Genomic DNA, 62,692 nt, shown 5'->3' with positions numbered 1-62,692 from the left:
GTCTCAAATTCCGACAGCGGCACATACATGAACTGTTTATGTGTGGAAACATAGTGCTTAACGTAGTGCTTAACAGGTCAGGAGCAAGGTTATGAAGGACCATGAAGGTGAGCAGAAGACGTTTTGTATATTATCTGGAATTTCACAGGGAACCAGTGAAGTTGGGTGGCTGTAGCTCAGGTGGCAGAGCAGGTCAGCCACTAATCAGAAGGTCGGTGGTTCGATCCCAGGCTGCCTCCTCACTGCATGCCAAATATCCTTGGGCAAGATACTAACTGTGTTTGCCTACTGGTGGTGGTCAGAGGGCCCGGTGGCGCCAGTGTCCGGCAGCCTCGCCTCTGTCAGTGCGCCCCAGGGCAGCTGTGGCTACAATGTAGCTGCCATCGCCAGTGTGTGAATGGGTGAATGACTGAATGTAGTGTGAAGCGCTTTGGGGTCCTTAGGGACTGAGTAAAGCGCTATACAAATGCAGGCCATTTACCATTGAAGTTCCTGAAGAACAGAGGTGATTTGGTAATAATGTAAGCAACAGAGTTTTGAACAAGTTTAAGCTTATGGAGGGATTTTGGGGGGAAACCATGCAAGAGAGAATTACAACAGTCAATGCAGTAGGTAACGGGACTATGAACAAGAATGGACGTAGACTGAGGGGAAAGAGAAGGACATAATCATGAGGGGGGGACGCAGAATAGCACGGGAAAGAGCGCAATCACACAAAAACCACACAGTCGCTAAAAGGTCCGCAAAATCCTCTTAGCCTTTACGTTGCTACCAGCCTTTTGCTCGAGCCGCCGTACCGCGACGCTCGCACCGGGGGTGCTGGCGCGTCAGACACGGCCGTTTTGATCCCATGGCTATCCAGCCGTAACGCTCCTCACCTGCGGCACCCAGAACCTGAAAGACAAGACAGGAAGAAGAAAAAAAAAACAGCATTCCCCCGCAGGGTGGGTGGATGTCAGAAATGTTAGCCCATTAATTCCCTGCAGTTCTTTTTCAATTGAACACTAATTTGTTCAGCACTTTCTTGTCTTTTATTCAAAGTACCAGCACAATTAGACCTACTACACAAAAACTGCTGCTACAATTAAAATGGATAGCTATAAGTGATGATAGATGATAGATAAAGGTGACAGCTCTTATTTGCTACTTGTTTAAAAGAATCATAAATTAGTTTAAATGATTTTCAGTTGAACTGAGAAGAAGAGCAGGAATATCTAGGCCCAGCAAGGTGACAAATGCTCTGTTGCCACCTGCTGGTAAGTTTTTCATTCTTTTAATGTTATTCCACAGTGATTCTTGAAGAAAACAATTACAAAATGTATTGCCTAAATGAAAAATTATACTTTCATGTAAATCTCTCTGCTTTGTAAAAATATTAGATTATGAAAATAAAAAAATATGCATTTGTTAATCTGTCAGTTAAACCAGTAAATTATTAATAAATAAAGACCACCGCTGCTTCTGTTTCTTGTTATTTGTTTTCTTTCTATGCAGAATCTAAATGCATTTTTACACTACATTAAAAAAAGTAATTGTAAAGATGACCTAACACTCTGCAATTACATTGTGTTTGTCATTGTACAATTGTCCTGTATTCGTAAATGCCACCATACCATACCTAATCGTAAGATTCGTAAAGCCCACTTGTGTGGGCAGAAGGAACCAAACATATGTGATATACCACCAGGCCCCAGTCACTCTTCTCCATGTATCCTAAGACTACTTTGGTCACTAATTTTGAATCCTATTATTACTGACATGTGTGGACAATATATGACTTCAGACTTTAAATCTTAAATCAGTTCCCTGAGGTAACCATCTTATCACTACGATACCATCTCATCCTCGTCAAATTAAATTTAACTGCCTTTATTATTATTATTTACATTCTCTAGTGATAAAAATATGTCACATTAAAAGTGAATTTAACAAATGGCAATGCCAGAAAGTGGATTCTGTCCATCTGGATGTAGTGTTTTTCCTTCATCCAAATCAATGTTTTCAGTCTCACAGTCTGATACGTGTATACCATAGTTTTAAAAGATGTGGGACACTGTGTAAAATGAATATAAAAACAGTATGGGACATGTTTACCACTGAGTAGCATCCTCTCTTCTTTTAACAACAGTTCATAATTGTTTGGGATTTGAAGAGACCAGTTGCTGGACTTGGTGAAAGTTGCCCCATTATTGTCCAATAGCTGTTCAACAGTCCTGGGTCTTCTTTGTCATATGTTTCAGAGCCAGTTTTTAGTCAGCCTCCTGTCAGAGAGCACAGGGTTTTCCAAAATGTATGTGCAAAACCTGCTATCCTCTCAGCTTGCAAAGCACCAGCCTTTGGTAATGAAATATGGAAATTCCCATTAAAAATACAAAAAATATACATTCCAGTAGCTCGGCATCAATCTGGCTTTCAAAGACAATAGCCAACTGTCATTTCCATAAGGAGAGGTCATTGGAAAGAATGAACAGAGTGTTGATAGATGCTTGGCTCTTAGACTCCGATGGCCCATTTCGGCAGAAGGGAACCCCAGCTGTGAAAGCGATTGGAGCAGGACCTCGAGCCGAGACGCTGGTGGTGGAGATAAAGGTGGCGTGAATGGAGCTTGAATGATGAGAGGAGGAAATATGGAGGATGTGGGGTGCACAAAGGCATTTCAAAGGAGAAAGACAGGTGCATAGTCAAATTTAAAGTATGTGTCATGAATGCTGATTGGTGAAGAATTTTTCTCCAGGCAGAGAAGCTTTGTTTAGTGGTGGATGTCACGATCCTGAGTCATTTGACTCAGTGTTTGAATTTTCTCATGTTTTGATGTCATTTTGTATTATGTTTCATGTTTAAGTCCTCTTTGGTAGTCTTAAGTTGATTTTCTAGTGCCTAGGTTGTTTCTGTTTAGATTTTGATTATTTCGTATTTCCCCCTTTGTGTCTTTGCCCTCTGTGTCTCCCTCTGTGTGGCTGTGATTATCTTTGTTGTGAGTTCTTGAGACTTGCTTCCCTCATGTTTCATTCTGTTCCCTGTCATGTTATTCATATTTCCTCAGTCATGTATCCGTGTGTCTGTCTGCGGCTCTGTGTGTGTGTTCCCGTTACTCCCTGTTTTACTTTTTCTTTTTTTACATTACGTCATATCTCTCTCTGGGATGAGTGCCGGTTTGCCTCCTGAGATGAGTAGGCACCCTGAGAGCAGGCGGCGCAGGTTCAAATCATGCCTATGGCCATTGCCGCATGTCTTCCCCGCTCTCTCTCCCTCTGCTTTCTTGACTCTCTTCAGTGTACCCTTTCAAATAAAGCCGTCTTCAGCAGACAGTTCAGCTTCTTCACCTCTTTTCAGCAGATAGTTCCTTCTTCAGCTGTTTTCAGCAACACTTCCACTACATTTCTGCTACATGGCATCCACACACCATTTTCGCAGGAAATAAAACTTTTTCTAGTACACATCTATAGTTTGTTTTCATTGCATGTGTGGATTGGATGGGTTGTTAATGAGATCTGGTGGGAATTCTATATCAGTAGTACCTTTAGAAATGTGATTACTTAGAAAATTAAAACTTATACACTCCCAGTCAAAAGTTTGGACACACCTTCTCATTTAATGTTTTTTTATTTTTATTTACATGACTATTTATATTGCAAATGTAAATAGTGATAGTAAACAAAAAAGTGTGAAATATCTCAAAACATCTTTTATATTTTAGATTCTTCAAACTAGCCACCCTTTGAGTTGATTACTGCTTTGCACACGCTTGGCATTCTCTCGATGTGCTTCATAAGGCAGTCACCTGAAATGGTTTCCCAACAGTCTTTTTTTTTTTTTTATAAATTTTATTTTCAGTCACAGCAGCATGTTAACAATAAAACATTGAACATACAGTAGTTTGCTGTTCAGTATTTACAATACCCCAAAAGATAATAGAAATAGAGAAGGAAAAAACAAACAAACCAAAGAAACCCCTACAAAACAACAAAAAACAAACAAACAACAACAAACAAATATAAAAATAAAATGTATAAGGGACATTCAGCGTACAGTTAACTATGATAGTGATATAGAGATATGGCATCCGGTCATGATAAGGTGGTCATTTTAAATGTTTCCATGTACATCAGGAATGGCTGCCATGCCTTAAGAAATTTGGTGGTTGAACCTGCCAGTGTATATCTCATCTTTTCTAAATGTAAAAACCTCATGAGCTCCGCAAGCCACTGTTCATGTGTGGGAGGAGCTTCCTGCTTCCATCTTAAAAGTATAAGGCGCCTTGCGATAAGTGAAGCAAAGGCAATAGAATTCGAATAGCATTTTGGCAAAGTGATGTCTTGAAGTATCACCCCAAAGATAGCCGTTAGAGCAGAAGGATCATACTTAACGTTATACATCTCTGACAGAGTGTTAAATATAGACACCCAATAGGTATGAAGATTGGGGCATGTCCAAAAGGTATGAAGGAGCGAACCTGTTTCTGCTTTACATCTGTTACACAGAGGGTCAGCTCCTGGATAGAACTTGGCTAACTTTTCCTTGGAGATATGTAATCGGTGTAGGACCTTAAATTGAAGGAGCCCATGCCTGGCACATATCGAAGAAGAGTGTACCCTCTGGAGAAAAGATTGCCAGAGCTCATCTGTTATAGTCATCCCAAGGTCTTTCTCCCACTGTGCTTTAAGGATGAAGAGAGAAGGAGATTGAAGATCTAATAGTATAGCATAGATTTCTTTAATCGCCCCTCTCTTATGAACGTTTATATTAATAATTTTATCCAAAGAAGTTTCCTCAGGTAGTTCCGGAAATGAAGGAAATCGACTCTTTACAAAGTGACGAATTTGTAAATAGCGGAAAAAATGCTGCCGAGGAACATTAAACTGCTTCAGGAGCTGCGTGAATGAGGCAAAAATCCCATCTACAAAAAGGTCTTTGATATTTCTAAGGCCATTACTTTCCCATATTTTAAAGGCCGAGTCCATCATGGAGGGTGGGAACATATGATTTGAGCAGATAGGTGCTTTAATTGACATTAAGTGTAACCCCAACCTTTTCCTACATTGCACCCAGATTCTGAGCGAGTCATACAACAAAGGGTTACGTTTATAGGTGTAGAGTTCTAATGGGAGAGCTGAACTCAACAAAGCTGATAGGCAAATTTTGCCACAATTGGATGCCTCAATTTGGAGCCAAGCTGGAGTCTCTGTAGTAACATTACTCATCCAGTACAGCATATTACGAATATTTGCTGCCCAATAATAAGACTGAAAGTTTGGCAAGGCTAATCCACCCATTGGCCTAGTCCTCTGCATGAAATCTTTACGAATTTGTGGACTTTTGCCATTCCAAATAAATGCAGAGATATGCTTATTCAGTGTTATAAAATACTTATTGGGTAAGTAGCATGGGATACATTGAAATAAATAAAGGAACTTGGGTAGTATGTTCATTTTGATAGAATTGATGCGGCCAATTAATGACAGTGGTAAATTGTTCCATCTCTGAAGATCTGTCTCAGTATTTTTAAGCAGCGGGACAAAGTTTCTTTCATAAAGATCTTTGTATGAGTGGGTAACCTTAACCCCCAGATAGGTTACATACCCTGATTTAACGTTAAATTGAAAATCTGAAAATGAAATCTTTCTGGTTAGAGAGTTGACACAGAGAAGTTCATTTTTATGCAGGTTCAACTTGTAACCTGAAATATTACCAAAACATTCAAAAATGGCAAGAGCACGGGGAAGAGAGCATAAAGGCTCTGACATATACAGCAGGAGGTCGTCAGCATATAAGGATATTTTGTGCTCCTGGTCACCTCTGAAGATGCCCTTAATGCAACTGTCAGCTCGCAGTTTAATCGCCAGTGGTTCAATTGATAATGCAAAAAGAAGAGGAGATAAGGGACAACCTTGTCTCGTACCACGGAGAAGTGGGAAATAAGAAGAGAATAACGAATTTGTTCTAACACGTGCCATAGGTGAGGAGTAAAGTAACTGAATCCATGAAATGAAATTAGGGCCAAATCCAAATTTATGCAGAGTATAAAACAGATAATCCCACTCCACCCGGTCAAATGCCTTCTCAGCATCGAGTAATAAGGCAATTTCAGGGGTTGTAGTTGACTTGGTGTGTAATATGTTTAAAAACCTGCGCAGGTTGAAAAAAACATGCCTACCCTTCACGAAACCTGTCTGATCTGGAGAAATTAACAATGATAGGTATTGCTCTAGCCTGAGAGCAAGTGTTTTTGACAGTATTTTTAAATCTACATTTAAGAGTGATATAGGACGATATGATGAACACTCTAATGGATCCTTATTTGGCTTCAATAGGAGCGAGATGGTCGCTTGTCGAAGCGTTAGGGGAAGACATTTTGAAACCAATGACTCAATGAACATGTCTCGTAATAAAGGTGATAAACTGTCTTTAAAGGTCTTGTAAAATTCAACCGGATACCCATCCGGACCCGGGGATTTGCCATTCTGCATTGAGCTAATCGCCAATTTAATTTCTTCCACCGTAATTTGCTCCTCCAATTGGTCTCTGAATGCCGAGGTTAAAGTCGGAACTGTCATTCCATCAAAAAAAGCCTCAAACAGTTCAGGCGTGTTTAAAGATTCAGAATCATAGAGACTGGAATAGAATATTCTGAAACTCTCCTTTATTTTTTGTGGTGTAGTGGTGACATGTCCAGATTTAGTCCTAATTTCAGGGATTATACGAGTTGCTTCTGATTTACGAAGCTGATGTGCTAAAATTTTAGATGCTTTTTCTCCGTGCTCATACCATCTTCCTCTAGATTTAAGAATCATAGACTCTGACTGCTGGGTTGAGATTAAATTTAATTCAGTCTGTAACGTTAGTCTTTGTTTATACAAATCTGGAGAGGGGGTTGTAGAGTGTTGCTCATCCAATTGCGAAATAAGGTGTATCAATTCAGAAAGACGTTTCTGTTTCTGTTTTCTAGTATATGAACAGTATGATATAATATGGCCCCGTAAGAATGCTTTTAAGCTTTCCCAAACCGTACTATAGGCCATGCCAGGCGTAATGTTTGTTCTTATAAAGATATCAATTTGTTTGGAAAGATATTCCACAAACTCCTTATCCGACAAAGAAAGAGGATTGAGTCTCCAGGAGTACACAAAGGGTTCATCCGGGAAGCTGAGTTCCAAAACAAGTGGACTGTGATCAGATATTACTATGCTATTGTATTTACAAGTCTTGATATTGGGAAGCAATTTTTTGTCAACAAAAAAGTAGTCTATACGAGAATACGTTTGATGCACTGCAGAAAAAAAGGAATATTGTTTAGTGGAGGGGTAGAGAAATCGCCACACATCAACAGCCCCATAGGTTTGTAAATAAGACTGTAACACTAATGAGGATTTAGGGAGTGGAAGTCTTTTATCTGAGGAGCGATCTAGTACTGGATCCATAACAGTATTCATGTCCCCTCCAAGGATCAATTGGTGTGTATTGATCTGTGGAAGGGAATTAAGAAAGTCATTGAAAAAAGTTGAGTCATTCCAATTCGGAGCATATACGTTTGCTAAAATAAGTGAAGTATTAAACAGGGACCCTGTCACAACTACATAGCGACCATTTGGGTCAGCTATTGTGTGAGAGACTATAAACGGAGTATTCTTATTAATCAAAATTGCTGCACCTCTGGCTTTACCATTGAATTTGGAATGAAAAATTTGTCCAACCCAATTTCGTCTTAATCTGGCATGATCTGTATGCTTAAGGTGTGTTTCTTGAAGAAACGCTACATGTACTTTAAGATAAAGAAGATGAGAGAGCACCTTATTTCATTTCACTAGGTGGTTCAATCCCTTCACATTCCAACTAATAAAGTTAACATGGCAGCCATTACTCACAGCAGTTGAAGTGTCATCAACAGAAGTCATCACCATATAAGTACATGATGAAAAAGGCGGTTCCAAACGCAAATACCAATCCTATCATGAGTGCACACTGAAATGTTGTTGTTAACAATAATCTGAGCAAATAATATACAACAAAAAAGAAAAAAAAAACAAAAGAAAAAGAAAAAGTAGATAAGTCCCTCCCACCCACCTCCCCGTGTTCAGTGTTGTCCCCAAACGACACACACCAATTTCCCAAAGCTCCCCTGCTTCTATTAAGAGTCCCATTCACCTTATTCATAACCACAGCCCCACATGAGCAGAAGCATCTGAACTATGAATCACACATGTAGTCCAAAACATATTCAAATTAGAAAGTCACAAAGTCCAACACAATAGAGTAAAATAATTAAGAGAAGGAAAGAGAAAAACTGCCACGTCGCATTTACCCGTAACCGAAAAACGGACCTGTTTCACTTCTCATCAAAGCTGACCCCGGAGTCCCTTTTAAGTGACAAGTACTGGAATATATTTAACCTCCCAGGAAACAAGGGCAAACTCACCAACATCTGAGATTTCTAAATGAACATTGAACATGAAACTAAGCTAAACCAAAGATCGTCCGTTTATTGATTGACAAAAATATAGTCACGATGGTATGAAAGTCCCGGTGGTTCTTATGAAATGTCATTCGGGCGATGACTCAAACTTGGAGTCAATGAAATCTTTCACTGCTTTAGGAGAGTCGAATACCTGTGTTTCTCCATTAAACGAGATCCAAAGCCGGGCAGGATAAAGAAGACCGTAGCGAACTCCGTCTTTTTTGGTTTCCCAACAGTCTTGAAGGAGTTGCCAGAGATGCTGAGCACTTGTTGGTCCTTTTGCCTTCACTCTGCTGTCCATCTGTGTGTGTGACATCAAACTACACTAATATCCAACAGTTGATTCTGTCTGTTCAAGAGACATAGGAACTTTTCAGTGTTCACTGTACTCTAATTCTCACAAGACAAAATAGAATAGAATAGAATAGAATAGAACAGTATAGCCATTTATTGTCATTGTACATGTACAACAAAATTGTGGGTGCTCCATACCAGCTGTCCCAGAATAAAATCTAAATAGTAGACAACAGGAATAAATAGCAAACAGGAGAAATATATACAATCAAGAGGAATATATGCAAAATACCATTAAAACACAAAGGCACACATTAGATTAGTTACAAAGTTACAAGTTAAAAAGTGCTTGGAAGTAGTGCAAAGAAAAGATACAGTCTGAACAGAGTCAGTTTGGTTTGCTATGTAATTTTCATATGTAATTTGCACCACAAATTACACATAAGTTCTGGTTTTGAAGAAAATAAATCATGCTGTGTGCTGTTCAACACTACTGAAGAACAAAATGTTATGGTCCCTCAACTTAACATTTCCCTGAACTGCAGAACTTGTGGTGTTTTAGGCAGTTTTTGCAGTACATATTAAACCATACATAGAGAGTCAAAAAAAGGAAGTGAACAAACATTGTAACAGGAGATGAAAAAAGATCATATGTTTTAGAAAAAGATCAAGATGAAATTGGTGTCACAGGAAGTTTATTTTAAGTCTTTTCTGTGTTAACCAATCAGACGCATTTTATGGTCTAACCCAGTGTGCTCATTTCCCCTTCGTAACTTACTGAAAAACCCTAAGGTGCATTTTCAAGATGGTCATCTTATGGATTACATTGCTTTTTCTTCATCGAGGAAGTAAGGGGGGATTTGCTTCTGTTTGTTTGTTTTTTGTTTTATCTGGCTATCTGAACAAACTGAACGTGTTATTTATGTGGAATAGATTCATATATAGATAGACATAGAGATAATAACATAAAAACTGAACGTTTTCTTTTACCGCAGATTCTCTGGTTCCAGTGAAAACAGTCCATGTTGGTGAAACAGCAACATTAACATGTGTTTTACCAAATGAAGAGTTTGGCAGCAGAAAGGTTCAGTGGTACAAGCAGAGAGTCGGGGATACTCTTAAATTATTAGTGTCACTTTCTGGAAAACCTTCTTCAGAGTTTTTTCAGTCAAGATTTTCTGTACATAACAGTAAAGATTTTAGCAACCTGACCATTTGGAATGTAGCCCAAGAGGATGAGGGAATGTATCACTGTGGAATAGACACCTGGATTAAACTTGAATGGAGTGGGACATATTTGTTAGTAAAAGGTAATGAACTGATCAACTTTTACAAAATTATTAAATGCCTCTGAGAATGTGGTGAATAATTTACTTGTATTACATTTTGTATTACACAGGAAACACTGAAAGGACATCAAACTATATTGTTGTACAGCAGCCGACAGAATCAAATCCACTCCGTCCAGGAGACACAGCAACTCTTCAGTGTTCAGTTCTGACAAATTCTGAGAACAACACATGTTCAGGACATCATAATGTTTTCTGGTTCAGAGATGGATCTAATAAATCTCTTCCAAACATCATCTACACTCATGGAAACAGAACTGATCAATGTGAGAAAAGATCTGACCCTCAGGATGGATGTGTTTATCGCTTCTCTAAGAACGTCAGCTCCTCTGATGCTGGGACTTACTACTGTGCTGTGGCCACATGTGGGGAGATATTATTTGGAAATGGAACTACACTGGATGTTCAAGGTATCTGTGCCTGATTTTTAAATCAAGACATATAATATACATAAATCAGATAATATTTATCAGAATCAGAATCAGAATGGGTTTTATTGCCAAATGTTGAGCAGGTTTACAACATTAGGAAATTGCTGCGGTGCTTCAGTGCAAACATAGTGTCATAAATTACGCTAAAATAGACATGAAAACAAAAATAAGAATAAGAATTAAAAGTGCTAAGTAGATAGATATATAGATGTTACATATACATTTATATTTAAGTACCAGTAATTAATACACGTTTTTATTTCATAACCAGAGGTGGGACCAAGTCATTGTTTTGCAAGTCTCAAGTAAGTCTCAAGTCTTTATCCTCAAGTCACAAGTCAAGTCTCAAGTAATGTCAGGCAAGTCAGAGTCGAGTCTCAAGTCACTGGTGTAAAAGTCAGAGTAAAGTCACAAGTCTGAAATTTTGAATTTCAAGTCCTTTCGAGTCTTTAAAAAAAACGAAAAAATAATGTTGCAGTTATGCTAAATGTAAATATTAGACCATGTAATTTTTAAATCTGTGTTTTTCTCAACACATGACGAAATAGTGAATGTAGAAAATATACACAAATTGTGAAATTGCACCTCTATAAAATGCAGCTCAATTAAACCTAGCTCCAAGAATAATTTTCACAGTTCCGAGATAAGCTGCATGTTATTCTTGGATGCGGTTGTAGGACCGGCTTTAAAATCGCATGACAAAAATATCATACACATTAAAAAAAACTGCATCACCAACGTAGCCTGGACAACATTTGCTAGTTAGATGAAGTCAGCTATCTCATCGTAGCATATTTATATGCATATTTATAATCATACGGTTCTTGGAGTGAGTGCATACACTCATGAAGTTTAGTAACTTCAGGTCACTGCAACAAGCCCAGGTACAGTTTACCGACGGATGGGTACAGGACCTTGAAATGCACCGTGTAGAACGAAAGACCATCGTACGTATTGTAACGATGGTTAAGTGTTATTGTACAGTGACATGTTGGTTATCTCTGCACACTGTTGTTGTTCCTTTAAGATTCATGTTTGGTCGTGCTGCAGGAAGTAGGGAGGGTGGTGTACAGGAAGGGGAGGGGGGACCTGGTTGTTCTGTGTGTATGTGTGTGCCAGGGTGGAGAGAGGTGGAGTACGAGGGCGCTCTCCCCTGAGTTAGCAACCCTCTTGCTTATGTGCCGAATAAATGGACAAACTGAGACCCAACCGTCTGGTTCTTGTGAATGTTACAGTATCATAAGTTTACCAGTCTCACAAATCGTCGTCATAAATACACATTCGTTAACCGTTTATTAATATAACCTTTGAGCTCAACGGTAATTAATTAGTAGCGGAAATAATTTCTGGTAGCATTACAGAAATGTAGCAGTGACAATAATACTGTATGCTGTAATCGTACTGGGCAATTAGTGATACAAAACAACTGTTTTATCCTGTGAATAAAAGTATATGTTTTTGTCAGTGTACCATAATAACAGAAGCGAAACGCAATATTGTGTCAGGACAATTCACTATTTATGCACAATAAACAAAGGAGCATAGCGCCACAATTTCTGTTCAGCGCCAGACTTGCTTGTAACCTATATCACCAATTATGTTATGAAAATGACGTATTAACTACTAAAAAACACTGACCTTCGTGTAAATGCTTGGAGCAGACTAACATGTGAGCTGGAGTGTTCTGGGACGTTATATTTGATCTTTGAATGGCTGCAATCCAGGCCATCCGTCGCCTCCTTGTTACTTCGGAAACATGGCTGAACAATTTCTCTTCAACGATGTAATCCGATAACAACCGATCTCTTTACCCGTCGGCTTCCCGTGGCTGTCATGCGACCGGCTATTGCAGTTAATAATACAACAGCTTCTTGACATTTTTGTGTTTCTTTTTATCGCTGTGTAACTGATTTCAATTGAAAGCCTGCGTGCGCTAGTACCTCTTGCCACGAGTTCCCAGAATCCTTTGCGGTTTTACCCCTGAATGACGTCACATTTTCAATCTCTATATAATATGCATGTTAAATTTTATATTTGGGGTGAAATATCAAGTCTTTTCAAGTAAACCGGTTCATGTCCAATTCAAGTCCCAAGTCATTGGTGTAAAAGTCCAAGTCAAGTCACAAGTCTTAGAACATTTTTTCAAGTCAAGTCTAAAGTCATAAAATTAATGACTCGAGTCTGACTCGAGTCCACACCTCTGTTCATAACTACTGCAATCTTACTATTAGGCAACTCTAATTTTGTTTTCTCACCTTTACTATTGTTGCAGAAAGCAGTGCATCATCACAGACAGCCAGTGCAATTGTTTTTCTGCTCTGTGCTGTCATGGGTATAAATCTCTTTGTTACTGCTGTCCGCATTTACTTAACCAAAAAAACCAACAACAGTGATCACAAAGGTAATTGAAGTTACTCACAGTTCACTATAAATAAAATAAAAGATTCTTAAATTGATATTAACTTGTTGTCTTTCTGTACTATGATCAAGCTCCTGTCCTGCAGAAAAACCTTAGTGATCAGAAAAGACAACAGGTAAAGTATTAAATGCTACGATTACTCTCACAAATATGAAAATTCAAAATAAATATTAAAGGTTAATAAGCATTTTGACATTTTTGAATATTTTCCATTTCCATTTGCCAGATTAAGGACACACAGATGTTTTCTGCTGTTGTCTTTGCCGTGATGGAAGCTGATATTTGCAACAAAAAGGATGCAAAGGCAGCAGAGAAGCAGCAGATCTACACAGCCATCAAAGCTTTTGGGCTGGATTAGATCTACTTACTCTTGCTTGGTATGAAACAATCTACAGTAGAGGATTTTTTTCATCTTATAGATAATACGCTTTTATGTGTTGAAATTATGCTCTAGTTCTTTACATATACACTTGCATACACATCCAAGCTGCAAGCTTCCTTGTGTAGTCTGCTCATGACTGTCGGTTGCTTTTTTTCTGTTTTATTTACAATCTTATGTGCTGTCTTTAATAAAGCCCAAGTTATCAAAGTAATTATGTTAAAAATGGACATTACTGCACCGGGGGTGTGATTAAATGGGTGCCCACATAATTCCCCTACTTTCTTTCCTGTCATGCTAACAACCCATTCCTTTTTAATTAACATTTCTGTAAATTACTGCAAGGTTGTTGTAAAGTATTAATGTAAATAATATTTTCAGGGTGATATTCATGTACCAGGAAAAGGTAGCCAGTAGCCTACACAATTTCCTTAGGGATTAATAAAGTATTCTGATTCAAATTTGATTCAAGGGTCACTTAATTCCAGAGCAGCACATTTTTTGGAACCTTTTCTGCTCGACCATCTCTGATTTGCATAAAAAATGTTCATCTTTCGTCACATAACAATTGCTGTGAAATTTCTGAAATCAAACAACTGTGTAAACATAGTTAAAAGAATCAAGAGCAACCTGATTAAATATGTTAAACACGTCAGAATTTGAATATGTAGAAAAAGTATTTTGAGATTGAAACACATTTAGTCTTCCACTGTTTCCACTGAAAAAAACATTAAAATACCTGCATAGAGACTGTAATAATAAACTATTAATGGAATGGTAAAGTTTTTATCATGGTGTTTGTGTGAAAGACCGTCTTTTTGTACTGTAATCAGTGTTTATGTTGAAATAAAAAATTACTGCAAGAAAATCTGTGTTCCACTGCATATCCTTGATCAATGAGACATAAGATTTTCATTTCTCTTTGTATGCTAAAACCTGTTAGCCAAACTTGACTATTCCCTTTTTAACGTCATCCAACACTGCTATCATTTTTAACAGCTTTTTTTATTTTTATTTTTTATTAAAAGCTTACAAAGCCCTGCTTGGCTTAACATATTGGTCCTTCATCCCGTCAGTGTTCTGGAAGGTTTTATTGTTAAATTGTTGCTCATTGTCTTTTGGTGTCTTTTGGCCAGTTGTGCTTCAGATGGATGTTCAGTTAGTTACCTGTTGTTGTTAAAATTGGGGCGGCAGGGGGAAGGAGGGGGATGCAACACAGTCTCCGTGTAGTGATCACCCAGCAGGGCAAGGATTCGTAGCACTGCATAGTTTGTCTAATCTATTATAAATAATAACATAACTGTCTGCTCCTGTATTTTATTGCATGTTGTAGTAATTGTATATATAACATTCAAGAAGTTTTCACAGGTTATCACTTGTTCCACATGTGTGATGTTATAGCCTTATTTCAATGGATTAAATACATTTTTTACCTCATATGCTATGACAAAATGAAGAAAGGTTGCTTGAAATTTTTACAAATTTATTAAAGCAATTAAACTAAAATATAACATTCAGTGTAGAAGTTAAAGGTTTTGTGGTGCTACATAGTCTGTCTAATATATTATATACAATAATAATAGACACTGGTGCAAAAGCACAATAACAGTCAATACAAATATAAAGTTAACAGTAATGTCTGATAATATGTGGGGTGTAGATATACAGTGTTTTACATGAACAGGCAGACTTTTATACTTTGTGTAGACTTTACAGGTATATACCTATTTTTGTGGCACAGAATATGACATACAACAACTTAATGCATTAACAATATGACACAATGAGTATATGAAAAAAATATATATGTATCACACAGAGAGTCATATATCTTTCTGTCAGTCTCAGAGTTAGAGCTTGTGAGCTCTGCAAAAAATGTGTCATCCAGAGCATGTGTTATGCTCAGACATGTGGATTATTGATTAATGAAACATGCCAATATTAGAATAAAAGGATATTCTGACAATGACTATTATAACTTCAGTATAACAGGCCTTGATTGAACTTTGGTGCTTTGGTGCTCTAAAGCAAAGAAAACCCTTTGGTGTCTACATGAAATAAGACAATAATAAATAAGATAATAATAATAATAATAATAATAATAATAATAATAATAATAGGGCAGCAAAGTCTTTCTGTGTGGAGTTTGCATGTTCTGCCCGGGTACTCCGGCTTCCTCCCACCGTAACAAAGACATGCAGTTTGTGGGGATAGGTTAACTGATTATTCTAAATTGCCCATAGGTGTGATTGTGAGTGTGAATGGTTGCCTGTCCCTGTGTGTTAGCCCTGCGACAGACTGGTGACCTGTCCAGGGTGTACACCGCCTCTCCCACTATGACCCCCCGCGAACCTGAAAAGGGTAAGTGGAAGCGAATGGATGGATTGATGGATAATAATAATAATAATAATAATAATAATAATAATAAAGTAAAACTCTGAATACATTTACTGAATAGGTTTCACTGATTAATAATATTTTAAGTCAGTCATAAAATTTTGCAAAAACTTCCTGAAGTAATTGTTTCAGTAATATATCCAAAATTCACTTTATACCAGTAAAATAAGCCAACATCATCCCCAGGGATATTAGGGTTCAAGGTTCAAGGTTCAAGGTTCTTTATTTGTCACATGCATATACAAGTATAACACACAGTGAAATGTAGCCTGACACGCTCCTCGACATGTGCAAAAAAAATTAGGGGGGGGGGGGGGGGTAGAGGAAGAACATATATATATATATATAGATAGATAGATAGATAGATAGATAGATAGATAGATATGTAGTATATACATTGGGTGAATGTGCAGTAGTAGCAGCAAGCAGGTGAATTCTGTACATTAATATGAATAGACATCTGACTATTTTACAGGATAGACAATATAAACATATTTAAAATTAAAGGAATTGAAATGTACATTGTGCCTTGGTTTAGTGTCTGTAAGAGTCCTGACTCAGTCAATTATAGATGATGTGAGAGGGCGGGTGTGTGTGTTTAGGGCACGGATGGCTTGGGGATAGAAGCTCCTCTTGAGTCTCTCTGTCCTTGCCCGGAAGATGCGGAACCTTCTACCAGATTGCAGAAGTTGGAACAGTTTGTTGCCAGGATGGGACGGGTCCTTCAGTATCTGCGCTGCTCTAGTCCGGCATCTCCTGGTGTAGGTGTCCTGAAGCGGGGGGAGAGCAATCCTGCAGCAGCGTTCTGCTGTACGGATCACTCTCTGGAGAGCTTTTTGGTCCTTCACACAGCTGTTCCCAAACCACGATGTCATGTTTTGTGTGAGGATGCTCTCCACAGCGCCTGTATAGAAAATCCTGAGGATCTTTGGAGAGACCCTGAACTTCCTCAGTTGTCGTAGGTGATACAGGCGCTGCCTAGCCTTTTTGGTCTGGACCTGAATGTGGGCAGCCCATGTCAGGTCTGAGGAGATGTGGACACCAAGATACTTGAAGGACTGCACCCTCTCCACTGGAGCTCCATTGATGATAATGGGCTTGTAGTCTCTGTGCTGACCCCTTCTGAAGTCCACCACCAGCTCCTTGGTCTTGCCGACGTTCAGCTGGAGGTGGTTGTCCTGGCACCACGATGCCAGATTCTTCACTTCATCCATGAAGGCCGTCTCATCGTTGTTGGAGATGGCACCCAACACCACTGTGTCGTCAGCAAACTTCACAATGGTGTTGGAGCCATGGGTGGCCACACAGTCTGAAGTGTAGAGGGAGTAGAGCAGTGGCGAGAGGACACATCCCTGAGGTGCTCCTGTGTTGATGGTGATGCTGTTAGAGACGCATCTACCCACCCTCACTACCTGAGTTCTGCCAGTGAGGAAGTCCAACACCCATGCACACAGACGGCTGTTAAGTCCCAGATCCCTGAGCTTTGTGAACAGTCTGCAGGGCACTATTGTGTTAAACGCTGAACTGTAATCAACAAACAGCATTCGCACATAGTTACCCTGTTTCTTGTCCACGTGGCTGAGAGTGGTGTGTAGGACGTGGGCGATGGCATCCTCTGTGGATCTGTTGGATCTGTAGGCGAACTGCAGCGGATCTGTGGTGTCTGGGATGGAGGAGGAGATGATGTTCTTCAGCAGCCTCTCAAACACCTTCATTACTACCGAGGTCAGTGCAACTGGCCGGTAATCGTTCAGGGATGAGGGTTTGCTGTTCTTGGGCACAGGGATGATGGTGGATCTTTTGAAGCATGTGGGGACCACAGACTTCGCCAGGGACTCGTTGAAGATGTAAGTGAACACACCTGAAGAACAACAGCCCTCTCATGCCACAAAAACTTCTCCTGAACAACTCAAGGAATGCAAGATAGAGTACAACATTTTGCCCAACCTTCAGACTCAAGCATTCACAGGATGCACTATAACAAGCCACAAATACCATTCAACTATTCAATAACCCAATGGCTGAGGAGAGGGACATCTGGTAGCCTCAATTCAATTCAATTCAATTCAATTCAATTCAGATTTGTTAATATAATGTCACAACACAAACTACTGTTGCCTCAGTGCTCTTTATATTTTAAGGTAAAGACCCTACAATAATACAAAGAAAACAGAGAGCACCATACGTCACATGACCCCCTATGAGCAAGTGCTTTGGTGACAGTGGGAAGGAAAAACTTCCTTTTAACAGCAGGAAACCTCCAGCAGAACCAGATATAAAGACAAGACAAACCGATGATGTGGATGAGAGCCAGAGATTAATAATAAAAAAAATTATATCTATAACAAATTATAATTAATTATTATAAATTATAATTATAAAAAATAAATAGTGAATGAAAAGGGTGACTAAAAAACCCTCAAGCAGCCTAGACGCACTGCAGCTTAACCAAGGGAGAGTTCAGGGTCACCTGATTCAGCCCTAACTCTATCCTTCATTTATTTCTTATCTCGTTTTAAGCCTAATCTTGAAAGTACAGATAGTGTCTGTCACCCGAATCAAAACTGGCAGCTGGTTTGAAGAAGGGTTTGAAAACTGGCGCTGGTCCCATGTTAAGAATCGGGTGTTGAGGGGATATGGTACTAGAGTCATGGCGAGCCTGATTATCATGACCTTGAATTGAGGGCAGATGTTTTTTAAAATTCTGGATTTAACAAACAGCCAATAAAGAGAAGCCAATATAGGAAAAATATGCTCTCGCTTTCTAGTCCCTCTTTGTAATCTTGCTGCATCATTTTGAATCAACTGAGTTTTTAGGACATCCTGATAATAAGGCATTACAGTAGCCCAATAATAAATGCATGAACTGTTTTTCCAGCTGTACTTACACTGCTTCTCCTGTGATCTAAACCTCTATAAGTGGCAGAAAAGGAAAAGATGAATGGATACACTGATGCAACCAGATAATTTTGATATATAACAGCCTTATTTACAAGCTAAACCAGTAAGTACTTTTTAGAAAGAGGCAGTAACACGTTTTCTGCAGAAACAGAGAAACTTTGACATGACTGCTGCATGTACAGGAACTGTTTACATATGAAAACAAAAATGTTGCACTTAGGAGCACATCAAAAAGCTAACAATGGCCAGTGCACACACAACTGTGCAAAGATAGTTTAACCGAATTGACTTATCCTTTTTCATTTCAAAGTGCAGTGGTATTTGTACGTTAGTGCCTGTGAAAGAACAAGCAAAGCCACATGTGGCAGCTGAACTGTGAGATACAGGCTGCGGCTAGCTACTTCTCTGCAAACCGGTTTACTCCGAACACACAAGTATTTTGTTATCTACAGGATGTGTAGCCTGTTCACAGTGTTACGACTTTGTCTTTCATGTCGACTTGCTGATTGGGTGCAGGCACTACCCACAGCTAGGTTGCGGTTACAAAAAGATCAAATACAATAGTTTAGCGCAAAAGAAGTGGACAGTCCTCTCTCACGTATGCCTTAACAAATGTGTGTCACAGCACACATGCAACATGCCACACATAGCACACAAGGACACTTTGTATGCAACTGTCTGCACCAGTAGCTTTCAGAATATGATATTAAATGGCACCCTAGCCTTCCTCTCTAATAGATTCTCAAACCCATTAATTAGGGCAGGCACAATTCAGTTCTGAGTACAAAACAGGAAGCGATGCTTTATATAAATTTAGAGTTTTTGGAAATCCTGATAAGGTTTGCAAACAATAACCCCCATGCACAGACACTAAAAATCAAAAGAGAAAAAAATCCTGTGTGGATTCAAACCAGGCAGCCTCATCACTGCTGAATTTTCCATGCATCATTAGTTTCGCACAGCTTGTGAAACAAAAAGCAAGGAATCAGCCACAAATGACTTTTGTATTAGTTATTTGTTTATGATTTTACCTCATTAACATTACTCCTGCTTCTACCACAAAAGCTGGTTCTACAATTAAAATGGATAGATAAAAGTAATGATGAATACTTGTCATGCCTTCAGAAATGTGTTCTCATGTGTTCTTTTTATCTCGTTATCACAGCTTAGAGCGACTCGTGTATCTTCGTAGCGACTCGTGTATCTTCGTAACCATGACAGCACGAGAGCAGTGCATGCTGGGAGTCAGGAAGTGAATCTACCGTGTGACTCGGGATATTAGCGTGTGGGCTCATGCAGCCGCCAGCTCCGCCGTTACAGGTTTAATCCTTTTCCCCTCGCTAAGGCATAGTCTGTGAGTATAATTCATTTTTGTACTATTAAGCGGCGAAGCGTTTGAACCGTTGTCTGTTATTCGGTTAGCTTTATTGTGTCTCATATAAGCTATGCGGCTAGGTTGTTAGGCTGTAATAATTAGCCAGATGTTTTGAGCTTATTGTATCTATAATACATCTCATATATTTCATTGTATCGTGTTTACAGTTTCACAAAAAGTACCCAGTAAAGCTCCTGGACTTCAACCCCCTGTGTCTCGGAGATTTATTTGGGAGTGTTTAAGCTGGATGGAAACTTAGCCCATTACAATACTCTTATTTGGTGCTGTCTTGTGAGCTAAAGTGAGCTAAAGTAATTGAACAATATACATCCATACAAATGTGTCGATCTATCAGTTAAACCAATGAATGAATAATAAATGAAGACATTTTGAGGTAACAGATTATCTGTACTGTTTATTCATTCTAACGTCTGTCAGCAAAATTGTGCCAGTTTAGGGTTTTATTGGTAAAACCCTATAGCGCTTTTTCCAGTCCCTAAGGACCCCAAAGCGCTTCACACTACATTCAGTCATTCACACACAGGCGATGGCAGCTACATTGTAGCCACAGCTGCCCTGGGGCGCACTGACAGAGGCGAGGCTGCCAGACACAGGCGCCACCGGGCCCTCTCACCATCACCAGTAGGCAAACACAGGGTTAGTATCTTGCCCAAGGATATTAGGCATACAGCCAGGAGGCAGCCTGGGATCGAACCACCGACCTTCTGATTAGTGGCTGACCTGCTCTGCCACCTGAGCTACAGCCACCCATTATTCTAGATGTTTATGTACTTTGTTGCAGCGGTAATCATAATTTATCTTGTCTTATATTGGATGGTAATGAAAAAGAAACTTTACCCTTGGAGCTTTTGCCAGATGTCCACTGGGCTGGTTTTGAATGAGGATAAATTTTGAAATTTTGGCACCACCGCTGTTTCTCCCACCTATTTCATGTGTTTCTATAAGTACTATGTAAATGCATTTTTACACTTCAGGATATCGGCCAAGACATGGACATGTTATGTCATAGATTTCCCACTGAAGCAGGAGCTGAACGTAGGAGACACACCTTAGTATTAATCCTGGAAATGCTGCAGATTATCGATAAAGATGTCTGGCATTTCTTCTTAACAAAACTGAGGTAACCAAAGTGGATGGATAGAATTTTATTACTTAAGTAATAAACTTAACATAATTAAATGTCTACTGCTGTTTTCTATGAAATGCTCTACAACTTGCATATTAGTTCTGTCTTTGAAGAAGCGAAACTATTTAGTATTTGTTCATCCTGCTCTTCAGCTCTTCCGAAGAACAACATGACATGGCCTTGCACCAATGAAACATGCAGGTTGCAAATTTTCTCTAAAGTGCAGAGTATAATGTATTTGAGATATTTCTTGCAGCAAGTAGTACAACCAGGAATAGAACTGCATTTTACTGTTTCTGTGATTAACTTCTGAGAACATGAATTCCTATCAGATAGTCAAATGTGAAAATTGACTAATCTGAAATATTCAGAAAACAAGAAAAAGAGGTTTTTCTAAAAAAAATTTCTAAATATGTTTTAGAACGTTCATGTGGGGAGGTAAGTACACATCTAGTGTGACAGGAAGTGTACTTTTAAGCCTGCTCTATGTTAACCAATCAAATACATTTTATAGTCTAACCCAACATGTACAGTTCTCCTCTTAGACCTGCTGAAACACCACAACAAAGGAGCAGTGTCGAGATGATCATATTATGGGCTGCATTGGTTTTTCTCCATCAACGCTGTAAGTGCTTTTTTATTCTGATTATGTGTCTGAAATATAATTATTTATGTTGAATAGATTTGTGTGTATATACAATAACAAGAGTATTTTTAAATTTTAAATTATTTTTGTCTCTTGATTTTTTCTATGTTTTGTTTTCACTCAGATTCTCTGGTTCCAGTGAAAACCGCTCATCTTGGTGAAGCAGCAGCTTTAACATGTGCTAGAACTACTAAAGAGATCAGCAGTAGAGTCCAGTGGTACAAGCAGAGTGTCGGAGATGCTCTTAAATTAGTTGTTACATTTTATGGAACTACACAACCTGTTTATACTCCAGAGTTTCCTGAATCAAGATTTGAGGCAAGAATTGATAAAAATTTTGGCAACCTGACTATTGTGAAGACAGTCCAAGAAGATGAGGGCTACTATCACTGTGAGCAAGGTAGTTGTGTTAGGGGTGAATGGAGCGGGATGTATTTGTTAGTAAAAGGTATGCAACTGTTCTACTTTTACAAACATTTTAAAAATCTCTGAGCATGTTTTGAAGAATGTCTTTGTGTTTTGTATTACACAGGAAACACGCAGAGGTCATCAAACTATATCGTTGTCCAAAAGCAGATGGAATCAAATCCAGTCTATTCAGGAGACACAGCGACTCTCGAGTGTGCAGTCTTCTCTGATTCTGAGAACAAGACGTGTCCAGGAGATCATAATGTTTTCTGGTTCAGAGCGGGATCTCATCCAAACATCATCTACACTGACGGGAAAAGACATAATGAATATGAGAACAGATCTAACCCTCAGAAAAGATGTGTTTATCGCTTCTCTAAGAGCGTCAGCTCCTCTGATGCTGGGACTTACTACTGCGCTGTGGCCGCATGTGGGAAATAATATCTGGAAATGGAACTAAACTTAATATTCAAGGTACCCGTCCCATTGATTTTTAAATTAATCCATATAATATGTAAATTATATAATATTTAAGTGCCAGTATGTACAGTGACAATTAATTAATACAATTTTTATAACTTTGAGGTAACATCAAACATCTTTTTATTTTAGCAACCTCTAACTTTTTTGTTGTTGTAACTTATAATATTGTTTCAGGAGACACTCCGTCATCACAGCCAGGAAGTACAGTTATTTTTCTGCTGTGTGTGGGTATAATTCTGATTGTTATAGCTGTCCTCATGTACACATTCAAAAGAAACAACACTGATCATCACAAAGGTAATCAAAGTTACTCACAGTTCGCTACAGATCAAAAGTTAAAAAATCTTACATTTGTATTTATTGTCATCTGTCTATTCTGTAATCAAGCACTTGTCCAGCAGAAAAACTTTTGTGGTCAGAAAACACAACAGGTAAAGTACTTAATGACAGCAATATCCTCAGAAATATGAATCTTTTATGGTTAAGTTTTGATCTTTCCAATATTTTTTTTTTCTTTCTCCATTTCCCAGAATAAGGACACATGGATGTTTTCTGCTGTTGTCTTTACCATGATAGAAGCTGACAGATGCGAAATGAACGAGTCAAAGGTGGAGAAGCATGAAATCTACAAAGCTGTGAAGGACCTTTGGCCTTGAATAGGTGATCAAAAGCATGACTGCATAAAGTTAATAAGTTTTTAGTTTTGTTGTAGTTGCGTATGTAAATTTGCATATCCATGTAGAGCAGAGCTGAACTGCAACATTGCTGTATTTCTGACTGAATATTGCATTTTTTAAATCTTATTTCTTATTTTTATGTCTTGGCTTTAATGAAGCCCAAGAAAAACAAAAATATCATCTAAGTTCTAAACACATCAAAGTAATTATGTTGAAAATGGCCATTACTGAAATCACACAATGGATGTGACCTGATAGATGCCCACAGTGGCCTAAAGAAGCAATGCAGAACGATTTTAGGAGAAGATATTTATTCTTTAGATGCTTAATACATGCATATATTTATAATAATAATATAAAAAGTATTAATAATAATATAATTATAATAATATAAATACTATGTAAGAAATTGCAAAGTTTTATGACTATAATAATGATGTCTGTGAAAAAGAAATTCCATCAGTCTTTATTCATTTTAATTATATTTTATTTATTTTGGGACAAATCACAACAGTCACCTCATTTGGCACATTTGTCATTAATGCTGAAATTATTCAAATTTATGAACACAAATCTGACTGTCTGGCACTGTTTATCCTTGTTGATAAAACCTGTTAACCAAACTTGACCCCTTTGTAAGTTCTTCAGACATTGTCATCTATCAACAGATCTTCTGGTCCTTTAATTTTAATCTTAAATAAACATTGCTTGACTTGACATATTGCTTCTCCATCCTAAGTGTGTGCATATCTATGTATGTTGTTGCTCATTGGTGGCAGGTCAAACCATGTGGAGGGGTTTCTTTTTCCAGAGAGATGCTTCCTTTTGTTTGTGTTAATGTTTAAAGGGATTTGTTGAATGTTTTTCCTTTTGTTAATACTGCCATTTAGTTGTGTAAATGTGCATATTAGAAGTGAGTAGAGGTTTTGTGTTTTTAGATAATCTGTGTAGAGTTTTAGATCCCTCAGTTGAGTGAGTGGTACTGGCTGGGCAATTGGAGGGAAATTGATGGCCCTATTTAAAGCCAGTCTCTACCAGATGCAGGAGAGAGGAGAGGTGAGTTGTGTTGCCAGAGCCATGTTATGTTGAGTTTTGTTAAATGAATTGATTTGGGGGAAGTTATACATTAAATTAAGTTCACTGCAAATAAATTGCTCACCTTGGAAACCCAAAATGTCTGCATAGTCTGCTTCCCTACCACCTTCCTTGACGTTCAAGTCTGACTACTTCACATGGTGACAGAGCTCTCCAGCTGATTGTTTAGTTCGTTACCTGCAGCTGATGAAGCTGCTCATCGGGTCCACCAGTCTGTCAAATAAATTCATATTCAGCTACTTCGATCCAGAATGGAATGAGAAACATTCAGTACAATTAAAAACCGAGCAGCTTCTTTTCAGCTCACTTTCAGTCTAAACTTGAATTTAAAATTGTCATTGTTTTCAATTTTATGTGTATGACATTCACCTGTTTTTCAGTTGGCGCAACACGGTTGAATACACAAGAGAGAAGCATGTGCTTGAGACAGATTAAAGGCAGCCATGAGTTGGTTGGAGCACACTGTGTGTTCATGGATTTTTCATCTGGGCCAACAGTAATCACTGATTACATCCAGAAATGGAACTTTTTAATCAACCAGCTTCATCCTATAAGACCTAGGATTACTCTTGAATGGCCCTTGTCATGAAGGACTTAAGCTCATATCAGGAGCACCCAGAGGAGGTGAGAGTGGACAGATGGCCCATGGCACAGAGAAATTTGAAATTCATATCCATTAAACCTCATCATTGAACAAGCTAACCTGCCTTAAAATGTCATTTATGAATGTAAAAATAAACATTTATCCTTAATGAGCTAATATATAATAAGGTTGCGGTGCCATTATAAAGTCTAAATAAGCAATTAAAAAAGTATTTTATGCACATTTATGCATATGGTGATTAAGATATGAGCTTATTTTATTTGTAATTAATTGGTAATTCAGGCAGTTACAAATATTTATTGGCAGATGCAAACATAACCCACCTGAGGTTTGCAGAATGAACAGAGTCAAAACCAGAGTTTTTAAGGTTAGTTAAATCAGTACAGTAAAACATACAGTAATATAGTGAATATTATTAGTACTGTATACTAAAGCGTCTTCATTTAAAATAAATCCAGGTTGTAAATAAATATAAATAAGTTTATCACAAAATCACAGTGAATGTTTCACAGAGCTTCACAAACAAGTGTAAACACCATTATCATAATAAATGGAAAAAGTCTCTGTTGTTTCTTTAATTTATTCCTGAGGTTCAACTTTCCAGGATGGAAAAAATCATTCAAGACGTTCATAATGTTTTGCATCCAGTAAAATTTAACTTTTCACCACTTCCAGAACAATTAGAAACAACCGATGAGCACACTGTGAATAAAGATTAATGGGTTCTGTTATAAGATGTGTTGAACGTCAGACTTTTCAGCGTCACAAAGGCGGCTCTTCTTTAACATGGCTAAATCAACATACTAAATGCATTACATGGTCAGCAGTAATATTAATACAGTAACCTTTAAGCGCCAGACATATTATCTACTGAAGGAATATGTTTTAAATGTGTGACTTCTTAAGCTGTACCTCACTAACACTGCTGACTGAAGCCCAGCTGTAAATTTGCAGTAGCACAAACTGTATAAGCCACGTTGTGATAGGAATTTACTTGATAACTGATAACATCTATCAACCACACACTGTCTCTGATATAGGTGCAAGAAAAATCACCGTCTGAACTGTGCAAGACAACATGAGCAGCTATGAAAAGCAGGCGCCTCTATGTGACAGACTGCACCAGGAAATGAGAAGAAAACACACACAAGGAAAAATACAGAGAAAAAAAAACATAGCGAAGCTGACAAAGGCATCAAATGACACCTGTGAGGTGACCAACATATGTAAGCTGAAGAACGACTTTATAGGTTTTCAACGCCTGTGATGCTTTTGTTCAGTACTGCGTGACTTTGAAGAAGAAAAAGGAAGAAAGAAAGAAAAACAAACAATCTCAACTTTAGTTTTTTCACCAAACAAGACCTGAGTTTGTTAAACTTTTGGACAAACTGTACATAATAATCAAGTACAGCGCGTGTCATTCATTTCAACATTCATGACTTAATTTTAACTTATAGAACAACAATAGTAATAATTGTGTCTTGGACACACAGTTATTACAGACACAAGACAAACTGCTTTGGTTTATTAGGATTAATCCAGTGTGTGTGTGAGATGGAGTGCTTGGTTAGAAATGTGAATGAAGAAAAATAAATAAATAAATGAATGAATAAAACTGAGTGAATAATAATACAAACAACAGGAATCGATCTATCTACAGTGCTATCTGTTAAATATATAATACTTAAACAGTTATAGAGCACTATCCTAGAAAGGCACTCCTAACAGTGCTTATGCATCTAGCCCAGAAAACATGTTACTGTGAGAGGACGCCTGGGAAAATTAGCAGGGTAGGTCAAGCAACTCAGTAAATAAACTTAAACTCCCAGAGACCAGCCATTTGGCTTTTCTACCTATAAAACCCGAGAGCAGCCAAATGGCTGGTAGGCTTTTAGCTAAGCTTTAGCTTCAGCCAAGTGGAAGCTAAATTGGCTAGTCATTCATATGTATATTAGGTTGTTACCTGGGAATTCTGGAGGGAGGGGAGTGGGGGTGTGTGATTGAGGGCGTGGGGGAGCTGCTAAAAGCTGTGCACTTCCTTTTGTGTTTCATCTTGATGCATTCTCAATCATCCAGGGAAATAAATCTCCAAAAGTCACCAACTTGGAGTGTTTCAGTTTGCCATCTTAGGGAGAAATCAACACACATGGGTGTATGTCCTTTGTTGCTGAGATTTATTGATAAAAACAGTACAAAAAAACCAACCATTTGTACACATATTTACAAATAATAATAAAAAGTGAGTGAGTACATTTCAACATTTTCAGCAATCACTCACAATCCTGGCACTGCCATGGTATCTGTAGCCTGCATTTACCACATGTGTATCTGTTGCAGTGAACACATCGCACAGTGGCATGATTGTTCTTGCATTTGTGTGTTTGTGTCCCAAACTTGTCAGGTTTACTTGCAATATACTGCAGGAAACAGCACTGAGTCTTTGATGGGAAAAGCTGTTCATCAACGGTGATATGTAGACCAGGGTTGTAGCACGTGATGCAGTTGGTGACAAATGATCCCCACACACTGGAAATTGCAGCGAACTTTGCTCGATCACTGCGGGTGGACTTGTCATCAAAGCGTAGGTGTTGCATGATGTCTTGGAAGCGGTTTCGTGCCATAGTTCCAATGATCTGTGGGTTTCCCAGGTTTGCTGACCAGCAGTCATTTAGAGATGGAACCCTGGTAACCCCCCGCAAGATGCATGGCCAGACTAGACTGTCAAAAGATACATGCGAAAAATAAAAAGTAATATTAACTGGCACCATAGAAAAATCGTGAACTGGTTCTTGTAGAAAACCGGTACCCAGCATCCAATTTTTTGAATTTGCTAGTCTGCTTGTTTATCCATCCGATTTCAGGTTGTGTGCCAGAGGAGGGAAATGGCATTGCAGTATATAGTGTGGATATGGGCATAACTTTTATTTTTATTGCACAACACCGCGATGGTAAAGTGGAGGAATTAATTTTTCTTGGTGTAATTAACATACTGCATTACTTTTAGGGAAACGCATTCAGTGTAATGTGTGTAATAATTACTTTTTCTGAGTAGAGATCCGAACACTGATCACAACAAACATGCAACAACATTGTATCAATGTAATGTCTTTCGTATGCAGCTTAGCAATGGTGGTCATTGTCAAAGTGAATCAATGAGGAATCGAATCAGTAAGTGATATCAATAATAGAATCAGAATTACTAGATTCTTATCCATTCCCATTCCTTGTTCACAGTACTCAAATGGACTCCACAGTCACCAGATCTCAATCCAGTAGAGCACCTTAGATGGGAAATGTGCATCATGGATATTCGCTGACAAATCTACTGCAACTGTGTAATGCTATCATGTCAAAGTCTAAGGAATCTTTCCATCATCTTGCTGAAAATTAAGGCAGTTCTGAAGGCACAAAGCCCGTAAATATGTGTACAAATGGTTGGTTTTTTTGTACTGTTTTTATCAATAAATCTCAGCAACAAAGGACATACACCCATGTGTGTTGATTTCTCCCTAAGATGGCAAACTGAAACACTCCAAGTTGGTGACTTTTGGAGATTTATTTCCCTGGATGATTGAGAATGCATCAAGATGAAACACAAAAGGAAGTGCACAGCTTTTAGCAGCTCCCCCACGCCCTCAATCACACCCCCCCACTCCCCTCCCTCCAGAATTCCCAAGTAACAACCTAATATACATATGAATGACTAGCCAATTTAGCTTCCACTTGGCTGAAGCTAAAGCTTAGCTAAAAGCCTACCAGCCATTTGGCTGCTCTCGGGTTTTATAGGTAGAAAGGTAGAAGCCTGGCTTTGCAGGTGATTTATTAAGTAATTAATTCTGGGATATCAGAATTCTTTTCTCTTACATCTTTTTTTAGGTTTAGAAGTACAGGGAGTGCAGAATTATTAGGCAAGTGAGTATTTTGTCCACATCATCCTCTTCATGCATGTTGTCTTACTCCAAGCTGTATAGGCTCAAAAGCCTACTACCAATTAAGCATATTAGGTGATGTGCATCTCTGTAATGAGAAGGGGTGTGGTCTAATGACAACAACACCCTATATCAGGTGTGCATAATTATTAGGCAACGTCCTTTCCTTTGGCAAAATGGGTCAAAAGAAGGACTTGACAGGCTCAGAAAAGTCAAAAATAGTGAGATATCTTGCAGAGGGATGCAGCAGTCTCAAAATTGCAAAGCTTCTGAAGCGTGATCATCGAACAATCAAGCGTTTCATTCAAAATAGTCGACAGGGTCGCAAGAAGCGTGTGGAAAAACCAAGGCGCCAAATAACTGCCCATGAACTGAGAAAAGTCAAGCGTGCAGCTGCCAAGATGCCACTTGCCACCAGTTTGGCCATATTTCAGAGCTGCAACATCACTGGAGTGCCCAAAAGCACAAGGTGTGCAATACTCAGAGACATGGCCAAGGTAAGAAAGGCTGAAAGACGACCACCACTGAACAAGACACACAAGCTGAAACGTCAAGACTGGGCCAAGAAATATCTCAAGACTGGTTTTTCTAAGGTTTTATGGACTGATGAAATGAGAGTGAGTCTTGATGGGCCAGATGGATGGGCCCGTGGCTGGATTGGTAAAGGGCAGAAAGCTCCAGTCCGACTCAGACGCCAGCAAGGTGGAGGTGGAGTACTGGTTTGGGCTGGTATCATCAAAGATGAGCTTGTGGGGCCTTTTCGGGTTGAGGATGGAGTCAAGCTCAACTCCCAGTCCTACTGCCAGTTTCTGGAAGACACCTTCTTCAAGCAGTGGTACAGGAAGAAGTCTGCATCCTTCAACAAAAACATGATTTTCATGCAGGACAATGCTCCATCACACACGTCCAAGTACTCCACAGCGTGGCTGGCAAGAAAGGGTATAAAAGAAGAAAAACTAATGACATGGCCTCCTTGTTCACCTGATCTGAACCCCATTGAGAACCTGTGGTCCATCATCAAATGTGAGATTTACAAGGAGGGAAAACAGTACACCTCTCTGAACAGTGTCTGGGAGGCTGTGGTTGCTGCTGCACGCAATGTTGATGGTGAACAGATCAAAACACTGACAGAATCCATGGATGGCAGGCTTTTGAGTGTCCTTGCAAAGAAAGGTGGCTATATTGGTCGCTGATTTGTTTTTGTTTTGTTTTTGAATGTCAGAAATGTATATTTGTGAATGTGGAGATGTTATATTGGTTTCACTGGTAAAAATAAATAATTGAAATGGGAATATATTTGTTTTTTGTTAAGTTGCCTAATAATTATGCACAGTAATAGTCACCTGCACACACAGATATCCCCCTAAAATAGCTAAAACTAAAAACAAACTAAAAACTACTTCCAAAAACATTCAGCTTTGATATTAATGAGTTTTTTGGGTTCATTGAGAACATGGTTGTTGTTCAATAATAAGATTATTCCTCAAAAATACAACTTGCCTAATAATTCTGCACTCCCTGTATAAGAATTGTGGACCACTCATAGGCCACAGGGAACACTAGCAAATTAAATATTCTTTCTACATTGGTGTGTAATTTACAGGACAAATGGGTGGATGGAGGGATGGATACACTGACACAACTAGATAATGTTGATATAACTATAACAATAATAATAATAATAATAATTTTATTTGAAAGCACCTTTCAAGGCACCCAAGGATTGCTTAATCAAGACTCTACAAGAATTCTAACAATTCATAAATTTTGACATCTGCATATATTTGAGAACTGTTTCTGTGGGGAAAAGAAAATATTGCACTTGTTAGGTGCACAAGATGACATGAACTGTGCAATCATAGTTTACCCAAATTAACTTGTACTGTGAAAGAACAAGCAAAGCCACATGTGGCCGCTGAACTATGAGATACAGACTGTGGCTGGCTACTCGTCTGCTTGCAACGGCCCCCCAAACCTGTTTACTCAGTACGCACATCAATTTTGCTATCAACAGGATCTGTAGCTTTTTCACAAGAAGCCTTCCCCTGTCAGGACTGTTTTATTTTGACTTGTTGAATAAGTGTAGGCACTACCCGCAGCCAGGCTGACAATAAGAAAAGATTGTGCAGTAATTTGGGTTAAAAGATACTGAATTATGCCTTACAAATGTGTATCACATGCCACACACTGCACACACGGACACTTTGTATGCAACTTGTATCTACACCAGTAGCTTTGACAAAATGATATTGCATACAGATAAGAATAAGATGTATTAAACTGCTTCCTCACATCTGCTTCATGAATATGAAGAGTTGTAGTGGGAGAAGGTGGTGTGAAATCCTCCTTGGTGTGGGGTTTGGAGGGAGGTGTTGTAGGTGAAGTGTTTGATGGGGGTGATGGCTCTATGGAGGGGGGAGAGGTGGGGGAATGAGTGTCCAAAGTGTCTCTATTGTTGGGGCCGTTGGAGGTGTGAAGGCTGCCTGATGGCTCGTCAAAACGGCAGTAAAAGTCGTTGAGGGTGTTGGCCAAGAGCAAGTCATCAGTGGAGTGGGGGGTTTTAGGCTTGTAGTTGGTGATATTCCTAAAGCTTTTCCACAGACCGAGTCATTCTCTGAGATCTGCTGCTGCATCTTCTCAGACTGCTGATGTTTAGCAACGTCCACTTCTTTAGTGAACCTGTACTTGGCCTCTCTGTAGCAGTCCCTGTCTCCGCTTCTGAACGCCTTTCTCTTTTCCAGCCACAGCTTTTTGAGTTTAGGAGTAAACCAGGGTTTGTCATTGTTATAACTCACCCTGGTGCGTGATGGCACAATGCTGTCCTCACTGAAGTGGATATAGGAGGTGACAGTGTCCGTAAACTCATCCAAGCTGTTAGAAGCAGCCTTCAATCATGGACCTAACTGTAGGGTGAGGAGCTCATTCATCTGAGAGGTGATCAGATTAACTGAGATGTATTGTGCTGTTCTACAAATCATAATGGCGGAGATAATGGTGGAATAGTTTTTGATAGCAAAGCTGTTCTCTGGATATATCCTATTCTCCACCTGTTCCTCAACTCTCACTCAGAGATCTGCATTTACACTGTTTTATTCTGGCTAGCATGTTACTCCCTACCTCGCGCTGCGTCAACAGGTCTGCTGGTTTTTTAACCTCAAATTTCACATCCTTATTTAATGTTTGATAGTGTTTCAGTAGATAAAGGTGAATGGCTTGGACATTAATTGAGCTGTGGTTTGGGGGAGGCCTCGAAGGGGACTGGTGACGGCTCCCGATGTACAAAATAGAAGAGAAGAAGTTGAAAAGGCGAGGGAGGGTGTGAATTGGGGGAACATATCCGGTCGTTCAGTCTGCTGTAGTTACATCCTAAGGTTTTAAAAACTGAGCTTAAATAAATAATTAGCGGTAATAAAAGCCGAGGGAGGTCAACAGTGATCACTGACTGTTTTAGGAGCTTTTTGAGATTAAATAGAAGAAAATACAAAACATTAAACATGTTAACAACACAAAAGCCATATTAAACGCAGACTACTTTAGGCCCGGAAGTAGGATTCGTCACGTCATCGCTTAACGACCGGACATTGATCAGAACTGGAAGGAGCATGTTTGGAGGTGTGGTCCCACTCCTGAAATTCCAATACTTCCAATTTGCTATACTGTTGGCAGAAAGCTGGTTGATACTGAAATGAACTGATTGCAACTTTATATAAAAACTAGTGTCGTTGCATCATGCAATTTTTATATTCTTCAAAATATTAGTTTAATCAGAAAGTGAAACTCTTGAGATTAAGAGTATCTATAGTAAGAGCAGTGGCAGAAGAAACCAGAACTCCCAGTGAACACCCACATAAGCAAACTCTACACAAAGAGGTCCACTCTGGGGTAACCCAGGAACAGCAACAGCAACGGTGGTCATTACTGAGCCACCATGCCGCCCTCATTTGTGTTGATTAAAAAATGCCACAGATTACTCTGTTTAGAACTCAGTCTTCTATTATTAAAGTCAAATCAGGTTTGAAAGTGCCGGTCAAGGATGCATTCAGATGAGAAAAACGTCATGGTGTGCAAGTCAATATTTCTTTTGGTGTCTCATTATCAATCCAGATGAAATTTTAATGTTGCCATTTTCCACTTCCATTCTGCTTGATCATTGTTTTAGGGAGGATCGCTGCCTCAGGAATGTTCAGAACATGTCCCTAGTTGATGGCAAAGACTTAGAGTTCTACAGTAAGTTGCTTCAGTGAACAACATACAGCATGTACACATGTAATCACATCAGTTACATCTGTCACTCAGGTCTGTGATGTTTGTCACAGTACAATTTGCATGCTCAGTTGATCAGAATTGTTATCCTCCCATCATGAATGCTTGTGTTTTGTTGCACAGTGAAAATTGCCAGTTCCTATCACAGGTTCCTGCAGACCTGCCCTGACTGTCTGCTCATGCACACCTACGATAAAGTAGCCAATCACCAATTGTTCTACTTGTTTGGTAAGTATGAGCAGTGATGGAGCATTTACTAAAAGAACTGACAAGTAAAACAGTAAAATATTTACTTGATGTATTACTTGATGATTCATTGTATATTTTAACTGTAATTAATGAGTTGTAGTCAACTGACAATTCTTTGGCTATTTCAAATAAGGGTGGAAGGGTGGACCACTTTGGCATTCAACTCATCATTTCTTTTAGTATCTCACTTTCCTATTTGTGAAGAAGTAAGAAAAGAATATAAAAATCCCCAAACCAATGAGAAACTAGTTGTAGAGCCCAGTATGGACTTTCGCAAATGGATTTTTCTACAACAAGTTAACTGATCAAGTGATTAATCATTTTAATATTCATCAACTAGAGTATAATTGTCTTCCATCTAAATTGTAGCCATGTCTGAATACAAAGTAGCTTGAATTCAATCAGGGCTGGACTGGGACAAAAAATCGTCCTGGGCATTTTGACTAGAGAACCACAAAGACATAAAACCTTTGAATGAAAACAAATGCTGTTGTGACAGTGATGTACACTGTCTTGTTGGTATATATGTATGATTTCTATACATTTTACATCAGATGACCACTTTGGTTGTTTTGAGAATAATAGATTGCTGAATATACATTAGAGCTAAAGAGACTGTATTTTAGGGTGGCTTGCAAAATTATAATATGGAGTTTGCTAGTGTGTAAGAATACAAACAGAAAAGGCCTGGAATGTGAACAATGAACTGGGGTGCAGGGCAGGAGAAGAATTAACCCCCACCCCCAGGACAGAAGCAAGAGTTACTGCAAGACTTACTGAGGGTGAGGGGCAGACAAATAACAAAAGGACACTACCTTAAAAGGAGATGGGGGTCAGGGTGTCAGCACCCCTGGCTACTGTACCAGTGTTTTTCCATTGTGGGGGTGTTTACTATAGGAGGAGGATACCAGAGACTAAAACTGTAGCTGTTGTGTTGAATTCTTGAGATCAGCCTTTAGAATAGGACTGCAAAGGACTGCAGTGTGCTGATCTCCAGATGTATCTGTAAGGAAAAATGGGTAACAAAAGGATTGTGTGAAACTTGGAAACATCTCTGCATGATCTCTACCAACACAAAAGGATCGGAGAGAGCGACGTTGTCTCCCACAGTTGTAAGATTCAGACATTTTAAATGAGAATAAGAAAGAAAAGTATTTCTTTGTGCCCCCCTCCTCTCCCTGTTAATGCTCTACCTGCCTCCCTGACAAAACTTTGCTAGACCCGCCCCTGCACAGTTACCAGCTGTCAGCTACATTAAAAAAAAGGATCCTGGTGTTATTTGTCTCAGAAACAGTTCATAACTTCCCTTCAACTCATTCATGTCACCTATCATATTTCTCCATCACCTGTTCAGCTCTGATGATCCAGTAAGGACATCTCCTGGTTTCATCTTCATGTTTCCCTCTCACCAGATAACCAACCTGACATCATGACCAGCAGCTTTACGGCTGAGGCTCCAACAAACATCAGCAGATCCTAGAAAGTAATATTAAATCAATTAAATAAATGATTTAATAAATAAATTAAATAAACAACTTATCAGGCTTTAACATGCTGCATGTATGTTTAGCGCAACATCCGCTGGTTTCCTCTTTCTGGCACAAAGTGGGTGATAAACAAACAAGAGAGACGAGACTTGAGACAGAAAAGCCGATCATTGATCATTGATCAGTTTCATAACTGAAGTAGCAACAGGAGAGGGAGGGGGAGAGAGTGAGAGAAGAAGAAGCTGTGCAGCGGAGGACACAGATTAACTCCAGTTTTGTGTCTGTTTTTTTATTCTAGGTGAAGCACGGGACAAACTGCGTTCCTTTTCGCCTCAATACCATTTTCTTCTGTTTGAATGTGATGAGACTGCTTTCAGAGCCGTTGCCCAAACAAGGAGGAGAGTGTATCCGACCTCCTCGGCTGTAACTGTTCCAGCCCAGAGTCGATCATGACCAATTGGCCAATCGACCACCTGTCATTGTTTATACCGTTACAAAAAAAACATAAAAACTAAAAGTCACCATCGCCCTTTGTGCCCGATACTCAGTCACAGTACTTCAAAAACGCAATTACATTCCATTTCTGGGTTTAAAAAGTTCCCTGTCCTTTTTTTTAATTTAGCAAAATTCAATTATATATATATATATAATAATGCCAAATTGCAACAATAGTTGTCTCAACGCACTTAAAAAAGAGTGAGAAAAGGACAAACAAAAGGTTGTTTTTACACCTGGCTGTGCAGACTGCCCTCCATGTGCTATACAGACTGAGTACTGGCCAATACATTTACCTAACATGTCTTACTTCTGTTTGTTGTTATTTCATAAAATTGTTAAACAACACATCTGTGTTAATTGTAGCAGGTTTATATTGTAACAGATATTGTAACATTTAAGTCACCAGCAGGCTAACTGAAGCTGTCAAATAAGTGCAACATAGAGTAAACTCTTTTAAGTAGTGGAGGTAGTTCTTTAAGGAGGCAGCTGCCCGATCACACAAAACAAACAAAATACACTTTAGGATTCAAACATCCTCGAACACTAGTGTGAGCACAATACATTCTAATGGTGCTTTTCCTGCTGTTGTTCTCTGCAGCGAGGAACAAGACTGTGACAGCTTCTGATTTAGAGACCTTCAGAAAACAAGGTGAATGCCTCAGGTTTCCCACGACACCCAAGTTTAACTACAATCCTAACAATGGTAAGCACCACATATCGTCTACATTGAAATAGAATATGAAATCAATCTGCTACATAACTTAAATGCAGTAGATTGCCCAGTGAGCAAGTTACTGATAGGTTCGTAGCATAAACCTATTCGCTGGAACGTTCAAGACAATTCTACTACACAGCAAAAGCAAGACACAAGTAGTCAAAGTTCTTTGTGTTACTCATGCATGAGGGAGAGGACTGGACGATAGTGATGGGTCGTTCGCGAATGAAATGGCTCTTAGAGCCGGCTCCTTGACGCGAGCCGTCACGTGGGTTGTTTTTTTTTTCTTTCTCTCACCCTCTCTCGCACTTTTTTTCCGCTTCACTCTGCACGCGAGCCTTTTGCTTTACGCTGGGCAGAGGGGGGAGGGTATGGAGCGGTAGTTACACACAGGAACAGAGCCAGAGGGAGAGAGAGAGAAAGAGAGCCAGGGACAACAACGTCACATTAGAAAGGTATAGTAATCATCCACAACTATTTTTGGTTGCAGATGATGAAGGATTCAGAAAGTTTATTCATGCGGGCCCATATGACACAGAATATGCATGTTCTTTTTGTTTTCATATTATAATTTATATTTAATTGCGTTGTGGTTTGCAGTGTTTTGTGTTGTTTTCACTTTAAATTTGTAAAAGGAAAAAGCTGAAAATTTAAATAGTTAAAAGTTGAAATGTGAATAGTTGATTTTTGTATTAGATGATTTATTTATTACATTTTATGTGGAGTGAATAAATAAAAGTATTGTGGCGAGCTCAGAAAAGGAGGAGACGGAGGTGTCGTTTGGTCTTGCTTCCGTGAGCTAGCCAGGGAGCACAGCCGTTTATTAACAATTCTAGAAAACACTGCCGCTAGCTAATGCTCAGCGTGGCCACAGCACAGCGAAAAACAACAACAACAACAACACAGGGCGCCCTCTGACCCCGGAAGGACACACCGTCGCAGCGAGATGGCGTCGCCTGTCACTATGGCAACATAAACAAACATCACTGTACAAACAGAACCCCGAACAGCCCTGACCCGCTACATAGCCCCCACCTAAGCGGTCAGTTGTCCCCGATGACCCCATTACCCCACACAAAGTCCTGCAAATGTCCAGGTGCCTTCTTTTGGCGCACCGGCCGGTCACGACCGGTGGGGGAAAAGTCACTCGGGTCAGAACATGGGGTGCCACCATCATCCCCTGCTCCGGCGTCTGCTCCGGCGTCTGCTGGAGCGAGCGGTCGGTACGGTGAGAGCCTGTCCCGGTGCAACACCACCATGCGCCCCGGGCCCGGCATGCGGATACAGTACACCACGTCTGTTAGCCGCTCCACAACCTCTGCCGGCCCTTGCCAGTGACTGCAGAGTTTGGGGGACACTCCTCTCTTGCGAACCGGGCAGTACACCCAAACCTTGTCACCAGGCATGAAAACCCCCCCTTGGCACTTGGTGTCGTAGGCTCTTTTCTGTCGTACTCCGGCGCTGGCCTGGGCCTGGCGGGTGTAGTCATGAACCACCTGCAGCCGCTCCCTGAGCTTCCTGTAGTAGTCCATCTCTGGCCCACCATCAATCTCCGGTTCGGGGGGGGGGACCCGAACACCAGATCCACAGGCGTCCGGAGCTCCCGTCCAAACATCAGAGCGGCAGGTGTGCACTGGCTGGACTCCTGCACCGCAGTCCGATACGACCAAAGGACCAGGGGCAGATGTCGGTCCCAATCTCGCTGGTGGCGGCTGGTGAGAATGGCAAGCTGGGTGGCCAGCGTGCAGTTGAAGCGCTCAACCAAGCCATCGCTTTGTGGGTGGAGCGGTGTGGTTCTCGTTTTCTCCACCCCCAGTCGCCGGCAGATCTCCCCGAAGACCTTTGATTCAAAGTTACGCCCCTGGTCACTGTGGAGCTCAGCCGGGACCCCAAAACGGGTGAACATCTCCTCCACCAGCTTCTCGACCGTCGTCGTTGCGCTCTGGTCCGGCACCGCGTAGGCCTCTGGCCACTTCGTGAAAGAGTCCATAGCCACCAACACATACCGGTTCCCTGACTCTGTGACGGGGAAAGGCCCCAGGACGTCCACTCCCACTCTTTCCATTGGGGCCCCCACCAGGTACTGCTGAAGGGGGGCAGTGGAGCGTTGAGTTGGGCCCTTCTGTGCCGTGCAGGTGTCACAGCAGTGCACATGAAGTTCCACATCCCGTCGACAGCCAGGCCAGTAGAACCGTCCCCTGAGGCGGCGGAGAGTTTTGGCGTTCCCATAGTGTCCTGCCCCCACCGAGCCGTGGACCAGCTCAAGCACCTGTGACCGCAGCGACCGAGGCACCAACAGCTGCAGGAGATCTCTGCCCTGACCGGGGGCCCGCCATCTCCGGTACAGGAGGCCGTCGTGGGTCTCCAGATTGTTGTGCTGGGAGTAGTAGGCCTTCACCTCGGGCTCCTGTCCTGGCATGGCCAGGCGGACTTGTTGGCGTAGTCGCTCTGGGAAAAGTCCTTGCAGAAAAGCATGCAGGCTAAGCTCCTCACGGGCTGCTGCTGGGAACTCCGGGTAGCCACGACGAGCATACACCAACACGTCTGCTGCGAAGGTGTCCAGGCTCTCCCCCGGTCGACGGCTCCGGTTGGTCAGCTGCTCTCTGCTCTGATCAGTGGAGTGCTGCTGCCCGAATCGCCTCTCGAGTGCCGCGGTGAGGGCCTGGAGCTCATGCTGCTCTGCCGGGGCTAGGTCGAGGAGTATCTGCAGTGCATCTCCCTCTAATGCTAGCGCTAGGTGTGTAGCAGTCTCCTCTTCACTCCAGCCACTATGTCTGGCGGCCAGCCGCACTTGTGAGAGGTAGGGCTCTAGCGGGGTTAGCCCGTTGTATTTCAGTACCTTAACTGGCGTGGTAGGCATAACTGCTCGCGGTTGGGGGCTCGGCGTGTGGGTCGACAGAGGTAGCCCATGAAGCATTGCCCTAGCATCTGTCGCGACGGGCCGCCACCGCGGTGCGCTCGCGCCATCGGGACACGTCGGGGGACTTACATGGCCACTCACATCCTCTCTCTTCAATCGCCAGTTTCCCAGGCAGGGAATGTTCTCCTCGACAGCTTGCTCTAGCCTCTGAATGTCTCTCTCCATTACGGCGAGGGTGAGCTATCCCACTTCTGACACCAATGTGGCGAGCTCAGAAAAGGAGGAGACGGAGGTGTCGTTTGGTCTTGCTTCCGTGAGCTAGCCAGGGAGCACAGCCGTTTATTAACAATTCTAGAAAACACTGCCGCTAGCTAATGCTCAGCGCGGCCACAGCACAGCGAAAAACAACAACAACAACACAGGGCGCCCTCTGACCCCGGAAGGACACACCGTCGCAGCGAGAGGGCGTCACCTGTCACTATGGCAACATAAACAAACATTACTGTACAAACAGAACCCTGAACAGCCCTGACCCGCTACAGTATATTTACGGTGGCCCCTAGAGACAAAGCATGTACAAACTTCAAATCACATACGAACTCTGAAGCATGTACAAACTCCAAAACACGTAAAAAGACGTACAAACTCCAAAACACGTAAAAACTCCAAAACACGTAAAAACTCAGAAGCACATAAAAACTCAAAACACGTACAAAAGACAACAGAAGTGCTCCAGGATGCTGGGCGCAGTGTTGAGCTTTTGTTATCATGTGGCTACACAAGCCAACAAGTACCAACGACCGGATTTGGTGTGAGGTAGTAACAGGTAAATGAACTTTTTTTTAAATTGTTTGAATACATATGAGTGCCTGTGTATAAATACACAAGCAATACACACATGCTTTCATGCTTTCAATTGTGTAATTTAAGTGATCTAGTAGCTCTGCTTTGGAAGTTCAGTTCATGCTAGAAATGTGTTTTGGAGTTTGTACGTGTTTTGTCTCTAGGGGCCACCGCATATATTTATATATAAACATATATAAATAAAACCACTTTTTTTTACGTTAGTAATTCCTTTTGTGCATAATTTTATATTATTGTTAATAATAAATTAATTAAAGCAACAAAACAACCTGAAGAGCCCGTTCGGAGCCGAAAGAGCCGGCTCTTTTTAGTGAGCCGAACCGAAAGAGCCGGATCTCTAAAAAGAGCCGGAAATCCCATCACTACTGGACGAGCGCCGTTCCTTCGCTTGACCATAGGTTGCTCTCGTCTGCGCCCTTGTAACACTGCTCTTTTATTGAGGTTACATGAATGAACATATGAGTCTTACATAGGTATACATGTTTACATGTAGACAAAGAGTACCGTGTGTGTGTGTGTGTGTGTGTGTGTGTGTGTGTGTGTGTGTGTGTGTGTGTGTGTGTGTGTGTGTGTGTGTGTGTGTGGTCAAGATGTGACCCCATAAATGAATTCCCTAATCCTGCTGGTCTGGAAGTCCAGCCGTTCATCTAAACAAAAGGCAGTTAGACTAAAACAGATATACTTGTGTTTGCTATACCATAAAACAAAAAAAGAAGGTACGACCTCTTCTCGTGACCCCAGGATGTGAGTGTGTTTGCCAGAACACTCTGGAAGGCACACAGAGTCTTTACAGACTGCTAAGGATCAAACCTCTATCAATATGCAATTGATTATAAAACTCTAAGCATATATGAGTAAATATTTCTAAGCATAAATGACAACCTAATAATATAAACCTGACAGTTACCACACACTGAAAATGGTGTTGTAGAACAGGTTATCCCTGAACTTGTTTTAGCATTTCGGTTCATGAGTACAATAAAGCTTCAGAGGTGCTGGAAAATGGGGGTCTAATCATTTTTTGGCTGAAAGAAATCATCTCATACATCATGGACAATTTCTCAGTTGAGTGTGAGGAAGTAAAACTTAACATAAGGAGGTCTATAAAGAAAGGGCACAATACAATGTAAGCTTTGTTAGATTATTTGGTAGCTGTAACTCAGGAAGTACAGCATGTCATCTAATAGTTGGGAGGGTTTACTTTTTTTTTTTGCTCTAATCAGTAGCCTCTGCAATGTATCCTTGGTGAAGAAACTAAATGCTCTCCAATACATGAGGGATGCATCCAGTGAGGGATATTGTATAATCACTAGAAGTCCCAGACTTTTCTAACCCTCTGTCAGCCAAGTGGAAGCGAACTTGGCTAGTCTTTTCGCATCAATTCATATGTAAATTAGGTCGTTACCTGAGAATTCTGGAGGGGAGAGGGTGTGTGTGAATGATTGCTGATGTCTAACTGCCAACTGCCTCTTTGTGTGTGTGTGTGGGGGGGGGGGACTTCCTTTTGTGTTGAGGTGGATATAATCTCACTGCATTTAGCCTAATCCTTCATTGCCCTGAAGAATTCTGTGGTGTACGAACCTCCTCTCCAAGGAAAGAAAATGCAGCAGGCCTTGGAAATGATCCTGAGTGAAGTCAACCCTTGTGACTCGGATGGAGAAGACCTAGAACTTCAGCCGGATTCAGACTCGGAGCTGTCTGATCAGTCTTCCGGTTAGATTTCATTTCATATTATTTCCTATTTCATTTCAAACAAGTAAGTGAAAAATACTAAAAAAGCAGAGCAGGATTAGGGTTAGCTAGTAACCCTAACTCTAGTTGTATCTTTTTATTTAGGAAGACATTTCATATCATTTCCTATTTCATTTCAAACAAGTAAGTGGATGTAGTAAGTAAGACATTTCAGACATTATTCTGATACAGATGAGGAGATACGGGAATTATAATTAGTATCTATGCATGGATTTGTGATTTCGTTTGACCTTCCCATTGCTCACAGTTTGAATTTGTTCACACTGCAGATGAGGAGACTGCATCTCCACCTAAAAAGAGAGCTTGTTTGGGGACTGAGACAGCGAAAGATGGCACAGTGTGGCGTGAAGAACAGGTGGGGACATGTCTCCCTTTCACCCCGATAGAAGCGTACGCTGCAGATGGAGAGCCAACGGCTAAGGCCAGGAGAAGTATCTCGAGTCGCCTTCAGAGCTTCCTGTGTTTCATCACTCTTGACATGCTTCGTAGCATTCAAGAATGGACTATTCAACATGCACAGGAAACGGAGCATGTTCATTGGTTCATGGACCTCCCTGAACTAATGGCATTTATTGCAATTGTCATCTTGCGGGGAGTTTTTAGGGTTCCATCTGTAAATGACTGCTGGTCAGCAAACCTGGGAAACCCACAGATCATTGGAACTATGGCACGAAACCGCTTCCAAGACATCATGCAACACCTACGCTTTGATGACAAGTCCACCCGCAGTGATCGAGCAAAGACTGATAAGTTCGCTGCAATTTCCAGTGTGTGGGGATCATTTGTCACCAACTGCATCACGTGCTACAACCCTGGTCTACATATCACCGTTGATGAACAGCTTTTCCCATCAAAGACTCAGTGCTGTTTCCTGCAGTATATTGCAAGTAAACCTGACAAGTTTGGGATCAAGTTTTGGGTGGCTTGCGACCTAAAATCCAAGTACATTTGCAATGTCTTCCCATATCTTGGAAAGGACCCCAATCGTCCCAGTGGGGAGAGACTGTCTGAAAATGTAGTGATGAGGCTGATGGAACCATTCCTAGACAAGGGCAGAAATGTTACCACGGACAATTTCTTCACATCGCTTTCACTTGCGCGAAAACTTCTTAGACGGAAAACCACCATCCTCGGCACAGTCAACAAGATTCGCCGGGAAATTCCTCAATCCACTAGACACACAGATCGCAATGAATTCACCACTCAGGTATGTTGCAGGTCTTTTGTGGTTCTATGTTTATGTGTTTCATTGTGTGTAAAAGTGCTATGGAAATAACAATTTATCTTATTTCTTAGGTGTTTTCAACCTCTGCTGCCACGCTGACGGCGTATGCGGTCAAACGGAAGAGGACAGTCTATATTCTTAGCAGCATGCACAGCGTGGTTCAGACTGATAACACCACCAAAAGGAAGCCAAACACTGTCACCCTTTACAACAAAACAAAGTGTGGCGTGGATGTGATGGACCAGATGGTGCGGCAGTACACTGTCCGCAGAGGAACACGGCGCTGGCCAGTTGCCGTGTTCTATAACATGATTGACATGGCAGCACTGAATGCACATGTGCTGTATCAAGCATGCACCGGGACGAAGGAAAGACGGGTGGACTTCCTGGTGGAGCTTGCAAGAGAGTTGGCTCACTCTCATGTAGCTGGGAAGAAGGCAAGAAAAGAACAGTTGCTTCGGACACAACCCTCCACACCTAGCCCTGGAAAAAGAGCCACGTGTCAGGTCAAACACTGCAAGAACAATCATGCCACTGTGCGATGTGTTCACTGCAAAAGATACACATGTGGTAAATGCAGACTACAGATACCATGGCAGTGCCAGGATTGTGAGTGATTGCTGAAAATGTTGAAGTGTACTCACTCACTTTTTATTATTATTTGTTAATATGTGTACAAATGGTTGGTTTTTTGTACTGTTTTTAATCAATAAATCTCAGCAACAAAGGAAATACACCCATGTGTGTTGATTTCTCCCTAAGATGGCAAACTGAACCACAAGTTTCCTTGTGGCTCAGGAAACTAACCACTCCAAGTGGCTCAGCATGGCCCCACCTTATTTACATAACAAAAACAGCTGTTCACAGGTGATTAAGGATATTAGCTAAAAGCCTACCAGCCATTTGGCTGCTGGTGAGGACAGACTGGCCTCACTGGTTTGCGTTCTGAAACCTCCGTGTGCTCATGGTCCTGTACAGATTTGTGATGTGTTATTAAACTGCTGGTTTGCTGCAAACTGATAGGTTCAGAGCTGTCACACCTTAGCCAGTATTTCATCTTATTTTGAAAAGCTTCCTCTTGATGGTTTGGCAGGATGTGATGTAGAGAGCGAGCAGCAGGTGGCAGTAGTGATGTGCGATACCACTGATTTCCTTTCCGATCAGATACCAAGTAAAATTCAAGGTGGTATCGACGATACTGATCCGATACCGATACTTTGTATATAAACTTATTCTATTTATTGTATCTTTTATTGTATCTCAAAGTATAGCGTCATAATGATTACAGGACATCAGATTACTTGTTCTTATCACTTAATAATTCAGAATTCATCATATAGAAATAAAAAAACTGAAGTTGTGAACATCTTGCCTGCCAATCAGATCTGAGAGCAAACTCGAACACAAAGATCACATCCAACTTTATTTATTCAGACTTTCCTAACAAAGACACAAATTTCCCAAAGGAACGTCAGAACTGTGGCTGCAGCGTTAGCGATCCATCCAGAAGCTCACAGGGAACCCACAGCATCAGTTTGTCAGCTAAACTACCAGCTGATTGACCACAGGGAGGGGTCGGCGATGGTCTCGATGGTCTGTGATGGTTTTCTCATGGACTTCTGTTTCACAGTCAGCGGGTTCGCCACCTGCTGGATTTTAGAGAGAATGCTCTTCCATGTCGGCTTCACTCTTCAGATCAGGAAGCTACAACTAATTATTAAGTTATTAAAGATGAACCAAAGACCATGAACCCCCCCCCCCCGTTGGCTTTTAAAGTGCTCTGTAGTTATCTCAGTGTCCATCGTCTCTCCTGGTCCGTCACTCTGTGGAGAAACACAATACGACACTGTGGTGGCGTCTGCTATTTTCTATGCTGTGGTCTGCTGGAGTGGTGGAATGGCAGAGAGGGACGGGGGAGACTCAACAAACTGGTCAGGAGGACCAGCTCTGTCCTGGAACATCCGCAGAAGTCCATCGAGGAGGTTGGAGAGGAGAGGATGTTGTCTAAGCTAACATCCATCATGGACAACACCTCCATCTCCTGCATGAGACTGAACACCGAGCAGCTCGTTCAGCAGTGGACTTTTACACCCACAGTGTAGGAAGGAGACTCTGTAACACAGTTTAACATTCTTTTGGTCATCTTACTCACCAGCTTGTTTGTTTACTGTACATTTTATACATATCTCTGTACAATTTTCTCAGTTTTTCTATACCTATTCTGTGCATTGGTACCTGTATATATGAACTTCAGTTGCTTGTGTTTATAGGACCACCTTGTGTCTTCCTTTTATATTTTATTTTCCCTTGCTTTAAGAGCTCTGTAACACCGAAATTTCTCATCCGTGGGATAATAAAGATTTATTCTATTCTATTCTAAACACAAGCTCCAGGAGCTGTGAGGAGGGTGTTCGTGTTTCCTGAATCAGTAACAGCTCACAGGTGAACAGGATGTATGCAGGTAAACTGGAGGGTCCGTCGAGCTGATCGGTGGTTTCCTGAGAATAATGTCGATACGTGCATGCATTTGTACAAGCTGCAGATGGAGACTTTGTTTGCCAAGGTCTTCAGTCTTGTCAAACCGCCTGACACTCTGGCAGACAGACACAGAAACCCTTAACCTGAAACACCGGCACAGGTTAACGTGGAGTCGAAGTCTGAATAGAATAGAATTCAACTTTATCGTTGTTACGTCCCCCCTACCATGGTGGAGGCAAAAGTTGGAAGGAGACAGCAACACTGGACAACCACAATCAATGAAGGAGGAAGACCACAGAACAGTTAAGAATCAGGCAGGATTTATTGGTTGCTTGCCTGGATAGTCAAACTTAACAAAAGAAAAGAGGTGGGGGAGGAGGACTGGGCGGTTGATCCAAATCAAAGAAATTAATAAAACAAAAAGAGGTCGATAGCTTCCAGGGCCTAACTGAAACAAAAAATGCAAAACAAAAGGCCTACCTAGCTACTCGTCAAAAAGGTCAGTGAAAACATACAAAAGTGGCATCAACCGCATAACCTAGTGTGTCTAACAGTTTAAAACCTGCAACCAGTGTATAGGATACCCCAGCTTACCTGTCCAGCCTCCCACCACACATAATACAAAGAAGCCTGTTCACAAATGTTTGCCATAGCAGAAGCCAGCACCCACCAGCTGGCCAGGGAGCTGCTCATTTGTAGTGATCCTCGGCGTGTGATTGGCCAACTGGGCGCAGACCAGCCAATAGACACATGCCAATCAACTTCGAACTGGCCAATAGGTGGAGGCTTGACACCTGAAAGATAAAAAGAACACCAAAAGCAAAGCCACATCTCTTGGCACGTTACAATCGTCATTGCAGATGTCACAAGTACAAGGCAATGAAATGCAGTTTGCATCCATCCAGAAAGTGCTTTAGCAATAATACAGATATATTACAGAATATGGATCTATGTTACAATGTACACGGTATAAAGGTATGTTAGGAATATGCTATAACTACAAGTATGTACAGGCTGTAGTGAGTGTACAAGCTATGTACAGGCTACGAACAGTCTGTTTAATTTTAACCATGTACAGTGGTACAGTACAGAGTGAATTGAGACAACCTGGTGCTACATATGACAGACGAACACACGATTACATAAAGTGCAATGTGCAAAAATTTGAAAAAAAAAAACAAGACAAGACAGTGCAACACTAGACAGAACAGGACAATGGAAATGTGCAAAATTGAGTAATGTGCAAAAAGTAGCTTGGTGTCTGAAGGTGTGTGTGTGTGTGTGTGTGTGTGTGTGTGTGTGTGTGTGTGTGTGTGTGTGTGTGTGTGTGTGTCGCTCCAGTCACTGAGGTTTCAGGAGTCTGATGGCTTGGGTGAAAAAACTGTTCCATAGTCTGGCAGTGAGGGCCCGAATGCTCCGGTACCTCCTTCCAGAAGTCAGCAGGGTGAAGAGGGTGTGTGCGGGGTGTGTGGGGTCCTCCACAATGCTGGTGGCTTTGCGGATGCAGTGGCTGCAATAAGTGTCCGTGATGGAGGGAAGAGAGGCTCCAATGATCTTCTCAGCTGCTCTCACTATCTGTTGTAGGGTATTGCAATCCAGGTGCTGAGGAATGATTGTGTTGAATGCTGAACTGAAGTCTATGAACAGCAATCACACATATGTGTCCTTTTTGTCCAGGTGGGTGAGGGCAAGGTGTAGGGTGGTGGCGATGGTGTCATCTGTTGATCGGTTGGGGCGATAGGCAAACTGCAGTCTTAGGTCAAACATCTGCAAATCCAAACCCACAATGGTTATGCTTAATTCTATAGTATTCATACATAAATATATTTGTCTGACACCTTTCTCACCCAAAGGAAAACATTTCTTCAGTTTGTGAATAATTTGAAAGTCTGATTCAATAAAAGGACTAGATGTTACAATCCCTGATATTGCATCACTTCTAATGGAGAACTGGAAGCTTTACCAGCAGGACACATCATCAGTTATGTGCCTCAACTTAACAGGGTGTTTCGGCCTTTTATCACATGACACCCTCTGCTGAGACAGGCCCACTAAAAGTTGATCAAGCCTGGGCATGTGTCTCACGGTTAGCTGACTGCCTTAGGCTGCCCATGTGTTGTCAGCCCTCTGCAGCTATAGCCAATGACTGGTCCTCTCAGCAGTGTTAGCTAACTCTCCTATAGCATGCCGTTGCAGCTGTCTCCTGACTCCAATTTCTCTAAGTAGTTTTGCTGTTGTACTGGCAACAAAGCCCCTGCACCCCACTTCCACCAGGCACACCCTGATCTTCCAGCCTCTGTCCTCTGCCTCAGCTCCCAAGTTTGCATACCGCAGCTTCCTATACTCAAATGCTTCCTCAATTGCTTCCTCCCATGGTACCGTCAGGTCAATGACATAAGCACGTTTCTGGGAGTTAAACCAAAGGATGAGGTCTGGTCGCAGAGTAGTTGTTAAGATCTCTGTGGGGAAAATGAGTCTCTGATCCAAGTCGAGTTGTATCTGCCAATCCCTGGCGACCTTCAGTGGTCCCACATCCGGGGTTGAAGGGCTAGTCCTCAGCTTGTCCCTGTCCCAGACAAATGCTAATGGATGCTGATGCTCCTCTTGGTTTGTGAAAGGCTGAGCATTGATGGATTCCCTCTTGTACTCAACCTTTTCAGCAAGACACCTGAGGAACTGGTTGTATTTCCGTGTATCTGCCCTTAGTAAGGCTAGTCCTACAACCAACCAACATGTGCTTGAGTGTTGCTGGGACTGTACACAGGAGCCAGGATGGCTCCTTTCCAAACCACAGCTGCAGATTTATGGGGGAAGGCAGCACATCGTATGTGGCTCATGTGATGAGACATCGCCTATTAGACTCCATTCTGAAACTGTTTTTGCACTGAAAACACTACATCCGGATGAACAGAATCAAGCTTTTTGGGAAGATGAAAAGTATTTTTTTCAGTCATAAAACAAAAAACATCAAACACTATTGTTTATGCACATGTTGATCATTCACTTTGTGGATCACAAAACTAACTAAATGATTGCTGATTGCCACTAAAGCAATTTGGACTCAAATGCAGGACTCTTAATTTAAAAGATCAAAAGGTTTATTTACAGCATAAGCAAAGATGAAGACTTCAAACACAATGTCAGTGTTAATAAAAGCCTCAGTTCCAGAAAGGCAGGCTATTCCACAGATGCAATTACTCCACAGAGTCTTTCTCATCAGACTCAAGTTTTCAGCTCCTACCTTAAGTACTGGTAGTGGAGTCAAGGGTGGGAACTGAGAATAAGTCATGTAAAATAAATATTTGACCACCTAAAACCAGCCAAAATTCTGGTTCCCACAGACCAGGCACACAGATTGGAGTCAATCAGCCTCCAATGCACTCTTTTCTGACTTCTGGTTTCTCACTAGTGGTTTGCATTGGATCAGAGTCAGTGTAACTACTGACTGCATGGAGCTGTTCTGTTGCAATGTGGACACTCAAAAACACAGACTTTCTAAAACGATGACGCACTTTAGGCATGTGATGCAGCCATGTGACCAATTAAACAAAGATAGCGGAGGGCATTATACAGCAGTTGTTTTGATTGCTCTCAATTTTGACAGCCCTAAAAAAGATTAATATCAGTTTGTACTCACTCGCTTTTGTGCATGTGCAGGACTGGAACGTAAGCGTTTTGGGCTGTTTCAATGTGGACGCACAACTCTGTGAAAACGACTGAAAACGCTAGTGTGGACGCAGAGCGTTTTCACACAAAAACGCAGTTTTCAAATCTATGTCAAATCATGTCAGGTTTGTTCACACTTTGTCTCCCAGCAAGATCATGGAGGAGATTGCAGGAGACCTGTAGTCACCCTAGAAGAGCTGGACAGGACTATAGAAGGTCTTTAATGAGTCAATGTAAACAAAGAAGTAGATAATTAAAACTAATTAAAAATACAGGTAGCTGATCAGACAGTGGATGTGGCGCAGTATTTGTCAGAAGTGTTAACCCACCAATCCCCTGCAAAGTGTAATTGAACACTAATTTGTTTAGCAATTGTTTACATTGTAAATAGTCAAAATTATAAAGTTATTAGATAAACTATGTCAGGTTTTGTATGTTTGTTGTCTGTCTTCTAGAGTCAAAACCGAAACCACATAGTAAGCCCACAATTAATCCTGATATTACCATAAAAACTGGTTCTACAATTAAAATGGATCCATTAAAGTAATGATGAATGTGGTTATTTATCGCTGTTTCATAACTGAGTTATGTCATTTAGTTTCAGCTGCAGTGAGAAGAGGAGCAGGAGCATTAGAGGCCATACAGTTTGAATGTGGTAGCAAAGGCTCTGTTGCCACCTGCTGGTAAAGTCATGCAATTCCCCAGTGAATATTTAAGAAAAAAATGCTACTATATTTTGCATAAATTGAAAAAGTTATTTTTTAATCTTTCTACGTTGTACAAATATCCTATAAAAAGTCCGTACCAATATTCATGAGTCAATCTGTCAGTTAAACAAATGAATGAAAGGAAGCCGTTTGGGGATAAAAGATTCTCTTTACTGTTTATTCAGCAAAAATGTGCCAATTTATGGTTTTTATCTTGATATTTTGTTGTTGTTTTTAACTTGTTTTTAACAGTGCATCTTCTGGGCTGGTTTTGAATGGGATTAAACTTTAGACTTTTGGTACCACAACTGCATCTGTCACCCATTTCATGTGTTTCTTTATGTAGTATGAAGATGCATTTTTATACTGCAGGATATTGCCCATGACATGGACAGAAACTTCACTTGACTTATTTGAAGCTTCTTAAAATAGTTCTTAGCTCCTTTTAAGCTCAGAAGTAACTATTTGATTTGATATCACCTGGCACTTTCCCATTAAATTGATCAACTCTTCCACTACTGGTGCACACCAGTTCATGTTTGCAGAATTTGACTTGACCCAGCAAGTTTGATAAACCACCAGGTCCCAGTCACTCCTGTCCATGTGTACAGGGACAATTTTGATCCCTCATTCTGAATCATTCATTTACTCACATGTGTGGACAAAATATAACTCCAAACTTAAAGTCTTTCCAGTTCTGAAAAAATTGGGACACTGTGTAAAAAGTAAATAACATGTAAATAACACTTCATGCAATGCTTTCCAAACCTCATACACTCAGGGCCATGAGCACACCACTGAGTAGCATCCCCTGTTCTTTTAGGTTTGTAAACATCTGGCCTTAAAAATGTTGGCCTTTGTTTGTCCGATATAGGATTTTAGCTGTTCAACAGTCTGTTGTCATCTCTTTCAGAGCCAAAGGTGTCATAGTCCTGGCTCAGTTTACCCAGTGTTTTGAGTTTTCTTGTGTCTTTTGTCATTTTGTATTACTTTTTATGTTTAGGTCCGCTGTGACCATCACAGTTTTGGTCCTATCCTGCCTGCACACAGCTGTTTTATGACAAAAGGTAGTTTTACTACCACCCGAATCTTTTGTCAGTCACCTGTCAAAATGCACTGTGTTATCAAAAATGTAAGTGCAAATGCCTGTCAGCTTATCAAGCTCTAACCTTTGGTAATGAGACATGAAAATCCCCATTAAAATCTCAGTGGATTGGGGCCAAACTGACTTCCAAAGACAATAAGCAGATGTCACCAAAAGATGTCAGTAATATACAGGAAGGTTGCAAACAGGAGATATGCAATTCTTTAAAGAACAGAAAGGCATTCTGGTAGAGATTCTGAGATTGTGTTCACTTTGATATGTTTTATCAATGTACATTTTTAGATTGCAGTTTGCTTTAACTGATCAAACACTCATAAAGAACTGGTACCCCCAAGTTTGAGGCCCTGCTTTTCAGCTGAAAAGGGGTCAAATGCTGACTCCAGGTTGGAGAACCGTTTGTTCACAAGTGTGTGGAAGACTGGAGGAGAGACTAACAAATGGAGTAGAGTCGTATACTTTACTGGACTGCTATGTTGAAGAGGGAAATTAGCTGTCCTGCAAAGCTGTTAATTTAGTAACTGACAGACTGAGGTGACTGTATAGATAGATTATCATGAGAAATCATTGTCTGCTGCTTATAATTTACAGTTACACTGTTTGCAGTAAGTCCATGTTGTTTGGAAGAAAATTGAAACTATTTCTCAGTCGCTTACTTGGTGTTTGCACAGAACCTGGCCGTAAAAGTACAGTAAGCAAATTAGTTTTAGGTTATTTAAAGAATAAAAGAATATCATATTTATGAATATACATCGATCAGTGTGTAATTATGTCTTCCAACAAATTGTATTCTTATAAACTAAGAATGAATACATTAAAAATCCATAGGACTGGGTGTTGATTTCTGGAAACCGCCATGTTGCCCCCATCATGAATACAATGGCCGAGATGGCCTTTGCCACTCCTCCTAATCACATTTTAACTATGTGGCTAGCAACAAGCATCATATGTAGTACACCTATAAGTTACCTTTCATTTTAAAATCATAAATACTGCTTTTAATTTCAACAAGTGCCTTGAGGCAGCTGTTGTTGTTATTTGGCGCTGTGTAAATAAAATTGATTTGAATTAAATTATGTATGACTATCTAACATTTGTACATGTATATTATCATGGCTGAGATGGTTTAACTGGAAAACTCCAAGTTGATCAGTGTTACAGCCCCTGGCCTCGGGGGAAGTGAGCTGGCCTTCAAGGAAATCCAAGCGTGCCAGGACCCACAGACGATTGGCTGTCTGGGGACCCGTGGGTGGCACCTCCGGGGAAAGGTGGCTCAAGAGTTGACAGTTCATCTTGTAATTGGAAGGTTGCCGGTTCAAGGCCCGGTTTGGACAGTCTCGGTCATTGTGTCCTTGGGCAAGACACTTCACCTACCGCCTACTGGTGTTGGCCAGAGAGGCCGATGGTGCGATATGGCAGCCTCGCTTCTGTCACTCTGCCCCAGGGCAGCTGTGGCTACAACTGTAGCTGCCTCCACCAGTGTTGAGATTGAATAGTGGAATTGTAAAGTGCTTTAAGGGTCTTGAAAAGCGCTATATAAATGCACTCCATTATTATTATAAAGGGACCAATCAGCCACTGATTGTAGTCACCTGTGCTCTACAAATGGCTGTTGAAAATGTATTCGGGCGCTGCTTTGAACTGAATGTGCAGTTCACCTCACATGCTTCTGTCTGTGAGACTTTCTTGTGAAACTCTGTTTGAGGTGTGGAACTTGTTTGAATAGCGTCTAGTTCTACTGCCCTTCAGGCTAGTTTTATTTTCTACTCGTACGTGAACCTGCTATTTTTGTGTTGGGTATCTGCCGGTTTTTTAGTTCCAAGTTCTTTTTCTGTGAATAAAACTGTGCCTTAACTGGTTTCCTTCCCCTGTCCCATAGCAGAGCCGGGTCTTAACGATCAGTAGCTCCTGAAATACTCAAATCACAGTATCTAATCATTGATTTCCTGACTAGATACTTTGGTTAAGGAGCTACACATGCACATACACGCACGCACGCACGCATATAAAACGCTAACAATAACTTGAATTAAACAGGTGCAACTGATAATATGAGCAGTGACTGTATTGTGCTATTACTTTAGCTTAAAAATGTTTTCCATTAGTAAATAAAGATGATCCTATGCAGTTACACATTACACAAAATGTTGTATAATGTGCAAAATGTACATGTTGAATTGCCATGGAAACCTAAATGTATTCAGTTCATGGTGCAGAAATACCAAATGTGCTTTAGGGATTTGTCCTAATTTTCTTTAAAGTTCTTTTTATACTGCTGATATTAAAAAAGTGAAAGAAGAGAGAAAGAAGGAAAACTGATTAGACTGTTGGTTCTGCAGATAATAGTAGATAAAAGCATCAAATCATTCATGTTTAGGTCGAGTGGGCTAAACATGAATGATTAAATGAGACAATCGAAAGTGTTAAAAAGTGAGTAATTGAGTTCTGGTGAATGGTTTTGCTCCACAAATTACACATTAGTTTTGTTTTTTCAATAAGCTAAACCATGCATCGCTGTTCAGTCTGCTTTTCAGCTCTTCTGAAGAACAAAATGTCATGGCGCCTCACCAATGAAACATACAGCTTGCAAATTTCTTTTGAAGTGCTGAGTTTGATGTATTTTAGGTATTTCTTGCAGTACACACCACAGCCAGTCGTAGAAGTCATGCATGTTGTGTTTTCTGTTCTGAACATTTGAGAACGTGAATTATAATCAGACAGAAATAGTCAAAAATTAACAGTAAATAATAAGAAAAATTGCAACGGGAGATTAAACAGAGATAATAAGAGTTAGAAAATGCTGAAGAGAGACCAATGTGACAGGAAGTGTATTTTAAGTCTTTTCTGTGTTAACCAATCGGATGCATTTTATGGTCTGACCCAGTGTGCTCATTTCCCCTTCGTAACTTACTGAAAAACCCCAAAGCGCATTTTCAAGATGGTCGTCTTATGGATTACATTGCTTTTTCTTCATCAAGGAAGTAAGGGGGGATTTGTTTCTGTTTGTTTTTGTTTTATCTGACCATCTGACCAAACTGAACATATTATTTATGTGGAATAGATTCATATAAATTGTGTAGACATAGAGATAATAAGAGAGATAATAACATAAAAACTGAACATTTTCTTTTACCGCAGATTCTCTGGTTCCAGTGAAAACAGTCCATGTTGGTGAAACAGCAACATTAACATGTGTTTTACCAAATGAAGAGTTCAGCAGCAGAAAGGTTCAGTGGTACAAGCAGAGAGTCGGGGATACTCTTAAATTATTAGTGTCACTTTCTGGAAAACCTTCTTCAGAGTTTTTTCAGTCAAGATTTTCTGCACATAATAGTAAAGATTTTAGCAACCTGACCATTTGGAATGTAGCCCAAGAGGATGAGGGAATGTATCACTGTGGAATAGACACCTGGATTAAACTTGAATGGAGTGGGACATATTTGTTAATAAAAGGTAATGAACTGACCAACGTTTACAAAATTTTTAAATGCCTCTGAGAATGTGGTGAATAATTTACTTGTATTACATTTTGTATTACACAGGAAACACTGAAAGGACATCAAACTATATTGTTGTACAGCAGCCGACAGAATCAAATCCACTCCGTCCAGGAGACACAGCAACTCTTCAGTGTTCAGTTCTGACAAATTCTGAGAACAACACATGTTCAGGACATCATAATGTTTTCTGGTTCAGAGCTGGATCTAATAAATCTCTTCCAAACATCATCTACACTCATGGAAACAGAACTGATGAATGTGAGAAAAGATCTGACCCTCAGGATGGATGTGTTTATCGCTTCTCTAAGAACGTCAGCTCCTCTGATGCTGGGACTTACTACTGTGCTGTGGCCACATGTGGGGAGATATTATTTGGAAATGGAACTACACTGGATGTTCAAGGTATCTGTGCCTGATTTTGTCTAAAGTACTTTTCAGTTTGTACTTAAAACACGCTCATATCAAGATCAGTGATAAAACCTTTTTTGTTTGTTTTGTAGAGAAAACAACACGACTGGTATTTATTGGAATTGTAATATTAATAACCTGTTTTGCCATTTCGGTCATTGGAAATCTTTTCTTCATCTGCAACCGAAGAGTATGCAAAAAATGTAAAGGTAAGTGTTGTCAGTAGCTTAACATTTATGTATAAAATCACAAAAACAAGTTTGCTGTAAAACTGCAAGGAGGCAACTATTGTACTAATTGTTAATGTTTATCTTAGAAATAAAAAGTGATACAACAGAAGTACAAACTGACAACTTGTACCAACCAGTAAGTAATCAAACAGATTTTGTGTAGGTTAAATATGTATGCACAGTTCCACATCCTCTTCTACATGTTTGTGTACTGTGTACTCTTTCTGTTACTGCACAGACTGAAGCTGATGATGATATAAACTACGCTGCGCTCAGTTTCTCTGAAAGAAAAACACGAGGAAGAAGGACAAGAGAGCATACCGAGGACACTGTTTTCTCTTAAATGTTGAGTTAAATGAATATGACATTGTTGAGCATCTCCTTAATATTAAAATAAACCTTAAATTAAGTTTTGGGCCTTTTATTTGTCACTCTTTGGCACCCTTTGTTTTCTTATTTCTTTTCTAATTTTTCTTTTTCCATCTTTGTTAAAAACTAACCCCCACAGCCCCCCACTCCAAGAAAAACAAAAAAACTAAACTGGAATTGGATCTAGTGTTTATTTGTACGACAGTGCAGGAAAGGAAAGCATGTTACTTAATTTGCTTTGAAATTGTCTTAATGTTAGTGCATTTTCAATTTTTAATTATAATTGAACCTTTTTTCATACAGGTAGTCCTATTGAGACCTGGTGTCTCATTTACAACAGGGGCTTGTTTCAGACAAACAAAGAGTGATATCTAATCCTACATTTTTACCAAGTAATGTCACTCCGCAGATCAGTTGCAAATGTAAACATGAAGAGACCCAAGAACTTCATTTTTTCTGGTTCTGTGTGCTGTGTTGTATTATTTTAAGACTGAAACACAGTCATTCTTGTAATGTTGAAAAAGAAATATTACCATACCTCCACAGAGACTATAATAAAACTTTTATCCAAAACTTTGTCCTCCAAATTATCATAACAATCCAGGCAGTTTGAATGTATAGGATTCACCTGTTGTTCAATTCAGTTTATTTTATTTTATTTTTTATAATATCTTGAACTGCAAGATATTAGCTGTAGATAGAAAAAGATATTTAGCTCTGGTGACTACAAATAGAAAAACGTAATAAGTTCTGTAGTGATTAAATATATATCATTGTGCATTGCTAAACAGATTGTGCAACAAACATGCACTGCATGTGCATATAACACTATCTATTAATCAGAAGAGAGACCGAAAATGAGAATCCTGTCAAAATAATAATTAAGGACCTTACAAAAATCACTGCAGAATCGGAATTTTGCTTGTGTTTTGAAACCTTCTTTGCACCAGACTAAGCACAAAATCTTAATATGTTACCATTTTTCCATGTTGTGACAAAGCTCCAAATCATTTTAAGGATACTTTAGAGTTAAATTTAATAGCACTTCAAAATCAATGTCAAAGTATAGGTTCAGAAACTCAAGACAGTAGAAAGAACAGTGAAACATCTGTCATCATCATGCTGGAGAATCCCACAAGTAACACCCTACAAGTTCTTACAATTCACACCATGTAGCTAAGTTTGGACTTTATTCTAAAGTAAACAATTTGTGAAGCTGAAATAATTAAAACATTAAATTGTGTCTTTTGGACTGATTATCAAACACCTATATACATAAAGTGGCTCGTGCTGTCACGGTCCGTTCTGCCACCCTCACCTCTTGCTCCACCGCTCTCCTGTCACCGGTTCCAAATAAGCATTCACTTTGATTCATCGCCTGCCAGTTACTCTCTGCCTTGCACTAACCCCTCTTTCCCTGTGTTTGCAGTGGCTTCAACACCTGACTGACTCTCACTCAGATGTCCCTAAATTAAATAAACTTTTCTTGATCAGAAAATCAGTCTGTTTATTGATTCTGCTTCTGGGTCCACGTACAGCACATACAGCACAAAGGGGAATAAAAGATTCTCTTTTGAATGATAGTAAATTGGTGCTGACATTTACTTCTGGTCTGCCTGACCAGCACAGACCAGGTCAGTGTCATATATTTGGACAGTTTTCAGCATACGGAAGCATTTTTAAGTTTGTTCTTAGGAAGTAAGGAATCTTTTCAGCAAAAGCTCAAATCAAAAACATTCAGGACTGCAACAACTTCACTGACTCCATCTGTTAGATGTGCTTTATCTTTGTGATAAAGTTTGCTATTTTTTATGGATCCATGAATCTTTTACTTAGCACAACTTTAAAAAAAATTTAAAAAAAAACAAAAAAACTGTGCTACATACTGCAGCTTATGACAAAAAGCCTGCAGTCGGCATGTTTCTCCATCAACCTCGCAACAAAAATCAGCATGTAACCTGCATAAGACAACGCGAGCAGCTGAAACTCAGGTGCCTTTATGTAACAGAGGACACCACAGGAAACGAGAAGAAAACACAGAAACACAGAGAAAGAACAAAGAGGGCAAATGTCACAGACTCAGCCAAATGCCACCTGTGAAATCATCAACTCATGTAGGCTAAAAATTGAAAGCAGTTTATATAAGATCAGTCTAACTTGAATGATCTGGGTATAATTTACTGTGACAGTGAAACAACAAGAAAACAACTTCTTTGCTTACATCTCTTATAGTTAGAGAATACACCTTACCCCCTTTGAACCTTTGTCTTTTTTTAAACCCTCCCTGAAGGGATATTTAGTCAAACTTTCCTCAAACAATTATTTGAGTAATATTTTGAAGATTCAATTTATACCAGTAAGCAGCACATCATCCCTAAAGACATTATATGATAGAGTCACACCATCTCTAAGGTTAGCCTCAGTCAAAGACATTTAATACAGAACCTCATTCATTTTGCTCAGAGCTGAAGAAAAAATAAAGGCAAAAAAGGCAATCTAGTGTCTTGAGTGAACTGTTGGTGTGATTTGTGCTGTAGAAAGAAAATTCAATGAATTAAACTGAGCTGAAGACAAAGCAATTTAAAGAGGTATAATCATCACGCAATCTAAAATGTTACATAACATTGAAATGCATACATTGTTACATTGTATACAATCGTACATCCTACAGTGCGCAAGAAGAAAACTCACACAAGAGATCAAAGAAACTGATCGTTGTGGTACCTCAACCTTCTCTTGCACAACTGAGCTATTAGCTCTATCTATCTATCTGGAGCTGTTACCTTTATTAATCATGAAGACAAAACAGTAACTTGTAGTAAGATAGTCCTGCACTAAAGTAGCTAAGCCATCTAAAGGATATGTGTAAAATACGAGATTCAAACTAGTGCTCAAGAGAGTCATGTTTAGACGATAATGTAGTGGACATCCAGTGGTGCATGAGTCAGTTGTTGTAGTTTGATTCTGAGTGTGTTGAAACTGATTTGTGTCCTTTAATTCATGCCAATCAAACTGATAATAGAGCTAGAACCGTACTTTATCTGACTTATACTTCTGCTGAGCTACAGTTCAGTAAGATCTGATTGCAATGCATGGTTTTCACTTCTATCTAACTTTTCATTATTATCACATTTCATTGTTTTATTGAGAAATTGTCTGAGAGGTGAGATATAATGTGGGAAATTGTAAACAATGGCCACAACAGACATATGCTGACTGGCTTGATAAAAAAATCTGAATGCAGCAAGTGGATGGTGCAGTCTGAAACTATGATACATGTTAGTTTTTTTTTTTCTTTTAGTGCTATAAGTATGTTTTGCAATTCTTGCACCCCAAATTGGAATCACATTTTCCATAATTTATGTTTATGCAAGCAAATCCCACTTCATGTCACATACTTAGACTTTTCAGACTTGAATTTGTTGTCAGGACTGATTCTGATTGATTGTGATTCACAAACTCATGTCTATATCAGGAAACACCTATACAGTTGAGTTTGTGAATCACAATGAATCAGAATTAAAGCCTGAGCTGTCGCTCTGTAATTAAAAAAACAAACAAAACCTCAGCACTCATCTCATGGAGTAAAACCGTAGTAAAACAGCTCTGTAATGCTTTGCTTTTGTTTCTTCGGGGATCAAAATGAGTGTAAGAACAGCTCATTTGACCTTTTCGGCTACTGGTGGCTTCCTGCAACTCTGTGTCTCACACAGACAAGCCCAGCTGTTTCCGTTCCTTCTTTATGTAATTTATTAGCCATGCTATCAACTGGATCGAAAAAAATGTAGTGGATACAGATATGTGCACTGACACAAATTAATATGTTAAAGTTTGTGTTCACAAAAAAGGGAACAAAAATCATTGGACTAAACTTTATTTTGCACTACCAGTCTCAAGATTGTGTCGTAACTCCAGATGTACTAAATCAAAAGCTTAGTAGACTCCCACTCACAAACAAATACGTAGTGAACTGAAACCTATTGAACAAGAGTGTTTGTTGTGGTGGGGGCAATGTTTTAGCACACTTTCAGTATTTTCGAGAAATCTGTTTTAACTTAGATCGGGGGTCTCAAACTCGCGGCCCACGCACCACTTACGGCCCACGTCACCTCTGCTTGTGGCCCGCATATTGAAGTGAGGAAATATTTTTAAAATTATTATTGAAAAGATGATTTAATATTAGTTGATATGAGCAGAGCGCTTCAGGCATAGCCCTTTAAGAATGTAGCCTCATGGGCAGTGTATTCTGTGCTGCAGGGAGAATATGTGGGACTGCCCCTCCCATTGTGTGTGTGTGTGTGTGTGTGTGTGTGTGTGTGTGTGGGCGGGAGGGAGAAAAAGGAGATTCAAAAAGTATGAGTTGCTACTGACAAGAAACAGAAGATGAAAGCATGTAAATACAATAATAACCACTGCAGCCAAAAAGAGGGCCTGGCCAGCCCAGGTGTAAGTAAGCTGTTAAGACTCGACTGTACACAGTGTTCGCCGCCTCCGAAACAATAAAGTTCAGTTGGAGCTGCCTTTCAACTCCTCTCTCTGTCTCTCGCTAGCAAAGTTGACCCAGACAGTGAAGCTAATTACTGTCTACGAGCCAGACACGGAAAGCGCAGTATTAGTCAGAGGTCCTGTTACCACGGACAGAGCCGCGGACATGGCCCAGGTAACAAGAGAGTACAAACATGTTGATATTTTGGCTGTGTTAGTTCAATGATAGATTTAATTAGGTAAGAAAACACTTTTGCTAGGGGTCAAAAACTAATGTCTACACTTATGTCTGCATTTTGGTTTTGTTAAATACAAACTGAATTATAGTAGAAGAGCTGCCACGTGTCTGGCCAGAAAGAGGGTACCAATGTGTTTATTGAAAGCCTTCAGTTAGTTAAGCGTGAGAGAAAAAAATGCATTCATGTTTGCAGTTTTGTCTTGTCATACAATGTTTGAAATTTTAAGAAACAAACAAAATACTACATTTTAGTGGGTGTTTTCTTGTTTTTGTTTGTTTTTTGTACTTGTTGAACCCTAAAGTGGCCCACCAATGAGATGAAAGTGCCAGCAGTGGCCCATGGCTCAGCTGAGTTTGAGACCCCTGACTTAGATGCTTTAAATTAAGTTATCCTTTTCTCTTGCAGGCTATGTGTGAATTTTCAGGGAGACTGTTAAGAAAACTTTTTTAAAAATTCAACAACTCATTTTGACTAATTGCAAAAATGCCATTGTACAAATCAATCACTCTACATCCAAACAACAGAAAAGATTAAGCTTTCTGAAAAACAGAGTGAAAAATTAACATATGAATTGGGGGGGTAGGCCTCACCACTTCAGACCAGCCAGGGGTGTGAAACATAAGCCTGGAGGGAAGCCAACCCTGCAAAGGCTCTAAATGACCCATTGGATGGGAAACAACAAGTGTTAATAGCAAACACAATAAATAAATCATAAATAAATACAGTTTTAAACAGTGGTTAACACAGTAAACTGAACCTGTCGCATAGCCTGTGGCGTTGCTGCTTTGAAAGTGACCAGTCATATAGTATAATGACTTTATTTTCTTGTTCATATTTTGTATTAACTAATTTAGTAATTAATTAAGTTTACACATTTGACTACAAAAATCCCAAAACTACATTTGCTTTTCTTAGAAATGATGTGTGTTTCTACCATTTAGTTTCTGATCATTTTTTTTTATCATGAAAGACATGTGATAGTGTAAAACAGATAATGGCACCGGAGTGCAGAGGCTTCACCCCTTCATGGAAGCCCGTTTTTCCGCCACACAAAAAAGTATCCATAACTCGAAATTTCAAATTATCTGTCTCAAAATTTCGACTTATTAACTGGAAATTTTGAGAAAAGTAATTCGAAATTTCGAGTTAGCCAATCAGTAATCTACGTGAATGACGTAATTTTCTTGTTACCGGGAAGGACTATGGCGCAGAGGAACGCGCAGTCAAAACCGAATCGCAACAAATTGGTGCTTTCAAGAGTACGTTTGCTGATAGTAACGCCATCTGATTCAGCTAATAACACAAGGATTTCATCATTTGTGAAGCCACGCTGAAAATACTCAGCAATTTGTGATTCGAGACTGGCTGTAATACCGGTAGCTTAGCTGTAGCATTTGTAGCTGAGGGCTTCAGCTTCTGGGTAACAAGGAAATGACATCATTCACGTAGATCACTGATTGGCAGCGCTATAACTTTTTAGGGATTTCTGCTGTGTTTTTACTGCTTTGAAAGCAGAGTTATCCAAAAGCATGAATCTGCCGTAGTCTGTCTTATGGCTTCTTTGTACACGTGACTGCTCATTTTAATTTGCATGGGTTATTGAATTTATGTTTGAAGAATGTAATTGTCTGATAATTTACTCATGATTGTGTTTTTCCTTGCGAGCGACCTTTAGAATAAATAGAACTCCACAGATTTCTGCCAACCTGTATTTTACAGAGAGAGAAGGCTTGAAGAAGGTCCTTGTAAACACACAAACAGAGCTTGGTGTTCCTTCCTGGAAGTCAAAGGAATTCCTGGTGGGTGTTGGATTCCCCCCTTTGTTAATGATCCAGTTTGCAATTTTGACGGATAGAATTTGTAGACATGGTCAGAGATGGATTGAGGCCAATGCAGACATTTTTCCTGTCTGCTGGGTTTGAGAGAGAGCTGAATGTAAAATAGAAGCTGTCAATTTACTTGTTGCTCAAATGTGGTTACAAGTTCTTGGTAGTGATCAAAAGAAAGAGATCAAAGCTACATGGTTCATGCATCTGACGTGACTCCCCTCTGGGCACCTTCTTGATGAGATATTCCTGGAGGATGCCCCACTCTCAAACATGCTGGAAAGACTTTTCTGACTGGATTGAGAGTGTGCGAGCTGGAGGAGTTGGTAATGCTGCACCTTGAAAAAAGACACACACAAAAATCTGACAGAGGAACAGGAGAGACAGAAGTTTAATTCCTTGAAGTCCAATCAGGAGAATGGGACACAGCTAGGGAAATAAGGAAAAGAAAACTAAAGAAACTAGGCCTCTAAATACCAAAACATCAGTGAACTTTAAACAGAAAAAAAATAATAACAGAGATCGCAATGCACACACACACACACACACACACACACACACACACACACACACACACACACACACAGGCTATGGCATTTACGTACAACAAGACTACTAAACCAGTTGCACAGACAAAGGAAGTCACTCAGATCTGGATCTATTGTTCCATATGTGTTATCATTGCTTAATCAAGACAGTAAAGCACTTCTAAGAGTTAACAAATTTCCACGACAGCTGCATAAACAAGAGCTGTTTATGTGTGCAAAAAATAAGCATTGCATA

General features: G+C 40.2%; 4 protein-coding genes across 9 annotated transcripts; all 4 read left to right on the top strand.

Annotated features, from left to right (window-relative positions):
• Positions 1–9,551: 9,551 nt before the first annotated feature.
• Positions 9,552–14,382, top strand: LOC120720509. The gene is made up of 6 exons (XM_040010238.1): positions 9,552–9,594; positions 9,742–10,056; positions 10,146–10,505; positions 12,799–12,927; positions 13,017–13,060; positions 13,172–14,382. The coding sequence occupies exons 1-6, from the start codon at positions 9,552–9,554 to the stop codon at positions 13,301–13,303; spliced, it is 1,023 nt and encodes a 340-aa protein (XP_039866172.1). The 3' UTR covers positions 13,304–14,382.
• Positions 14,383–19,743: 5,361 nt separating this feature from the next.
• Positions 19,744–26,874, top strand: LOC120720532 (signal-regulatory protein beta-2-like). 6 transcript variants are annotated; one of them, XR_005692971.1, is made up of 6 exons: positions 19,744–19,976; positions 21,678–21,769; positions 21,915–22,672; positions 22,856–23,112; positions 23,212–23,341; positions 24,834–26,874. XR_005692971.1 is itself a non-coding variant. In XM_040010264.1 (4 exons), exons 2-4 carry the CDS (start codon positions 21,727–21,729, stop codon positions 22,637–22,639), a joined length of 684 nt encoding a protein of 227 aa, XP_039866198.1. In that variant the 5' UTR covers positions 19,744–19,976; positions 21,678–21,726; the 3' UTR covers positions 22,640–22,839. The 6 variants fall into 6 exon arrangements, 1 of the variants encoding a protein (XP_039866198.1); XR_005692973.1 differs by lacking the exon at positions 24,834–26,874 and having other exon boundaries at positions 21,915–22,190; positions 22,323–22,672; positions 23,212–24,128; XR_005692974.1 differs by lacking the exon at positions 24,834–26,874 and having other exon boundaries at positions 22,856–22,978; positions 23,069–23,112; positions 23,212–24,128.
• Positions 26,875–27,899: 1,025 nt separating this feature from the next.
• Positions 27,900–43,408, top strand: LOC120720538 (the record flags this gene model as incomplete). The annotated part of the gene is made up of 3 exons (XM_040010273.1): positions 27,900–27,918; positions 42,278–42,881; positions 42,971–43,408. Coding segments are annotated over exons 2-3 (981 nt in total), but the record flags the coding sequence as incomplete, so codon positions are not given.
• A 10,364-nt stretch (positions 43,409–53,772) lies between these two features.
• On the top strand, positions 53,773–55,400 carry LOC120720517 (signal-regulatory protein beta-2-like). Its single transcript, XM_040010246.1, has 6 exons — positions 53,773–53,833; positions 53,991–54,305; positions 54,395–54,754; positions 54,853–54,969; positions 55,077–55,126; positions 55,229–55,400. The coding sequence occupies exons 1-6, from the start codon at positions 53,791–53,793 to the stop codon at positions 55,331–55,333; spliced, it is 990 nt and encodes a 329-aa protein (XP_039866180.1). The 5' UTR covers positions 53,773–53,790; the 3' UTR covers positions 55,334–55,400.
• The last annotated feature ends 7,292 nt before the right edge of the window (positions 55,401–62,692 follow it).

This window comes from Simochromis diagramma, unplaced genomic scaffold (genome assembly GCF_900408965.1).
Source record: "Simochromis diagramma unplaced genomic scaffold, fSimDia1.1 OVJJ01000585.1, whole genome shotgun sequence".
NCBI lineage: Eukaryota > Metazoa > Chordata > Actinopteri > Cichliformes > Cichlidae > Simochromis > Simochromis diagramma.
The sequence above is the reverse complement of the archived record's forward strand: the minus strand, read 5'-3'. Positions and strand labels throughout refer to the sequence as shown.

Bases quoted from the DNA above. Each gene is read 5' to 3' on its own strand.
- LOC120720532 (XM_040010264.1), top strand. From the start codon at position 21,727: ATGATCATATTATGGGCTGCATTGGTTTTTCTCCATCAACGCT. The intron at 21,770-21,914 runs GTAAGTGCTTTT...GTTTTCACTCAG, and splicing joins GGTTTTTCTCCATCAACGCT to ATTCTCTGGTTCCAGTGAAA. The intron at 22,239-22,322 runs GTATGCAACTGT...TGTATTACACAG, and splicing joins GATGTATTTGTTAGTAAAAG to GAAACACGCAGAGGTCATCA.
- LOC120720517 (XM_040010246.1), top strand. From the start codon at position 53,791: ATGGTCGTCTTATGGATTACATTGCTTTTTCTTCATCAAGGAA. The intron at 54,970-55,076 runs GTAAGTGTTGTC...TGTTTATCTTAG, and splicing joins AGTATGCAAAAAATGTAAAG to AAATAAAAAGTGATACAACA. The intron at 55,127-55,228 runs GTAAGTAATCAA...GTTACTGCACAG, and splicing joins CTGACAACTTGTACCAACCA to ACTGAAGCTGATGATGATAT.
- LOC120720509 (XM_040010238.1), top strand. From the start codon at position 9,552: ATGGTCATCTTATGGATTACATTGCTTTTTCTTCATCGAGGAA. The intron at 9,595-9,741 runs GTAAGGGGGGAT...CTTTTACCGCAG, and splicing joins GCTTTTTCTTCATCGAGGAA to ATTCTCTGGTTCCAGTGAAA. The intron at 10,057-10,145 runs GTAATGAACTGA...TGTATTACACAG, and splicing joins GACATATTTGTTAGTAAAAG to GAAACACTGAAAGGACATCA.